Source organism: Triticum urartu, chromosome 3, assembly GCF_003073215.2.
Source record: "Triticum urartu cultivar G1812 chromosome 3, Tu2.1, whole genome shotgun sequence".
In the NCBI taxonomy this organism is placed as follows: domain Eukaryota; kingdom Viridiplantae; phylum Streptophyta; class Magnoliopsida; order Poales; family Poaceae; genus Triticum; species Triticum urartu.
Window position 1 is genome coordinate 92,908,595 of NC_053024.1, and position 65,026 is coordinate 92,973,620.

The 65,026-nt window shown below is 44.8% G+C and overlaps 1 protein-coding gene and 1 pseudogene across 1 annotated transcript; one reads left to right on the plus strand and one right to left on the minus strand.

Annotated features, from left to right (window-relative positions):
• The first annotated feature begins 14,417 nt into the window (after positions 1-14,417).
• LOC125546698 lies at positions 14,418-30,966 on the plus strand (annotated as a pseudogene).
• A 1,335-nt stretch (positions 30,967-32,301) lies between these two features.
• On the minus strand, positions 32,302-32,936 carry LOC125546699. Its single transcript, XM_048710862.1, has 4 exons — positions 32,862-32,936; positions 32,685-32,738; positions 32,485-32,554; positions 32,302-32,351 (listed from the first exon to the last, which is right to left on the minus strand). The coding sequence occupies exons 1-4, from the start codon at positions 32,913-32,915 to the stop codon at positions 32,302-32,304; spliced, it is 228 nt and encodes a 75-aa protein (XP_048566819.1). The 5' UTR covers positions 32,916-32,936.
• Between the last annotated feature and the right edge of the window lie 32,090 nt (positions 32,937-65,026).

Below are 65,026 nucleotides of genomic sequence, written 5' to 3' on the forward strand. Positions count from 1 at the left end.
TTAATTTTAAAAATGTTTAGAATTCAAATTTTGTTTAAATTTTCAAAATATGTTTAAATTTGTGTTCACATTTTATTGATTTTGTTCATTATTCCAAAAAAATGGAATTTTAAATTGTTTAGCATGTCTAAACAGATGCATGCTGCCAAACAAAGTCACAGCTTAGCATGTCTCAGTGCATACATCGCTGCCAATCAACACCAACTGCATGGACTCTGCATGTCTACACTCAGCATGTATGAGAGGAGAACAATTAGACTAGGTCCATACATGCTACCAAACATACCCTAAGACACTTGGATTGGAGAGGATTCACGGAGGTGCTACGAACAAGAGCTTCCTGTGCTGCGTGCCGCCATGGATTCGAGCAGGATTGGCAAGAAAAGAAGATGAACCCTCAGCCTAGCTCAGGGAAGAAGAGAGGGGGGAAATCATTCGCGCGCTAGTTCTAGTGGCCCTCAGCTGTTCCACGCCTTTTCTATCCAGCCGACACGCCTCGCTGGCAGGGGCCACTGGCACGTTCCCAAAACCACCTTCCCAAACCACCAAACCAGGCGCCAGGGGGTGTTTTGCCCGGTTTAAGCAAGTTCAGGGGATTAAGTAGGCCAAAATTCAGTAGAGGGGGTGATGTGGTCTAAATGTGAGAGTTCAAAGGGGTATATACATTTAACTCGTGGGCAAAAAGGTATTTTCTTCGATAAAGGGCTTTTCATTGAATTGAAATATCGAGTTGATACAACCGCATCAAAGATCACCCGGCCTCTGCATAGCTAGATGCACACAGCCAAAGTTTCAAAGTACTAGAAGCCAAAAAAAGGCAAAAAAACGCCAGCAGTAGCGAAAAAAGATAAAAGAGGCCTAAGGTGATGTCGGTCCAATCCGAAGGTCACACCGCCATCCATGGGGGTAAAAAATGTCCTTGGCCGAGCACTCCAACCGGGTAGAAGCCATCATAAAAAAGTCTCTGTCCTCCGGCCTCTGCAGGATAGACCACATACGAAGCCATCGCAAGCATATATGAATTACCTGCATAGGAGATGAAACACTTTTATGATTAAAAACAATATCATTCCTGGTGAGCCACAACGCCCAACATAAGGCAGCCGCCCCCGCAAGAATGTGCTTAGACAATTGTTTATCTATTCCCCTCAACCAATTGCCGAACATATTCCGTATGCTGCGTGGAGGATATAGATTCGAAGCAATTTGGACTGTTGCCCATACCGATCTAGCAAACTTGCAATCAAAAAATAGGTGTTTAATGGATTCATTATGATTGCAGAAAACACATTTTTTGCAGCCTTGCCAGTTTCGTTGAGCTAGATTGTCCCTAGTTAAGATAACTCCTTTGTTGAGAAACCATGGGAAAATTTTCACTTTTAGAGGAATCTTAAGCTTCCACAATTTTCTATTATCAGATGGAACCTCGTTATGAACCAATGCATCATACATGGATTTAACCGAAAATCTTCCATTCAGATGCAGGTTCCATTTAAAGATGTCCGATTCAGCCGACAGTTGGACAGCTCCCAAACGAGTCAGCAAATCGTTCCATGCAGTCAGACGAGGTCCAGAAATCGTTCTGCGAAAAGAAATATCCGGGTGTTCTTGTCCCAATACCTGCTTAATCGTGACAAACTTATGTCTAACTATCCGATATAAGCTTGGGTATTGCACATTTAGAGGAGTAGTCCCGAGCCAGGTGTCTTCCCAGAATCGAATCTGGGAGCCGTCCCTAACCGAGAAAGTGCCAAATTGGAAAAAGAATTCTTTAGCTTTCATAACCCCACTCCAAAAATGAGAGTCACCTGGTTTCCAGTAGACCTGGGAGATTGCTTTGGACCCAACGTATTTATTACGAATGATCTCCTGCCAAACACCATCCTCAGTGAGTAATCTGTATACCCATTTGCTGAGCAATGCAATGTTTTTGATCTCAAGATCCTGGATTCCGAGTCCCCCTTGGCTTTTAGGACGACATAATATATTCCACCTAGCCAAGCGGTATTTCTTTTTTTCATTGTCACTCTGCCAAAAAAACCTTGATCTAAAATAATCAAGGCATTGGAGAACACCTTTTGGCAGATGAAAAAAAGATAGCATGTAAAGGACCATGTTGGTAAGAACCGAGTTGATCAGAACTAGTCGGCCCCCATAGGACAAGAGTTTGGCCTTCCAGCTCGCCAACCGTTTCTCCAGTCTCTCTTCAACATGTTTCCATTCAGCGATTGTCAAACACCGATAATGAATAGGAATACCTAGATATCGAATCGGAAATTGGCCTAGTTGGCATCCAAATATATCAGCATATTCTTGTGAAGTTTCTGCGGCTTCGCCAAAGCAGAAAAGTTCACTCTTATGAAAGTTTATCTTAAGGCCAGAAAGATCCTCAAAAGCACATAATAACAATTTGAGGTTTCTAGCCTTTTCTAGGTCGTGATTCAAAAACAAAATGGTGTCATCCGCATACTGTAAGATTGACAGGCCTCCTTCTACTAGATGAGGAATGACCCCGGTGATTTGACCAGCTAGCTTGGCCCTCTCAATGAGAGTAACTAGCATATCAGCCACGATGTTGAAAAGGATAGGTGATGCGGGGTCGCCTTGGCGTAGCCCCTTCCTAGTCTGGAAATAATTGCCTACGTCATCGTTCACCTTGATAGCCACGCTACCTCCAGACACAAAGTTCTCAACCCATCGGCACCAAGTATCGGAAAACCCTTTCATACAAAGAGTTTGAAGCAAAAAAGGCCACTTCACCTTATCATAAGCTTTCTCGAAGTCAATCTTAAAGATGACCCCATTCAACTTTTTACGGTGGAGCTCATGAACAGTTTCATGTAGGACAGCAACACCATCTAACATGTTCCGTCCTTGCATGAAAGCTGTTTGTGTTGGTTTGACTACATGGTCTGCGACCCCATTCAGCCAGTTAGTCGTGACCTTGGTGAAAATTTTAAAGCTCACGTTTAATAAGCAAATCGGTCTATATTGTTGAATCCGATTGGCATCCTTTATCTTTGGTAAAAGGATAATTTCACCAAAATTGAGTCTGGAGATGTCTAGTCTATGAGCATGCAGTTTATTAAACAATTGAACCAGGTCAGACTTTAACATATCCCAAAAAAATTGATAAAACTCCGCCGGAAAACCATCCGGTCCCGAAGATTTGTTGTGTTCCATTTGAAAAATCGCAGTCCGTATTTCCTCCCTAGTGAAAGCAGAGGTTAGGAATTCATTTTCCGCAGCGAAAACTTGCTGGATGTCATGACAAATAGACTCATCCATCTCTAGCATAGTTTCCGAGGAAGGACCAAACAAGTCTTTATAGTATTTTGTAATAAAGTCCTTGAGCGGAGCGTCCCCCTCAATGCGACCCTCGTCCTGATCAAGGGTGAATATTCGTTTCTTTCTATGTCTGCCATTGGCTAACATTTGAAAGTACTTCGTGTTATCATCCCCAAGTACCAACGAGTCGCTCTTGCACCGTTGGTACCATTTGATTTCCTCTTCGCGTAAGAGACGGGCTAGCTGCTCATTGAGATGACTTTTTTGCTCAATCTCAGCCGCAGATAGAAGCCTCACCTCCGCGATCTTATCTAAGGAGTCGATCAAGACAGATAGTCGCAACTTCTCTTTCTTATAAATCCCAGCGGTGTGTTTAGCCCATCCGCGGAGGAATTGGCGCAACGCACGAATGCGATTATTCCAACGTTGAATTGGTGTATCACCCCGTGTTGGGCGTTGCCACACCTTTTTAACCAATTCAGGGAAACCCTCTCTAGTGAGCCACCCCAGTTCAAATATAAACTGATGGCGGTTCGAAGTGGGTGCTGCTTGACCAAAATCAGTAAGCAATGGAGCATGATCCGATAAGGCCTCAATTCTCTCCAAAGCCCGCACTGATGCTAATGGATATTTAAATTCCCAGTCTGTGGTGACTAGCACCCGATCAAGTTTTTCGAACGTCGGGATAGATCTATTATTGGCCCAGGTAAATTGGCGCCCCGAGAGAGAGAGAGTTCCCGCAAATCAAGACTGTCAATGACAGCATTAAAAAGAAACGGCCATCGAGTGTCGAACCTATCATTGTTTTTATCCTACTGGTATCGCAAAATATTGAAGTCCCCCCCAAGTAGCCTGGGGTGAGGATTTTCTCTGCAGGTATTGACAAGTTCTTTGAGGAAGACCGCTTTAAATTCATCTTGAGCAGCACCATATACGGCAACCAAGCTCCAAATGAAATTATCGGATTTGTTTCTAAGGTGGAATTTAATATGATACTCCCCCTTTGAAGTTGAAAGAAGTTCCAAGTAAGTGGAGTGTATTCCTAAAAGAATACCTCCGGACCTCCCTGAAGGCGGCAGGATATGCCATTCGTAATCTTTGCCACATGAAAAATGGTCCAAATCACGCATTGGAAAGTCACGCTTACTACACTCAGAGATTGCCACGAAGTCGAGGGCATGATCCCTAACACAATCGGAAATATGTTTGTACTTAGCCAAGTCACCAAGACCTCTGCTATTCCAAAACATTCCTTTCATGGAGAAACTTTATTACGTTTGGATACTTTGGTCTTCTTCTTAGGGCGACCCTTTTTACTACAAGAGTTAGACTTGTTCTTAGGTACTGATGCAACGAGCTCACAAAGCATCGTATCACGCATGGTATCTTCAAAGTCTACCTCTGTAATATCATTGAGAGGAGTGTGCCTTCATGGTTGGCATCGGACTCCTCATCCTCCTCATCTGATACTAGTGGATCCGCCGTCAGAAGCGTTCTAGGAGCAACCGTAAGCCGGTCGAACTCCATTTGCTTAAGAGCTTTAACTGAGAAATCAACTACTGCATCATTTCTACCTAATGAAATACCAAGGCTAGCAATATTTGAAGACATTTTGGCTTTATCAAAAGATAGAAATGATTTACAAGGAGACGTACCATCAAAGTCGAGGTTCCGCGATGCCGTTCTATGCATGGCCCTCTGCATGGAATCCTCATCAGTGGCCCCCACAACATGGCGGCCGCTACGTCTAGGCGGTGAAGTAGTAAACTCCAAAGTAACCCGCATCCCATAGGGCCGGAAAGGTGGTGTAGATGGCTCCGGCGTAGCAGCGGGAGACCTAGAACGCTGCAGCTCATCCTCCATAACAGCGATACAAGGAGCAGCCTCCTCGTCCCGCGGCGGTGACGTAGGAGACAGCGCCGGCCCCGTCGACGCTGCGGGAGACCGTGAAAGCTGCAGCTCATCCTCCATGACAGCGTTCGTAGGAGCAGCCTCCTTGTACTGCAACGGCGGCGCAGGAGACAGCGCCCGAAGCGTCGCCAAGGCCATGTCATGATCTGCACGCACCGCCGGGGAGAAAATCACACCCCGACGACCAGAAGACCGAGAAGAAGCCGATGTCGGTGTCGTCAGATGCTCCAAAGCAGCCTCCGACGGTGATCCCATCGCCAAGGGCGCCGCAGGCCAAGGGCAAAAAGGTATGACTGCAGGATATTGGTGCTGTAGGAATTTAACGTTTATCTTTAGTACGAGCGCATTACTGTATGTCGAGCATATATTCAGCGCAAACACCTAGTGCTGTAGGATTTTAACTTTAATGTCTGGTGCCTACACATTACTGGGTGCTGAAAAAAAAGTTCAGAGGTAGATTAGAATGTTTGGGTTTCATTCGACATAGAGTTAGTACAAATGGATTGTGTGCATCTGAATCGTTTGGAGCCTTAGGCTATCATTTCAATTCTGAGTTGTGCTGTCTTTGTGTCTAACTTTGGTTATATAGAACAGAGAAAATCGCCAACAGATTGAAGACTGCTAATGGTGTTGTCGTGAACTGCAGGTTATGGCTGGGTAGCGCACCACCAGATCAGACGCCATGCCTTCTAGAATGAGTGGTATGGAGAAGTCGATCCGCAAATACGCGGAGGACCCAACAAAGAGTGTAATAAGGCCTGAGCTTGGACTGAACTGAAGCGGCGGCTTACAATGTCACTGAAATAGAGAAGATGAGGAAGTATGTCACAGTGCACAACAATGCAGTAAAATGGAGAAATGGAGCAGGGTTGAGTACGAGGTGAACATAAGTGAAGACAAAGAAGAATGTACGTGTGAATGTGGACAGTTCGAGCACACTGGGATGTTGTGCTGCCATGTTCTAAGGGTAAATTGACTTATCAACTCCGTTCGTTCAAAAAGAAAATGTATTCGCGACCAAGAAAACTAAAACGTTTTTGCACTGACGCAGGTGATGGAAATACTTCATGTTGAGGAAATCCCGGCTAAGCATATATTGAAGCGGTGGACAAACGACCAAGGGACATACTACCCCAACATCTGGTTCAGTACTAGAGAGATGATCCAGTTAACCTGTCATTCACGTGTAGGCACTCCACCTTTTACTTGAAAGCCATGGATGTAGAGGCTTTCGATCACACTTATGTTGGTTTGGATGCTTTAATGGTGAGTGGAGCACCTTTCGCCGAGAGGAGGGATGGTCTGGGTTTTGAAGACCGCATGGCCTGCTTAGTTCCTGGTACATTACCTGGGAACGGAGAGATTGCTTGTGTTGGCAAGCAATGAAATTGCTGAAAAATGCATTAGCACTGCGAACTCTGTCAGTATGAATGCTCTGCATGGGCTAACAGTACCAGAGAAGCAGAGAGGGGTCGGGAGACCGACAAACTGCAGGGAGAAGGCACCGTATGAGGGGCTGAGCAAGCGTACAAGATTCTGCAACATATGTCGTCGAGAGGGCGATAAGCGGACTATGTGTCCTGAAAGAGGGGATGCACCCAAAAAACTGCGGAGGCCTAGGAAGTGCAAGAATTGTGGCATGGAAGGACATCGTCGGACCACTTGCACTAGGCGGATGGGTGTTGCTGAAACATGAAAACTGAATTTTGATAATCTGTAGTTCCGAGGATTTTCTGGTGTGTTTTTGTGAGCTTTGCTCCACGCTTGTTCCTCAGTTTGGAGAGACACGTCATAGACTGTAAACATAGGTTTGTTTCTTAATAATTTGTGGCATGCATTTGGCACACTGTAACTTAAGTGTCAAATTAAAATATTTGGTAGGACATGTTCGATGTGCCATTTTTTTTATCTGGATAAATTGCAGTTTGCTGAAACTCAGTTTGGTCTCATTTTCAGCAAGAGGTGATTGCCGGGGCAATGAAAAAATAACTATGTGCATTTAAAATGGGGATTCTCACTAGATTTGGAGGGCTAGAGCAATGGTCACTGCTACGTATGAAATGGGGATTCTTCTGTTTGAGTGCGTCTGGATGGAAGTGGAAGGCGAGATGATGGGTGGGTGCATTTAAAGCCAGCCCGTCTACGCGCCGTTTGGAGACCGGTGGAGTCGATGACTCAGCCTGGCTCTAAGGCTGGTCATAGTGGGAGTAACATAGGTAGTAACATAGATGCCACATAAGCAAAAATGTTGATGTGGCGAGTAGTTAATGAGGAGAGAGGCAAATAGAGTAACCTAATATGTTACCATCACATAGCGCTTTCCAATGCAAAATGAGTCTACAAAACAATAAATGAACATGTGTTGTTACTACATATATGACACTTCCCGCTATAAGGGTAGTAACATAGAGTAGTAACGTATGCATGTTACTACTCTAAGTTACTCCCCACTATGACCAGCCTAATAACACGCCGATCCGTCAGCCTGCTGCCTGTTCCGCCTCACTACTGTAACGCGCCGTTGCAATGATTACGCTACAGCGGTTCAGTGGGAAAATGCGAATACGACAGTGAAATACACTGGATGGCACGGATCCACATGTGACGTGTTGGATCACAGGCCGGAAACACACGCGAGCACGGTGGAGACAGACAAGAGAGGGAGGAAGACGAACACACGGGATTTTGCGAGGCGCAACTGCCGTCCTCTTTTCTGGTTTTCTTCTCTTATTTATCTTTTGATTACATGCAAACTTGACCAGTTAAACCGGCCGAACTCTATGCCACGACCCACCATATTCGTGCCATCCCACGATAGTGCATCGTGGCTCAACTAACTCACGTACTAATAGCCGCAACGTAAACTCGAACGCTTCTGGCTAATGATCCTATTTACATGCATCGACTCAATCCACGTGTACACATCCATCAATCGGCGTACACACGGACAAGCAAGGACTCAACTAGCTAACAAACCAGCTAGCATGCAACTTCTTAATTAAACATGCATGCATGACACGGTAAAAAACTCTACTAATGCATGTAACAAGATTAAAACTAATAAATCGGTGGTGTAGATTTCGGGATCATCTGAGCCCGGGCTCAGAAACCGATTTTCGCTGTAGGAGTGGCTTTTTTTTATACCTGCTGTCGGAGTATCTATATATACAAAAATTAATCATTATGCTTGTGAGATCAGAGTAACCAAATTTGTTCAGCTGACCTCTCTACAAATTCAGGGCGGTTGGACACAAAAGCCCACTTCTAAAGAACTATAATGATCTGTTTGAATTACTAATTAATAGTATAAACTGGAACAGGAGGTCAAGTTTCTTGGACACAAGTTGAACATGCAACAACTACATGAGCAAAGCATTACTATCCGTGACAAAACCTAGAAGCTTGATACAAAACATTTTGAACTGCAGAGACAACAGAATCAACTTTGAATATTTTCTAAGAACAAACCAGCAACATCTACGAACTAACAAAATTGTAACATCAAAACAGGAAATCATAAAAGCACTAAATATACGCCGAAGCAAATTATATGGCAGTTGACATGTACATTTACTAGAAATATAAGACATTTCTTAGTTCAATTTGAACTACAAAAACGTCTTATATTATGGTACAGAGGTAGCAGTAAGCAGCAAAATGCAAGGTCAAACCATTTTTACACATGGGATGCTTCCTTTTTTTTCAAAATTGCATGCCAAACCTACACTGAAAGGATTAAACTGTACCAAGTAGTGGTGGAGCTGCTGCTGGGCCTGGGCGGCATACACTGCCGGTGCAGGACTGTAGTACACCACCGGGACGTTGGTGGCCACCGTGAAGAGAGCCAGCACACCGGCTGCCAAGTAGAGACTGCAGGTACCATCGGCGAACTTGTGACACTGGTGCAGGGAACGGCCCACCAGGTCTGACACCGTCAACGAGCAGGCAAAGGAAACTAGCAGTAGGCCCATCATCACCTGTGACAGGAAATTTTCAGTTACAAAACATGGTATGTGCATATGTGGATGTTTATGCATACGTGATAGCTCACCGTGTCAAAGAGGCCGAGTGCAGTCAACGTCCCAGCACTTGCTGGGGCCATGCCCTGCAGATCATGGCCCCATCGTGTACTACACGAAGAAGGCTCACGGTCATCTGCAAGGGCAGGACGTAGCGCAGAAAGCTACAAAAGGAAATATAGTTAATTGAGTTCATGATAAAATATAGTTGGGCTGGGTGGGGGGTGTATAGCCCCCTCAGTTATACACATAGCTCTGCCATTGGGTACAGGAGTCTGTCTTGATTCTTACCTCTACTCCATCTAACATTGACGTCTTATAGGGTGCCGTCACGCTTTGCGGTCTACTTAAACAGGCCGCAACTAATGGTCAGTGACTCAGTGTACATAAATTGTGTAGTATACTACTATGGAAAAATAAAGCTAGGTAGTATCACTCACCAACTCACCTTTTCATACTGAAGCATGCATGCATGGATGCATATTTCCGTATAACCTACATGCTCGTTTTAGTGCAATTTTTAGAATCGTGGCATGGGATGCTTCCTTTTTTTTTCAAAATTGCATGCCAAACATACACTGAAAGGATTAAACTATACCTAGTAGTGGTGGAGCAGCTGCTTGGCCTGGGCAGCATATACTGCCGGTGCAGGACTGTAGTACACCACCGGGACGCTGGTGGCCACCGCGAAGAGAGCCAGCATGCTGGCTGCCAAGTAGAGATCGCACGTACCGTCTGCGAACTTGTGGCACTGGTGCAGGGAACGACCCACCAGGTCTGACACCGTCAACCAACAGGCAGAGGAAACTAGCCGTAGGCCCATCATCACCTATGACAGGAAATTTTCAGTTACAAAACATGGTATGTGCATATGTGGATGTTTATGCATACGTGATATCTCACCATGTCAAAGAGGCCGAGTGCAGTCAACGTCCCAGCACCTGCTGGGGCCACTGCCCTGCAAATCATTGCCCCATCGTGTACTACACGAAGAAAGCTCACGGTCATCTGCAAGGGCAGGACGTAGCGCAGAAAGCTACAAAAGGAAATATAGTTAATTGAGTTCATGATAAAATATAGTTGGGCTGGGTGGGGGAGGGGCTATAGCACCCTCAGCTATACACATAGCTCCGCCATTGGGTACAGGAGTCCGTCTTGATTCTTACCTCTACTCCATCTAACATTGACGTCTTATAGGGTGTCGTCACGCTTTGTGGTCTACTTAAACATGCCGCAATTAATGGTCAGTGACTCAGTGTACATAATTTGTGTAGTATACTACTATGAAAAAAGAAAGCTAGGTAATATGACTCACCAACTCACCTTTTCGTACTGAAGCATTCATGCATGGATGCATATTTCCGTATAGCCTACATGCTCGTTTTAGTGCAATTTTTAGAAACGTGGCATGGGATGCTTCTTTTTTTTTCAAAATTGCATGCCAAGCATACACTGAAAGGATTAAACTGTACCTAGTAGTGGTGGAGCTGCTTCTGGGCCTCGCATCATACACTGCCGGTGCAGGACTGTAGTACACCACCGGGACGCTGGTGGCCACTGCGAAGAGAGTCAGCATGTCGGCTGCCAAGTAGAGACCGCAGGTACCGTCGGTGAACTTGTGGCACTGGTGCAGGGTACGACCCACCAGATTTGACACCGTCAATGAGCAGGCAGAGGAAACTAGCAGTAGGCCCATCATCACCTATGACAGGAAATTTTCAGTTACAAAACATGGTATATGCATATGTGGATGTTTATGCATACATGATAGCTCACCCTGTCAAAGAGGTCGAGTGCAGTCAACGTCCCAGCACCTACTGGGGCCACTGCCCTGCAGATCATGGTCCCATCGTGTACTACATGAAGAAGGCTCACGGTCATCTGCAAGGGCGGGACGTAGCGCAGAAAGCTACAAAAGGAAATATAGTTAATTGAGTTCATGATAAAATATAGTTGGGCTGGGTGGGGGGAGCTATAGCCCCCTCAGCTATACACATAGCTCCGCCATTGGGTACAGGAGTCCGTCTTGATTCTTACCTCTACTCCATCTAACATTGACGTCTTATAGGGTGCCGTCACGCTTTGCAGTCTACTTAAACAGGCCGCAATTAATGGTCAGTGACTCAGTGTACATAATTTGTGTAGTATACTACTATGGAAAAAAAAAGCTAGGTAGTATCACTCACCAACTCACCTTTTTGTACTGAAGCATGCATGCATGGATGCATATTTTCGTATAACCTACATGCTCATTTTAGTGCAATTTTTAGAAACGTGGCATGGGATGCATCTATGCGTGCGCAACAGCGGTGTGATGTTGATTTCGACTGCCAGCGGGAAGAGCATATATATATATATTCTTTCGAGACCATGGCCATCAAAGCGGGTGATAGAGAAAGAGATAATATACGATGTTGACATGAGCAGCTTGCCCGAGTGCTGGCCATTTTGGGTCGACGTACGATTACCACAAACAGAAACCTGATTATGTGAGTGACACGCGCGTCGTGCTTGGACGGGACACCTGCCATAGGACCAGATCGTGCAGCTCCAAATTCGAAATCCGGCCGAGGGAACCACCCTCGAGCGGCGACAGGACGAGGAGGGAGGAAGGTTATGGTGGTGCGTAAGGTATCACCCCCTGGTCGCTAGAGGAGGGCGACCTTTTTTTGGAAAAAAACGTTTTGGCACATCGGTAGAGGAGGCCGGTTGCCGTAGTATGGGCGACGACAGAGGCTGGTGCGACGGTGGGTGCTCCATGTAGCGTCCGGATCGGGGCAGCGGCCCCTCTTCATCAACGGCGGCGGACTCCGGAGTCGTGTGAGCGACTCGAAGTTCGGATCTCGAGATGGTGACGGCCTTCTGAGGGTGCTGGCGGTATGGGACGTCCCCTCCATCAATAGACTGGGTTCGATGCAGCTCGGCAGGTGACGCATGAGCCTCTCTCGGAGTTGTTGGGCGGTGTTTGTCTTTTGCAGGTGAAGCCACCGGTGGATGTGCTACCGGCGGATGCTACGCACGATGTCTTATACGGAGGACGTCAAGTCATGCCTGCTACTAGCAGGTGATGCACGGCAGCTCTGGTGGAGGTTCAAGTTTAGCCTATTGTTGTTGGATCAAAGGTAGTGCGATAGTAGCGGGAGACATGCGGTATGGGACGTCTTTGTCTTCCGTTGACTCCTCCAGAGGTATCCAGCTATCGAGGCGTCGGTAGACGGATAAAGGCGGATGATACAGACAACTTCAACTACGAGCTTATGCACTCCGGTGGAAACACAAGATCTCTGATCGGGCTATGTCGTCGCGCGCCTCCGTCATGTCCTTGCTGAAGGTGGTGGATTGAAGCTTAGCTTTGGGGTTAAGAATCCGAAGTTCAACCTTGTGGTGAACTCGCCATCATCGGCGCACGTGCGGTGATTCCTTCTTGAAGGTGTAGCTTAGGAGTTGTGTATTTTTCATTTATGTTGTGTCTTGTATCATAGGGTTAGTGATTATCGATCTTGGGGAGTTACTATCGTGAGGTATATGGCCTCAGGGTTTGTTTTTTGCTTTTTTCCGGATTGATGTTGTTCGGCTGCTGGATTTTGCTCTATTAATAATATATATGGCTGCATGCATTTTCCTGAGCAGAGGACGGGGGTTATCCTAGTTTTAAAAAGAACATATGGAACTTCTCTACGTACGTTTTCTCTTTCTCCTATGAGCGTTTGGGTGTGGATGTGTCTGAGAAACAGAAGACTTCAGCCTCTCAGGTCCTGCATGCTTTGATAGGATGGATTTTTTTAATCAACGGTTTTGCCCGTCTGAAATTTAAATGGTTTAAAATTCATGAAACACATTTAACATTTTTCACCCGTCTGAAATCTTACGAATAAAATGATTTCGATTGGTTTCACAAGTTCACATTCCAGTTTTATATTGTTTTTCATTTTCAAAACTTACATTTCACTTTTCACTGGCTTGTTTCAGATAAATCATATGTACTTCAATTGCACATTTTTGAAAGATCATATTTCACTATTAACAAAAAACCATTTCACATTTGTAAATGAACAGTTTCACAAGTTGACATTTCAATCCAGATTGCTTTTCACTTTCAGAACCTACATTTTTATTTTTCACTAGCTTATTTCACAAAAAATACATATATTACATTTGCATATTTTTATAATAACGTGTTTCACAGTCTTGAAATAGGTTTTCTAGTGAAATGTGATTTTTCACATATGAAATGTGAAGCGTCGAAATTTAAATATGTTTGAGATGTATCCAAAATTGGTCTAGTTCCAAAGTCCCTGTGCCAGTAATCCAAAAATATAAAAGCCTCATAAATGTGTCTATAGTTTAAAAGATATTGTTGCTTTAGATTGTATACAATGAAATAAAGTCTATGGATTTGTTCTGTGAGTAGAGAGAGAGAAGAGAGTTGCATGCGTACCTTGTGTGACAAAAAGTGACCTTGGACCCATAAAGCTGACATTGATTTGACTAGAAAAAAAATACAAAATATATACTAACACAATACATCTAGATGGGCCATGCATCTGCAGGAATCTTAGCAGAAATGGATGCTCTCAGATGTATCGGCACGAGACGGAATCGCGCAAAATGACTTTCCCCAGCCACCCTATCTACAGCCAACATGTGCCAAATAGTGCTTTCCGCGAGGAGCTTTGCTCGCTTGCAGTTGACGCCTATGTGCCTCAAATAGACAGGTTGCGCTCGAAGCGGTGTGCGAACGGCTGAACCAGTAATGTGCCAACCTAAGCCTATGAAGGGGTTATTTTGGGTTTATGAATTCTTCTTTGCTTTTTATTGTTATCTGCCTTTTGTAAATAAAAGAAATTAGGAATACAAAAAAATGAATGTGTACTTGGAAAATATTCACCACGGATTAAAAATATATTAAATGTATTAAAAAGTGTTCAACACTTATTTAAAAAAGGATCAAGATAATCAATGTATTAGAAATAACGCTTTGTTTTACCGTATCGTTTAAGCCAATTTTTGCGGGGCCTGGTATACGGGATCTGTTAGAGATGCTCTAACAGTGGAGACATCATTAGTTTGGCATTGTGCTTAAGCTTTACAGCCATGCCGCCATGCTTTACAGAAGCCATGACTCGATACGCACTGACAAGATGATAGGATTAACAATTGTTATGCAGAGCATGCGAACGTACGGAGCCGGAGAGAAAATGCAGCCCCATAATGCTGGTCGAAGCAGTCACAGCCACCAACCTTCCAGGTAGTGTCCTCCTTGCGCGTTGCTTCCCACTGCTGTCGTCTCCATTTGCTGCTACTGCTCTGCCGGATCTGCCAATGGAGACGGTGGAAGACCCCACCCTGGAGCCTGCGATTGGGTGGCTTGCCGACACCATCCTTGCAAATCTTCCAGCCGGCGGCAAGCTGGACTGGTGGATCCACCAAGCTGGCCTTGGCAACGAAACCATGAAGCTCAAGGCCGAGGTCGAGGCAGTGGAGATGGTGGTTTCTACTGTGCAGGGGAGGGCGGCCGGAAACAAGCCGCTGACCCGATCTCTTGCTCGTCTCAAGGAGCTGCTCTACGACGCCGACGATGTGGTCGACGAGCTCGACGGCTACAGGCTCAAGCAGGAGCTCGAGCCAGGTAATTTTACTACTGCGGTTTAGATCCAAGTATCTGCTTAGTTGTTACTAATTGGCAGTTCCAATTTATTTTCCCTGGAGCACGACGACTATGCTAAATGTCTGCTTCACTTTCTCTTCTGCCTTAGAGACACTGCTCCAAACGGATGGACATGCTGGAGCGCAGCAAGTTGAGAGATCTAGAGAAAATGATGATGATGTACAGAGCAGCGGTAATAGCAGGTTACAATCCAAGGAATGGAATCACTTCGAAATCACAGAGTTTGAACAAAACGGAGGGCGTGCCAGAGTAGGACGATCAATTGTGTCTGTCATTCAATCATCACGCATTGTACAACATATATAGCGCTAGAGTAGTTACAGGAGAGCCCGAAGGATGTGGCACGCAGGCCTGGGCGAGATCTATGATCCTATATACTAGGAATACAAGTACATACAGTTACACAGGTACAATACAAGTTAACACCCCCCCTCAGCCGGAACTCCATGGGGAAGGATGTTGAGGCTGGTTCTGAATTCGTGGAAGACCTGTGATGGAAGCCCCTTGGTGAAGAGATCTGCGAACTGCGAGCTGGATGGTACGTGGAGAACACGAATGTCGCCGAGGGCCACTCGGTCACGCACAAAATGTAGATCAATCTCGATGTGTTTCGTGCGCTGGTGTTGGATAGGATTGGATGCAATGTAGGAGGCCGAGACGTTGTCACAATAGACAATGGTGGCACGGGTCGGTGGGCGACGAAGCTCATGCAAGAGTTGGCGCAACCAACATGCCTCAGCAACACAGTTTGCGACGCCACGATACTCGGCCTCAGCGCTCGAACGAGAGACAGTGGCTTGCCGTTTGGATGACCAAGAGAGCAAGTTGTGGCCGAGAAAAACACAGAAGCCCGACGTGGACTTGCGTGTGTCCGGGCACCCGGCCCAAACGGCATCGATGTAGGCCACAAGATCGAGAGGAGAGGACTTGTACAGCTGCAAGCCAAAGTGGGTGGTGCCACGAAGATACTGTAGAATGCGTTTGACAAGTTGCATGTGAGAATCACGAGGTGCATGCATGAATAAGCACACTTGTTGAACCGCATAGGAGAGGTCCAGGCGAGTAAGAGTGAGGTATTGTAGGGCACCGGCTAAGCTACGGTATAGAGTGGGATTGTCGAGGAGGCAGCCATCATGAGCGGAGAGTTTTGATTGTGTATCAATGGGAGTGGATACGGGCTTGCAATTGAGCATCTTGGCACGTTCGAGAACTTCAAGGGCATACTGTTGTTGGCAAAGAAACAAGCCATGTGTGTTGGGTGTGACGTTGATGCCAAGGAAGTGATGAAGCTCTCCAAGGTCGGTCATGGAAAACTCACGTTTGATAGAGGAAATGACGTGATGGAGAGCACGGGGAGTGCTTGCGGTGAGTATGATGTCATCAACGTACACAAGTAGGTATGCGATGGAGTCATCACGTTGCAAGATAAAGAGAGAGGTGTCGCTCTTGGACGCATGGAAACCAAGGGACAACAGGAAGGAGCGGAAGCGATGGAACCAAGTGCGTGGTGCCTGCTTCAAGCCATAGAGGGACTTACGAAGGAGGCACACATGGTCCGGCCGAGAGGAATCCACGAACCCAGCTGGTTGAGCACAGTACACCGTCTCCTTGAGGTCGCCGTGGAGGAAAGCATTCTTGACGTCGAGCTGGTGAATGGGCCAAGAGCTGGAGGTGGCGATGTTGAGCACAACGCGAATGGTAGCCGGCTTGACAACCGGACTAAATGTCTCGTCGTAGTCGACACCCTCCTTCTGAGTGAACCCTCGAACCACCCAATGTGCCTTGTACCGAGCCAAAGTGCCATCGGTGTTGAACTTGTGGCGAAAAATCCACTTGCCAGTCACCACGTTAACACTTGCAGGTTTAGGAACCAACGACCAAGTAGAATTCTCAATTAAAGCATCGTATTCAGCTAGCATTGCACGTTGCCAATTGGCATCTTTGAGCGCAGAACGGTACGTGGGGGGAATGGGAGATATAGTGGTGGTGGGTGTATGGGCGAGAAAGAGACGTTTGGGTTGGCAGAAACCCGATTTGGACCTGGTGTGCATTTTATGTGCGTTGTGTGTGGGTTTTACTGGTTTTGCATGAGCTGGGAGACGTGGCTGCACGGGAGTGGAGGGCGCGGAAGGAGAGGTGGATTGCGTGGGGCCAGGAGCAGGACTGACAGGCGATGGATCCGAGGCGGATCCGGGCGCAGGGGAATCTGGCGCACGATCCGAGGCGTGGGGCGCGGGCGACCGGGTGGGCGCGAGGGCCGAGGATGCGCGTGGGGGCGTCGGTAGTGGGAAGGTGGGTGCGGGGGACCGTTGGGTGGCAGAGGTGGGGCCGCTCGTGGGGGAGGGGGTGATCTGGCGCGACGGGAGTGGCATGCATGGGATTGTCCCATCGAGCGGATCGGGCGGGTCCCGGTACGAGGAATCAGGCGGGCAGGGAGGTGAATCTGGCACAGATCGCAGAGTGTATTGCATGGGATTTTCTGTGGAGAGGCTCGATGTGGGGGATGGTGGGGAAGGTACGTACGGGAAAACGTTCTCGTCGAAAATAACATGACGAGAAACGATCACGCGGCGCTGGTTAAGATCATAAAGCCTATAACCCTTATGCTCAAGGGGATAGCCTAGGAAAATGCATCGAGTGGAGCGGGGGGAGAGCTTATGGGGAGCGGTGGCGTAGAGATTGGGGTAGCATAGACACCCAAAGACGCGCAAGTGATCGTATGTGGGATGAATGCCGTGGAGCATGTAGTAAGGAGTGTAATCGTAGATGGCACGGGAGGGTCGTCTGTTAAGGAGATAAGTGGCCGTGTGAAGTGCTTCAGCCCAAAAAGGAGGTGTAAGGTTGGCTTGGACAAGAAGGGTACGTATGATGTCGTTAGTGGTGCGAAGAAGGCGTTCTGCCTTGCCATTTTGGGTGATGTATGAGGACAAGAGAAGCGGTAGGCAATGCCATTCGCGGAGAAGAAAGCACGGAGGGTGGAGTTGATGAACTCACCGCCGTTGTCGCATTGTAATGCCTTGATGATCACGTTGTATTGAGTGCGAACAAACGAAAATAAACGTTGTAGAGTGAGTGAGGTATCCGACTTGTGGCGAAGTGGAAAGGACCAGGAGAAGTGAGTATAATCATCAAGAACAATTAAGTAATATTTATAACCAGAAAAGCTTACAACCGGGCTTGTCCATAAATCACAATGAACTAACTCAAAGGGTGCATAGGTGCGACTAAGGGATGAAGAAAAGGAAAGGTGCGGCTGTCTACCTAATTGGCAAGTACTACATGGGATATGCGCAAGCTTATTACATGAGGGAAGAAAATCATGGGCTGCTAAAGAGGAGGTGACTTGAGGGCTTGGGTGGCCGAGGCGCCGGTGCCAAACGTCGGCGGTGGAGGTGGTGGCGGAGAGAGCAGCGCGCCATGGCTTGTTATTGCCGGAGAATGGGTAGAGATCACTGGAGCTAGCGGAGATCATGATGACCCTCCTAGTTCGAAGATCCTTCACAACAAAGCCATAGGGGGGAAATTCAATAGAGCACAAGTTATCTTTGGTGAATTGGCGAACTGAAATAAGACTAGTTACGACGTGAGGAGAAAAGAGAACGTCCCGAAGATTAAAATTGTGAGGGGGAAGGGTAACGGAGCCGGTGGCTTGAATGGGAAGATGAGTACCATGGCCAACAACAATGCTAGTGAAACGAGACTATAAAGAAGGATTCGAGAGGTTGAGATTACCAGGGTTGCCGGTGACGTGGGAGGAGGCGCCGCTGTCGAGGTACCACTCGTGTGGAGCGGAGGCACTGTGGGGAACGCCGTGTGCGTTGTACGCGGCCTGGAGCATGGCCAGGTGATCCTAGGAAGGTGGCTGGGTTGGCGTCGTGGGTGGGTAGCTGGAGATCTGCATCGGGTAGGCCTGGGCATGCGACCCGGGCCGCGGGCCGAGCACGCCGGCGGCGTTCGGAGGGACCCAGCCAGGGCATGGGTTCGGGATGGCCATCCCGTAGGGCACGAAGAACCCCATGTAGGGGTTGTACGCCATGGGTGCAGGAGCGCCGCGACCACCTGGATCGCCGCGGCCACGGCCGCGGGCAAGACCACGACCACGGCCACCGCGGTCACCGCCATCACAGGTGCCGGAGGCACGACCAGCCGGGGAGCTGGGACCCGATCAGTGGCGCGATCGGCGCGGTCACCGGAGCAAGGAGCGGGGCCGCCTGACCCGGAGGGGCCACCGCCCCAGTGACGGCGAGGATGGTGGCCGGCTCGTCGGCCACGCTCTGGGCGAGGTTCTCCTCGGCGAGCTTCAGGCGAGAGAAGACTGTCTCGAACGGTGGTAGAGGAACCGTGTCTCCGAGCACGACGCGGATGGTGTCGAGGCGTTTGTCGATGCCGTGAAGAAACTGAGTGGTGAGATCCACTTCAGTGACGGCGTGCTCGATGTCGGCCAGCCCGGCGGTGAGGAGCTTCATGCGACGAGCGTACTCGGCGACGGAGAGATCCCCCTGTTTGAGGTTGCGGTATTGGCGGTTCAGCATCATATACCGCGCTGCACGATTCGCCAGGAAATAATCGCGGATGCGGTGCCAGAGATCGTAGGTGGTGGTAGCGCCGACAACGTGGTCGACGAGGTTATCGGCGAGAGTGGAGTATATCCAGAGCACAAGATGGGCGTCGAGCTCGCGCTGGAAAGCGGTGGCATTGGCCGGGATGGGCTGCTCGATGATCTGAGCGACGCCATAGCGGATGAGAACAAGGAGGAAGAAGGACTTCCATTTGTGGTAGTTGTGCTCGTCTGGGTTAAGGAGAAATTTGATATGGTTCTGGACGCTGTCGCGGAAGATGGGATGGTTGGACGGGGCGGCGGCGAAGGAGGGCAGCGGCGCCGTGGAGGGGGAAAAGAGAGGGGAAAACTGTGATCCGAGCGAGGGGGAGGATCCGCTGTGGGTGGAGGGGATGGTGCCGAAGATGAGAGGAGGGGATGTGCCGGCGGTGGTGCCGGCGCTGGTGGAAGAGCTGGAGAGAGCTGCCGGCGAGGTGGCTGAGCTAGTGGCCGGAGAGGTGGCGGAGGAGGTGGAGTTCTCAGCCATGGAGAAGGCACCTGGAGTCTGATACCAAGTAGGACGATCAATTGTGTCTGTCATTCAATCATCACGCATTGTACAACATATATAGTGCTAGAGTAGTTACAGGAGAGCCCGAAGGATGTGGCACGCAGGCCTGGGCGAGATCTATGATCCTATATACTAGGAATACAAGTACATACAGTTACACAGGTACAATACACGTTAACAGCCAGAGCAAGATGTAAGAGCTGTCAAACAGAGGTTATGTGCGAAACCAATAAGGGGATATTAGTTTTGCGCAATCATTTCAAAAGCAAAGGTTGTCGCGAGAAACATGGAGCAAGTGACCCTTCTTCAAGGTACCTAAATTGTTTAATGCCTTGTGCCGACACATTTTATTAGTCCCTTCTTTTGTGCATCAGCTTAAGAGCGTGTTAAGGTTGTCACTGCCGATCCATGATCTATTTCTTATTTCAGCACCACTGATGCTACTATAGTTCCTATGCCTGTTGCAACTGGCAATTCGTTCAGCAGAGAAAGGATGAGAACCGGTCAGGAGTCAACACACATCACCGCAGCTAACCCAAACGGGTGGAACAAGGACGAATTTTCCGAAAGGATACAAGACATTACTTGTCAGCTGCAAGATGGATGAGAGGCTATCACAAGGCTTCTCAACATACTTGGGTCCGGTGGTGCAATTTCAAATGCCTGTCAGAGTACAATCTCAGATCCATGCCGAAGAACATCAAGTCTTGTTCAAGGGAAAGTGTATGGGAGAGATGAAGAGAAGAGATCCATCAAATCACTGATAAAAAAACACAAAGCAACTGTCGGCTTAACTGTTCCGCCTATTGTAGGCATCGGAGGAGTTGGGAAGACAGCTCTTGCTCAGCTTGTATACAATGATCCAACTGTGGAAAGCCAATTTGATCACAAGATATGGATTTGGGCGTCTAATAAATTTGATGAAATGAGACTCACAAGAGAGATGTTAGATCACGTCTCCCAAGAAACACATGATGGCATATGCAGCTTTTCCAAGCTTCAGGAGGTCTTGAAGGATCATATTAAATCAAAGAGGGTTCTAATTATTTTAGATGATCTCTGGGAAGGCATGGATGATGGCCGATGGAACAAATTGTTAGCTTCATTCAGTTATGATGGTGCAACTGGCAATATGATAATTCTGACAACAAGAAAACCGTTTGTTGCCAAAAAGAGAGGTACAACTGGACCAATTAACTTAGATGGTTTGAAAAATGCTAATTTCTGGCCAATGTTCAAAGCATGTGCATTTGGTGATGAGAATTACAAAGAGCAAGCAAGTCTAAGTGACTTAGGACAGAAAATAGCACAAAATTTGAAAGGAAACCCATTAGCAACACAAACTGTTGGGGCACTATTAAGACATCATCTTACTGTGGATCATTGGAATAACATTCTGAAGACTGAAGATTGGAAATCCCTACAGCACACTGGTGGTATTATGTCTGCCTTGAAGCTTTCCTATGATGAATTTCCCTACCCTGTAGGGCAATGCTTCTCATATTGTTCTATATTCCCCTACGGTTATGGATTTCTTGCTGAGGAGCTAGTTCGTCTTTGGATTTCACATGGATTTGTGAAGCGTGATCATTCAAGTAAGAGTTTGGAGGAGATGGGACGGTACTATCTTACTGACTTGGTGAACCGGGGCCTGTTTGAGCAGGTTGAACTTGAATGTCAAACTTTCTATGTTATTTGCAGCCTGATACATGATTTTGCAAGGCTAGTTTCAAGAACAGAGTGTGCAGCTTTGGATGGTTTGCAGTGCAATGAAATTTTGCCAACTATACACCATTTGTCCATGATAACCAATTTTGTATATCAGAGGGATGGTCAGACTGGGAATATACCTCGTAATGAGAGGTTTGAATTTTCATTGCAAAGTATAGTCGCATCAGTGAGAAAACTGAGAACATTGGTGTTAACTGGAGAATATGACTCTTTTTTCTTCAAAGCATTCCAAGATGTCTTTGAAGAAGCAAATAATCTGCGTCTGCTACAAATGTCTGCAACATCTCTTGATTTTAATTCCTCTCTGTGTAGCTTGGCAAATCCTACACATCTTCTATATCTAAAAATTCAATATGGTCATACTGAGTAGAAGGCTTTGCCTCGTGTTTTGAACAGTTCTTCCATCTTCAAGTATTGGATGTGGCTTTCTTTAATGCATTGCATACAGTTCATCTAGAGGATTGCGGAGAATGGATAATACTTCCATCTCTGGAAATGCTTTGGTTTCTTAAAAGGTTGAAGCTGAGCAACATGCAGAGAGTAAGAGAAGTATTAGTTCCGCCATTGGAGGAATTGGTTTTAGATCGAATGCCAGATTTACAGATATGTTCATGTACTTCTGTGGGGGATATGAAGTCTAGTTTATGGGTGCTGGAGATCTGGAGTTGCTTTGCACTTGAGGTGTTTGATCTGTTTCAGAAAGGTTATAACTACAAAACTGAGCTTAAGTCGCCGATGCCTAGCCTGAGGAAACTCATTGTGGTTGGTTATCCTCGTTTGCAAGTACAGACCCCTCTTCCGCCCTCAGCCACACTTTCCAAACTATTAATCACTAGTGTTTCAACAATTATGTCAATGGAGGGACTTTCCATGGAAATATTAAAGCTTTATGGATATGGACTTCCGAGTGAGATGATGGCACTCGATGACAAAATTTTGGCATTCAGTAATATTAAGGATATAACACTACAGGAATCAGCTACTTTGCCGTCTGCCACGGCGGACGGCAAAGGCATGAACGGCAGACGGCAAAAGGCTCCGGCAAATTAGGCTTCAGTAAACAGCTACTTTGCTGTCTGCTACTGATGGCAAAGTCTTTGCCGTCCGCCGCAGACGGCAAAGAGAGCGCGGCAGACGGCAAAGAAGGCGGACGGCAATAATTGCGCTGTCAGTCCGTTAAGTGGCTAACGGCAGGCCTTTGCCGTCCGCCGCTGACGGCAAACTTTCTAGTGTCTTTGCCGTCCGCCGTATGATGTCATCTACACGTCACTACATGGCAGGTTCTTTGCCGTCTGCCACCGACGGCAAAGTCTTTGCCGTCTGCCACTGTAGGCAGACTTACCAAACGGGTCAGCTCCCAGGAAGCACAGCTGGATGCCACGTGTCTTCTTTGCCGTCCTCGGCAGACGGCAAAGAGCCCATTGCCGTCGGTGGCAGACGGCAAAGAGCCTGCATATTGGCTCTTTTATCTGTTTTTTATTAAATCCAACAATTTTCATCACAAATATAGATGACATATATAGATATATTTCAAAAGGCCATTATAGAGCAAACATATAAGATATCCAACACATAACTTCATCATCCAACCATATATATTACATGCATAGTTCCATCATACATAACAAGTTCAACATAGAGGCATCCAACCATATATATTACAATAGTTTCATCCAACGATACATGCATAGTTCAACGATACAAAAGAAACAGAGAAAGGGATAAGGAGCACTCCATCTATGCAAGCTTTCGTCAAGTGAATGAACTCTGCAAAATGAAAAATAAGAAAGTTAGAACAAGAAGAGTAGAACAAGAAGAAGAGTAGAACAAGAAGAAGACTAGAACAAGAAGAGTAGAACAAGAAGAAGACTAGAACAAGAAGAGTATGTCATTTATGAGCTAACTTGCGTGAAATGGATCATATATGAGCTAACTAAGTTGAAATGGGTCGTTTATGAGCTAGCTAAGGTGAAATGGATCATTTATGAGCTAACTTAGTTGAAATGGGTCGTTTATGAGCTAACTAAGGTCAAATGGATCGTTTTTTAGGTAACTAAGGTGAAATGGATCTTTTTTAGCTAACTTAGATGAAATGGATCATTTATGAGCTAACTTAGTTGAAATGGATCGTTTTTGAGCTAACTTAGGTGAAATAGATCATTTATGAGCTAATTTAGTTGAAATGGATCTTTTTGAGCTAACTTAGGTGAAATGGATCATTTAAGAGCTAATTTAGGTGAAATGGATCGTTTTTTAGGTAACCTAGGTGAAATGGATCGTTTATGAGCTAAATTAGTTGAAATGGATCGTTTATGAGATAACCTAGGTAAGATTGGTCATTTTGGAGTTAACCTAGGTGAAATGGGTCATTTTAAAGCTAACGTAGGTAAAATGGATCATTTAGGAGCTAATCTAGGTAAAATGGGTCATTTTTGAGCTAACTTGGATGAACTGGATCATTTATAAGCTAACCTACGTAAAATGGGTCATTTTAGAGCTAACTTAGGTAAAATGGATCGTCTATAAGCTAACTAAGCTAATTATGCAATTTTTGACATAAGTAAGCTAAGTACAGATCGTTTTAGAGCTAACTTAGGTAAAATGGATGGTTTTGGAGGTCAGTAAGCTTATTAAGTCATTTTGGAGGTGAAGAAGCTAAGTCTAGGTCATTATGGTAAGCATTGGAGGAAATAAAGCTAAGTCTAGGTCTTTATGCATGTGTTAAGCAAAACACTAGATAAACTTACCAAGATGTAGGAGGTGTAGGAGCGGGGTGGCTCGTGTCGGTAGCTGGAGAAGGATCGTGCGATGCTTGTCTGGAGTTACGCTGCACCAAAGATCATTTCCAATGTCTTGTTAGCATGATGACACTCAAATGTTAAGACTAGCAAGTAATGTCCATTCAATAAAACTCACCGTGGTCCCAGGAGCAATCACTGGCATCGGCGGAGCGGTCTGACCTGTCTTCTCGCACACAGACTGCACATTTGGTTTTGACGACTCAGTCATACTAGTTAGTAATGAGACAAACACTACATGAATGTTTTGGCTAATCTGCAGAAGAAACTTACCACAAGGAGCTCGTACATGGCCCTTGCTTGCATGTCATTCCGTGCCCACGGTAGATAGAATACTTGGGTCGCCTGTTGAGCCATAATATAGACATCAGGAACATCTAAATGAGTGCTTTGGTTGATTTCAACTAGCCCTACATGTTCATGAGTCCTTCTAGTCTCCTTCGGCTGAAACCAATAACATTTGAAGACTACGACATTCGGTGGATTTTCACCATAGAACAGAAGTTCATAAATTGCTTCAACTCTCCCATAATACTCGGTACCTCCTTCGCCGATAGCAGATACACAACAATTTGTTGACTTTCGGTCGGCCATAGATAGCTCTTTGCCATAGGTACGAAAGCGATACCCGTTGATGTCGTACTTGTCAAATGAACGGACCTTATAGTCAAAACCATTAGCGACTTGTCTCAATTCGGCGTCCATAGACTCTGAATTAGCCTACAAGTTTAATATGAAAGGATTGTTGCATTATGCACAAATTAGCGAATGATATGAAATTGTCTAATAGAAATTACCGTTTGTTTGAACCAAGAGATGAAACCGGGATAGCCACCTCCTTGCTTTGCGAGAAGCTCATACTCTTCGACGGAATCCTTTTGGATCTCCGCTCCATACGAGAATATGGTGACGTATCGACTGTATGACATATCCAGGAATAAGAGTAGTTCAAAGGAAATAGAAGTTGCGAAACAATGTACCGAGAACTTACTCGATGTACGGCCGCACTTCTATCAGGTTGTTGAAGATATACAACGAAATGGTCCGCCATTCTTCGTTATCCAAAGATACTGGATGTGAAACACTAGCTGGTGCGAGATTCCCTTTGAATAGGCTGAGGTTGGATCCACCCTTTTTAGGCTCGTCAGCATTGTACCGAGGCTTCGGATTATGCAAATGACGATTTTTGGCTTCGTAGTGCGCTGTTACGAAGTTTGCCGCCTCCTCTGTGATGAATGCCTCAGCCATCGATGCTTCAATTCTACGTTTATTTTTACATTTTTCTCGAAGCGTCTTCTGCATCCTCTCAGTTGGGTAGCACCAACGATTTTGCACGGGCCCCCCCAATCTTGCCTCGGTCGGGAGATGCAAAATCAAATGCTGCATTGGATTAAAGAAGCCCGGTGGAAAGATCTTCTCTAACTTGCAGATCAACTCCGGCGCCAACTCTTCCATTTCTTCTAGCACGCCAGGCGATAGTTCTTTCGCACAAAGAACACGGAAGAAATAGCTGAGTTCTGCCAGTACTAGCCATTCATCCTCAGGGATGAAGCCACGCAACATCACCGGCATTACCCGCTCAATCCATATGTGCCAATCATGACTCTTGAGACCAAATATCTTCAGTTTATCAAGATTCGCTCCCCTCTTTAGATTCGCTGCATACCCATCGGGGAACATCAACTGCTGTTGCACCCACAAGAGAATTTCCCTCATAGCTGGCCTTCCAAGATTGAACCATGCCTTTGGCTTCGTCCAGTTCTGCTTTCCTTTCGGTTCTTTCATGTTTTGTAACGGCCTATCACATAGCGCCTCCAGATCGACTCTAGCCTTAGTATTATCCTTTGACTTCCCATCTATGCCGAACAATGTACCAAAAAGTGCCTCGGCGATATTCTTCTCAGTGTGCATCACGTCGATGTTGTGTGGGCAAAGGAGGTCTTTGAAGTAAGGCAGATCCCATAAGCATGTTTTGTGAGTCCACGTGCTTAGTATTATACCCCTTGAAGTACCCTGGACGTTGTGGATCTGGCTCGAGAGCGTTTAACTGATCCAGGGTCTGTTGGCCTGTCAATGCAGGTGGTGCAGAGTTTTTGACAACTCTACCCCTGATGAAGTTCTTCTTGTCTTTCCTGAACTTATGGCGAGGATCCAGGAACTGTCTATGCATGTCGAAGCAAGAAAACTTGCGACCGGCCTGAAGCCAACGAAACTCAAGAGCTCCCTTGCATGTGGGGCACGGGAACCTTCCATGCACACACCAGCCAACGAATAGCGCATACGCCGGCAAGTCATGCGTCGAGTACATGTACCAGACACGCATTATGAAGTTCCGTTTGCTAAAGGCGTCGTATGTCTTGAACCCATTATCCCAGGCTTCTTGCAATTCGTCCTTAAGCGGCTGCATGTACACATTCATATTTTTGCCCGGATAGTTGGGTCCTGGAATTATCAACGTCAGGAAAATGTTCTTTCTTTGCATAATCTGTCCGGGGGGGAGATTGAGTGGAAAGACAAATACGGGCCAACAACTGTATTGGGCTGCCGTCATACCAAACACACTGAACCCATCCGTGCTGATGCCGACTCGAGGATGCCTCGGATCTGCCGCTTTGTCAGCATGTAATTCATCAAACTTTTTCCACGCAACACCATCCGATGTGTGTACCATCATCAGATTCCCATCTGCATCTAGTTCGGTTCTTTTGCCTGTTTTGTGCCATGTCATCTGTCTGGCCGTCTCTTCGACCATGAAAAGACGTTGAAGTCTTGGTACGATTGGCATATACCGAAGAACACTAACGGGGATTTTGGTCTGTGTCTTCTCACCCATACCGTTGTCTACCACAATATACCTGGAAGACTTGCAAATGGGACAATAGTTCAAGTCCGCATAGTCAAGCCTAAATAAGGCACATCCTTTCTCACAGGCATGTATCTTCTCATAGGGCATCTTCAGTGCACGGAGGATTTTGTCCGACTGGTACAGGTTTGCAGGCATTACATGGCCTTTGGGTAGAAAGCGTCCAAATACTGTCATAATTGCGTCATAGCATTCTCTGCCCAAGTTGAACTGAGCCTTCAGAGCCATTACTTGTGAGATGGCATCCAACTGACAAAGCTCAGTGTGCTCGTGGAGCGGACGTTTCGAAGACTCCAACATTTCATTGAAGGCCTTTGCAGATTCCTCCATCTCCTCGTCCGAATCCCGAGCATCATCATAGCCTTGCACCATGTTTTCCATCCCGGTACCATGCTCGTCGGTGCGACGACGATCCACCTCAGCTCGGTCACGTTGGGCAGACTCACCATGAAATGTCCACACCGTATAATCGGGCGTAAAACCACTCTTCTGCAGGTGTTTGCCCATTTCAGCCTCTGTCTTCTTTTCCCAATTGCCGCACCGGAAACAGGGGCACCAGGTTTTCTTTTGGCCATTTGCAAATGCGGCTTGCACAAACCCCTTAGTTTTTGTGAACCATTCAGCGCTCCATTTGTTCTGACCAGTGTGACCGGTATACATCCAAGCACGGTCACTCATCTTGACTTTCAGAGCTACTGGACACACAACAATTATATATGTAATTCACCATGTATATATTCATCAGTTGATCTACTTTGTCAATTTTATTACGTCCATGCAACCTACACTCTAATAGGTAATGATAGGTCCTAATCCCACCCGTGTATGTGTAGATTGGGTTATTTTCCCATGCTATGCTCCGGATCCGACGCAAAATTTCGGCAGCACCTCCCCGCTGTTCTCCTGATACACGTCTCTGCAATAAACAGAGAGGATGTGTACCCGGAGAACAACAGGGGAGGCACTGACGAAATATATGCGTCGGATCCGGAGCAAAGCATATGGGAAAACGAACCCAATCTACACATACTCGGGCTGTCCATGGATAGCGTTGGACAATTCGAAAGAATCAAGGTTATAAATATGCAAATGCATGCATATTTATAACTATGACGCTTTCGAACGGGAGACACATATTGGTTACGCATACTGATGATTCAAGACACATATATAGCTAGCTATCAAGTTTCATCGGAATAGATCAAATAATTAATGGGGGAGGAGGACTTGTCATTTGTGCTCACCCACGAACGAAGGGGCAGAGCTCGTCAAACGCACGGCGAGGTCGTCGAACACCAAACCTCGCAGCGATGAAACAACTGCACATTTAAAACTACACGATCAACACAATTATATATGATGTTTTTCATAACAAAATCGAAAAATATATGACCTAACTAATAATTCACAAATATATGACCCCGTCGGCCTCTGGAAGGCCAAAGAACACCTTTTCGGGAGGTGTCGGTGGTCGGGGTGTCCTGTCGGTGTCGGGGTGCCGTGGTCGGGGTCGGGGTGCTGTTTCGGGGTCGGGGGTCGGGGTGTCGTGTCGATGTCGGGTAGTGCCGTGTCGGTGTCGGGTGTTGTTTCGGGGTCGGGGTGTGGTGTCGGGGTCAGGGTGTCGGGTCAGGCTCGGGGTCGGGGTGTCGGGTCAGGCTCGGGGGGTCGGGGTGTCGGGTCAGGCTGGGGTCGGGGTGTCGGGGTCGGGGTCGGGTCGGGGTGTCGGGGTCGGGGTCTCGGCGTCGGGGTGTCGTGTCGGGTCCGGGTCGGTTGAACTGCGTGTGGAAGAGCGATCGACGGTGTCGATGTCGGAGGTGCCGGGTCGGGGGGTCTGGTACCGTGTCGGGTCGGGGTCGGGGGGGTCTCGGTGTCGGAAGAGGTGGCACAATACCCCGGTCGGGGGTCAGGGTCGGGTCGGTGTCGGGGTCGGGGTCGTGGTCTCGGGTCGGCCGCTCGTCTGCATATGGTGTCGTGTCGGGGTGCCGGGTCGGGGTCTGAGGTACCGTGTTCGTGGTCAGTCGGGCGAGTGTCGGGGTCAGGGTCGGGGGGTGTCGGTCAGGCTTGGGGGTCGGGGGTGCGGGGTCGGGGTCGGCGGGTGTCGGGGTCGGGGTCGGGTCGGGTGTCGGGGTCGGGGTCTCGGGGTCGGGGTGTCGTGTCAGGGTGCCGGGTCGGGGTCAGGGTACCGTGTCGGGTCGGGTTTTTTTCCTTTTCTTCTTCTTCCTCTTTTTCCTTTTCTTCCTTTTTTCCTCTTCTTCTTCTTCTTCTTCTTCTTCCTCCTTCCTTTTTCCTCTTCTTCTTCTCCTCCTCTCCTCTTTTTTCTTCTTCTTCTTCCTCCTTTCCTTTTTCCTCTTCTTCTTCTCCTCCTCTCCTCTTTTTTCTTCTTCTTCTTCCTCTTCTTCTTTTTTCTTCTCCTCCTCCTCCTCTTCTTCTTCTTCTCCTCTCTTCTTTTTCTCTTTTCTTCTTTCCTAAAACTAAACTAAACCTAAACCTAAAACTAAAAAAACAGAAAAAGAAAAAAACTAAATCTAAACCTAAAACTAAACTAAAACTAAACCTATAAACCTAAAAACTAATCCTAAAACTAAAACTAAATCTAAATTAAACATAAACCTAAAACTAAAAAAACAGAAAAAAGGAAAAAAAGGAAGAAGCTCACCTGCAGGGTGGAGGAGGGGGGCGGTGCGGCCTGGGGCGGCGGAGGAGCGGGGCGGGGCGGCCTGGGGCGGCGGAGGAGGGGGGCGGGGCGGCCTGGGGCGGCGGCGCGGGCCGGCCGGGGCGGCGGGGCGCGGAGGTGCCGGCGCCCAGACGGCAGGGCGGCGGGGGCGACGGGGCGGGGGGGGCGGGGCGGGGCGGGGGCGGGGCGGGGGGCGGGGGGGCGGCGGCGGGGGGCGCTGGGGCGGCGGCGGGGCGTGGTGCGACGGGGTGGCGAGAGGTGGGAGAGAAAGAGAGAGAGAGGGGGGTGTGGGGCGCGGCCCCGTTAACGTTACGTGGGGCCTCCCTCTTTGCCGTCCGCGGCACTTTGCCGTTCGCCTTCTTGCTCTTTGCCGTCCGCTAGCGGACGGCAAAGAGGGGGTCCGTTAGGTTTTTTTTTGCAGTTCGTCAGTGGGGCCCCTCCCTCTTTGCCGTCCGCTAGCGGACGGCAAAGAACTGGCTGATGGCAAACTTGGTCTTTGCCATCAGCCAGTTCTTTGCCGTCTGCTTTTTGGAAGCTGATGGCAAAGAGCTTCTTTGCCGTCCGCTAGCGGACGACAAAGAACTGGCAGATGGCAAACTAGCTGATTCCAGTAGTGTAAAATGCATGCAGATATTGTCTTGCAAAAGTATGACATCTATTTCATTCAAAGGTTTAAGTCAGCTCATCTCTTTAAAGAGTTTGAAAATAGAGTATTGCAGAGAACTTTTCTCTTCAGATGTTGTGCCAGAGCAGACCCATGAAGACATGATAACTGCAAATGAGGTTGCTCTCCCATCTCTTGAAAGTCTTTGTATTAGAGATTGTGGAATAACAGGGAAGTTGTTATCTCTGATGCTGCAACATTCACCAGCCCTGAAGGAATTGACTTTATATGAATGCCCGTAGTTGAAACAGCTAAAGATAGGAGAGGAAGGAAAGGTTCAATCAAACTTTATCTCAGGTTCCGAGTTAAAATAGATGATTGTTTTCAGGTCCTTGACCGGATGCAGAAGCTAGGTCCACAGATGCTGGGAGATCAGTTTGATGATGAGACCACATCACGTGGCCCCGCCAGCAGACAACAAATTTGAATTTAGGCATTTACCTTGAACCCGGCCATCTGATTTGTCTTTCCAACAAGACGAGTTTCTCCTGCCTGAGCTGTCTTTTCCGCCGAGACGACTTTCTGTTCATCTCCATTCTATGTTCAGGCTTGTTGCACTGAATGTCGGTGACCTGAAGGGTAGTTCCTATAATTGTAAAACCTATTACGGTTAGTGCCTGGCTTAAGATGGCCAACTTGAACCCTATTCATCTGAGTATCTTTTGTATCATTTGTTTGCGTTGTAGTTTTGTGGAGCGTGTTTTGTTCTGAGTTCACAGTCACACAAACATATATTCGGTCGTATTTACTATTGAAGTGCTTAGGGCGTTCCTGTTTCTCCTAGAACTAGCAATTTGTTTCTCTCTTATGGGCATGAATCGCTGCGTGGGTTTTGAATTTCATGATCTCCTGGGATAGACAAGTTGAATTTTATACAGGATTATATCTATTGACAGGCAAAGAAGGACGAAAGTCAAACTAGAAGTAGTTAATGTCATGCAACACTTGCCCTGAAATGGCACAAAAGATAAACAAAATCCTCTTTCTGCTCAAAAACCTTGAGGTCAGTTGTGAGAACAGAGCAGCGTCTCCCCTGTACCCAGTCCTGTCCAAGATTGTGAGTACATGCCTCAGCTGATACATGACAAGCTATGACATGAGCCAAAGTGATCCAAGGTTAATTACTGTCTGGAAGCCAACATAAGTTAAACAGCAACAAACAGGCTATACATAGGAACTGAATACTCAACAATCCGGCAGGACATAAATATGCATAGACTCCTCGCCAACGCATATATATGAAACCTGGTTAGCTGTCACTGGATTATCGGTTCAGAAAGACTTCAAATCATCATATCACCTTCATATAATGGTTCTATTTTGACTACAGTCCGGTATCTACTCTCCATATTCAGAAAGAAATGAGACTGGATCATAACTGGCAACCAGCTTGTAATGACACCACCATTATTACACATAAAACTATATAAGTTGCATACACGTTGTCTGCCATTCCTAAGACAGTTGGATTGGAGAGGATTCACGGAGGTGTATGAATGAAGCAGCAGAAGCAGTATAAGTCGCGACTTCAAAGGCGCTTATTGTGCCGTGGAGCTGCTAATTCCTGCAGTGAGCCTTCATGCCTGATCCAGCTTCTGCAGCTTCCCCTTGGCAATGTCAAGTTGCTCTGAATAAGAATTAGAGAGGGAGGAATCGTGTCATGTTACCACCATGAAGAGCAACACATACAAAAGAAGAAAACAATCAACATCACCACTTCCAACAACAACAACAACAAAACCGATGAGCCTCGACCGTACTCTGTTGGGACGCCACGGCGGATTTGATGTCCTTGCGGAAGAAGATGTTGCAGGTCTTCTGGTACGCGGCCTGCGCGTTTTTGCAGCAAGTCAGACAGGTGGTAAGTTGTGAGCTATTACTATGCATCACACTAAATCAGCCCAATTGACCATCGCCTATATTTCACCAAATTCATGGAGAAACTTAGGGAGATACTTACCCTGGATGGAGGCAGGTTGTTGAGCTCGCCGATCGCCACTTGATGCGCTCTTACCTGAACCAAATAACACGTGCAGATTATCTATCTTTTACCATCGGCGAATGAAAAAATCCAAAGGACCGCATTACCGCAAGGCGCATAAGATGTAGAGAAACATGGGACAGATAGCCCTAATACCTCCTTCATAAGCTCCATCTTCTTCATGTCCACCTCCTTCGCCGCCGCAGCCATGTCTCGCCGGTGCCGGAGCTGGAGGTCCGGCTCCGCTTCAGGACACCTCAACCAGACGACCGCAGATGAGCAGCAGCTAGCGATGCCTAAACGAACGAAATGAATCTGGTTCATACGGAACTCTTAAATTAGCGCTGAAACCACGCCGCCGCAAAAATCGAATCTAGTGGGATTCCAAAGCCACTCCACCCCCCAGCGAACCCACGGCCGATCCAGAAGCGAGCTAGGCCCGCCCGGCTGCGGCTACAAGAAGGAAGAGGGGCGGAGATGGAAAGGGTTCTAGAGAGGGAGAGGAAGACCTGACGACTGGCGTCCGGCGGAGACGGGAGGGCGGAGGACGACGGCGGCGCGGTGACCGGGGAAACAAGGGATGGGACCAAAGAGACCGTGAGAGCGGAGGACGACGGTGCGTGTCGCCGCTGATTAACGGCCCATATACTCCCAAACTTGACCAGATGGCCCGGCCTGGCCTAAACGTGTTGGGGAACGTAGTAATTTCAAAAAAAAAATTCCTACGCACACGCAAGATCATGGTGATGCATAGCAACGAGAGGAGAGAGCATGATCTACGTACCCTTGTAGATCGACAACGGAAGCGTTATGTCAATGCGGTTGATGTAGTCGTACGTTTTCACGGCCCGACCGATCAAGCACCGAAACTACGGCACCTCCAAGTTTTAGCACACGTTCAGCTCGATGACGATCCCCGGACTCCGATCCAGCAAAGTGTCGGGGAAGAGTTCCATCAGCACGATGGCGTGGTGACGATCTTGATGTACTACTATCGCAAGGCTTCGCCTAAGCACCGCTACAATATTATCGAGGACTATGGTGGCAGGGGGCGCCGCACACGGCTAAGAATATGATCACGTGGATCAACTTGTGTCTCTCTGGGGTGCCCCTGCCTCCGTATATAAAGGCTCAAGGGGGGGTGTGGCCGGCCTAGGAGAGGCGTGCCAGGAGGAGTCCTACTCCCTCTGGGAGTAGGATTGCCCCCCCCCCAATCCTAGTTCGAATAGGATTCGCGGAGGGGGGAAAAGAGAGAGGGGGGCCGGCCCCCTCTCCTTGTCCTATTCGGACCAAGGGAGGGGAGGGGCGCGCGGCCCATCTTGGGCTGCTCCTTCTCTTTTCCACTAAGGCCCACTTAGGCCCATATAGCTCCCGGGGGGTTCCGGTAACCTCCCGGTACTCCGGAAAAATCCCGATTTCACCCGGAACACTTCCGATATCCAAACATAGGCTTCCAATATATCAATCTTTATGTCTCGACCATTTCAAGACTCCTCGTCATGTCCGTGATCACATCCGGGACTCTGAACAACCTTCGGTACATCAAAATGCATAAACTCATAATATAACTGTCATCGTAACCTTAAGCGTGCGGACCCTACGGGTTCGAGAACAATGTAGACATGACCGAGACACGTCTCCGGTCAATAACCAATAGCGGAACCTGGATGCTCATATTGGCTCCTACATATTCTACGAAGATCTTTATCGGTCAGACCGCATAACAACATACGTTGTTCCCTTTGTCATCGGTATGTTACTTGCCCGAGATTCGATCGTCGGTATCCCATACCTAGTTCAATCTCGTTACCGGCAAGTCTCTTTACTCGTTCTGTAATACATCATCCCGCAACTAACTCATTAGTTGCAATGCTTGCAAGGCTTAAGTGATGTGCATTACCGAGAGGGCCCAGAGATACCTCTCCGACGATCGGAGTGACAAATCCTAATCTCGAAATACGTCAACCCAACATGTACCTTTGGAGACACCTGTAGAGCTCCTTTATAATCACCCAGTTACGTTGTGACGTTTGGTAGCACACAAAGTGTTCCTCCGGCAAACGGGTGTTGCATAATCTCATAGTCATATGAACATGTATAAGTCATGAAGAAAGCAATAGCAACATACTAAATGATCGGGTGCTAAGCTAATGGAATGGGTCATGTCAATCAGATCATTCAACTAATGATGTGATCCCGTTAATCAAATAACAACTCTTTGTCCATGCTTAGGAAACATAACCATCTTTGATTAACGAGCTAGTCAAGTAGAGGCATACTAGTGACACTCTGTTTGTCTATGTATTCACACACATGTATTATGTTTCCGGTTAATACAATTTTAGCATGAATAATAAACATTTATCATGATATAAGGAAATAAATAATAACTTTATTAGAAATAAATAATAACTTTATTATTGCCTCTAGGGCATATTTCCTTCAGTCTCCCACTTGCACTAGAGTCAATAATCTAGTTCACATCGATGTGATTTAACATCAATAGTTCACATCTTTATGTGATTAGTTCACATCTCCATGTGACTAACACCCAAAGGGTTTACTAGAGTCAATAATCTAGTTCACATCGCTATGTGATTAACACCCAAAGAGTGATCATGTTTTGCTTGTGAGAGAGTTTAGTCAACGGGTCTGCACATTCAGATCCGTATGTATTTTGCAAATTTCTATGTCAACAATGCTCTGCACGGAGCTACTCTAGCTAATTGCTCCCACTTTCAATATGTCTCCAGATTGAGACTTAGAGTCATCTGGATCAGTGTCAAAATTGCATCGACGTAACCCTTTTACGACGAACCTTTTTGTCACCTCCATAATCGAGAAACATATCCTTATTCACTAAGGATAATTTTGACCGCTGTCCAGTGATCTACTCTAGATCACTATTGTACTCCCTTGCCAAAATCAGTGTAGGGTATACAATAGATCTGGTACACAGCATGGCATACTTTTAACCTATGGCCTGAGGCATAGGGAATGACTTTCATTCTCTTTCTATCTTCTGCCGTGGTCGGGCTTTGAGTCTTACTCAATTTCACACCTTGCAACACAGGCAAGAACTCTTTCTTTGACTGTTCCATTTTGAACTACTTCAAAATCTTGTCAAGGTATGTACTCATTGAAAAAACTTATCAAGCGTCTTGATCTATCTCTAAGATGTACTTGTCAATTATGTAAGCAGTTCACTGAGGTCTTTCTTTGAAAACTCTTTCAAACACTCCTTTATGCTTTGCAGAATAATTCTACATTATTTCCGATCAACAATATGTCATTCACATATACTTATCAGAAAATGTTGTAGTGCTCCCACTCACTTTCTTGTAAATACAGGCTTCACCGCAAGTCTGTATAAAACTATATGCTTTGATCAACTTATCAAAGCGTATATTCCAACTCCGAGATGCTTGCACCAGTCCATAGATGGATCGCTGGAGCTTGCATATTTTGTTAGCACCTTTAGGATTGACAAAACCTTCTGGTTGCATCATATACAACTCTTCTTTAATAAATCCATTAAGGAATGCAGTTTTGTTTATCCATTTGCCAGATTTCATAAAATGCGGCAATTGCTAACATGATTCGGACAGACTTAAGCATAGATACGAGTGAGAAACTCTCATCGTAGTCAACACCTTGAACTTGTCGAAAACCTTTTGCGACAATTCTAGCTTTGTAGATAGTAACACTACTATCAGCGTCCGTCTTCCTCTTGAAGATCCATTTATTCAATGGCTTGCCGATCATCGGGCAAGTCACCAAAGTCCATACTTTGTTCTCATACATGGATCTTCTCAGATTTCATGGCCTCAAGCCATTTTCGGAATCTGGGCTCATCATCGCTTCCTCATAGTTCGTAGGTTCGTCATGGTCAAGTAACATGACCTCCAGAATAGGATTACCGTACCACTCTGGTGCGGATCTCACTCTGGTTTACCTACGAGGTTCGGTAGTAACTTGATCTGAAGTTACATGATCATCATCATTAGCTTCCTCACTAATTGGTGTAGGTCACAGGAACAGATTTCTGTGATGAACTACTTTCCAATAAGGAGAAGGTACAATTACCTTATCAAGTTTTCTACTTTCCTCCCACTCACTTCTTTCGAGAGAAACTCCTTCTCTAGAAAGGATCCATTCTTAGCAACGAATGTCTTGCCTTCGGATCTGTGATAGAAGGTGTACCCAACTCTCCTTTGGTATCCTATGAAGACATATTTCTCGATTTGGGTTTGAGCTTATCAGATGAAACTTTTTCACACTAATCATCGCAAACCCAAAGACTTCTAAGAACGACAGCCTTAGGTTTCTTGCCAAACCATAGTTCATAAGTGTCGTCTCAACGGATTTAGATGGTGCCCTATTTAACGTGAATGCAGCTGTCTCTAATGCATAACCCCAAACGATAGTGGTAGAGGTATCGGTAAGAGACATCATAGATCGCACTATATCTAATAAAGTACGGTTATGACGTTCGGACACACCATTACACTATGGTGTTCCAGGTGGCGTGAGTAGTGAAACTATTTCACATTGTTTTAATTGAAGGCCAAACTCGTAACTCAAATATTTTACCTCTGCGATCATATCGTAGAAACTTTTATTTTCTTGTCACGATGATTTTCCACTTCACTCTGAAATTCTTTGAACTGTTCAAATGTTTCAGACTTATGTTTCATCAAGTAGATATCCCCATATCTGCTCAAATCATCTGTGAAGGTCAGAAAATAATGATACCTGCTGCAAGCCTTAATATTCATCGGACCACATACATCAGTATGTATGATTTCCAACAAATCTGTTGCTTGCTTCATTGTTCCGGAGAACGGCGTTTTAGTCATCTTGCCCATAAGGCATGGTTCGCAAGCATCAAGTGATTCATAATCAAGTGATTCCAAAAGCCCATCAGCATGGAGTTTCTTCATGCGCTTTACACCAATATGACCTAAACGGCAGTGCCACAAATAAGTTGCACTATCATTATTAACTTTGCATCTTTTGGTTTCAATATTATGAATATGTGTATCACTACGATCGAGATCCAACAACTATTTTCATTGGGTGTATAACCATAAGTTTTATTCATGTAAACAGAACAACAATTTATTCTCTTAACTTAAATGAATAACCGTATTACAATAAACATGATCAAATCATATTCATGCTCAACGCAAACACCAAATAACACTTATTTAGGTTCAACACTAATCCCGAAAGTATAGGGAGTGTGCGATGATGATCATATCAATCTTGGAACCACTTCCAACACACAATCAATCTTGGAACCACTTCCAACACACATCGTCACTTCACCCTTAACTAGTCTCTGTTTATTCTGCAACTCCCATTTCGAGTTACTAATCTTAGCAACTAAACTAGTATCAAATACTGAGGGGTTGCTATAAACACTAGTAAAGTACACATCAATAACATGTATATCAAATATACTTATGTTCACTTTGCGATCCTTCTTATCTGCCAATTACTTGGGGCAGTTCCGCTTCCAGTGACCAATCCCTTTGCAGTAGAAACACTTAGTCTCAGGCTTAGGACCATACTTGGGCTTATTCACTTGAGCAGCAACTTGCTTGCTGTTCTTCTTGAAGTTCCCTTCTTCCCTCTGCCCTTTTCTTGAAACTAGTGGTCTTGTCTACCATCAACACTTGATGTTTTTCTTGATTTCTACCTTCGTCAATTTCCGCATTACGAAGAGGTTGGGAATCATTTTCGTTATCCCTTGCATATCATAGTTCATCACGAAGTTCTACTAACTTGGTGGTGGTGACTAGAGAATTCTGTCAATCACTATCTTATCTGGAAGATTAACTCCCACTTGATTCAAGCGATTGTAGTACCCAGACAATCTGAGCACATGCTCACTAGTTGAGCGATTCTCCTCTCCATCTTTTAGCTATAGGACTTGTTGGAGACTTCATATCTCTCAACTCGGGTATTTTCTTGAAATATTAACTTCAACTCCTGGAACATCTCATATGGTCCATGACGTTCAAAACATTTTTGAAGTCCCGATTCTAAGACGTTAAGCATGGTGCACTAAACTATCAAGTAGTCATCATATTGAGCTAGCCAAACGTTCATAACGTCTGCATCTACTCCTGCAATAGGTCTGTCACCTAGCGGTGCATCAAGGACATAATTCTTCTGTGCAGCAATGAGGATAAATCCTCAAGTTACGGACCCAGTCCGTGTAATTGCTACCATCATCTTTCTATTGGGAAACGTAGCAGAAATTCAAATATTTTCTACGCATCACCAAGATCAATCTATGGAGTAATCTAGCAACGAGGGGAAGGAGAGTGCATCTACATACCCTTGTAGATCGCTAAGCGGAAGCGTTCAAGTGAACGGGGTTGATGGAGTCGTACTCGTCGTGATCCAAATCACCGATGATCCTAGTGCCGAACGAACGGCACCTCCGTGTTCAACACACGTACAGCCCGGTGACGTCTCCTACGCCTTGATCTAGCAAGGGGAGAAGGAGAGGTTGGGGAAGACTCCATCCAGTAGTAGCACGACGGCGTGGTGGTGGTGGAGGAGCGTGGTACTCCAGCAGGGCTTCGCCAAGCACCGCAAGAGACGAGGAGGGAGAGGGGTAGGGCTGCGCCAAGAAGGAGATGTTCTCGTGTGTATGGCAGCCCAAAACCCCACTATATATAGGGGAAAGGGAGGGGCTGCGCCCCCACCTAGGTTTCCACCCCTAGGGGTGGTGGCCATCCCTAGATCCCATCTAGGGGGACGGCCAAGGGGGGAGAGGGGGGCGCACCACTAGGTGGGCCTTAGGCCCATCTGAGCCTAGGGTTTCCCCCTTTTCCCTTCTCTCTTCGCCTTGGGCCCTGGTGGGGGTGCACCAGCCCACCTGGGGCTGGTCCCCTCTCACACTTGGCCCACGCAGCCCTCTGGGGCAGGTAGCCCCACTTGGTGGACCCCCGGGACCCTCCCGGTGGTCCCGGTACGTTACCGATAGCACCCGAAACTTTTCCGGTGACCAAAACAGGACTTCCCATATATAAATCTTTACCTCCGGACCATTCCGGAACTCCTCGTGATGTCCAGGATCTCATCCGGGACTCCGAACAACATTTGGTAACCACGTATATCTATTCCCTATAACCCTAGCGTCATCGAACCTTAAGTGTGTAGACCCTACGGGTTCGGGAACCATGCAGACATGACCGAGACACCTCTCCGGCCAATAACCAACAGCGGGATCTGGATACCAATGTTGGCTCCCACATGTTCCACGATGATCTCATCGGATGAACCACGATGTCGAGGATTCAATCAATCCCGTATTCAATTCCCTTTATCTAGCGGTACGATACTTGCCCAAGATTCGATCGTCGGTATCCTGATACCTTGTTCAATCTCGTTACCGGCAAGTCTCTTTACTCGTTCCGTAACACATCATCCCGTGATCAACTCCTTGGTCACATTGTGCACATTATGATGATGTCCTACCGAGTGGGCCCAGAGATACCTCTCCGTTACACGGAGTGACAAATCCCAGTCTTGATTCGTGCCAACCCAACAGATACTTCCGGAGATACCTGTAGTGTACCTTTATAGCCACCCAGTTACGTTGTGACGTTTGGCACACCCAAAGCACTCCTGCGGTATCCGGGAGTTGCACAATCTCATGGTCTAAGGAAATGATACTTGACATTAGAAAAGCTTTAGCATACGAACTACACGATCTTTGTGCTAGGCTTAGGATTGGGTCTTGTCCATCACATCATTCTCCTAATGATGTGATCCTGTTATCAACGACATCCAATGTCCATGGTCAGGAAACTGTAACCATCTATTGATCAACGAGCTAGTCAACTAGAGGCTTACTAGGGACATGCTGTTGTCTATGTATCCACACATGTATCTGAGTTTCCTATCAACACAATTCTAGCATGGGTAATAAACGATTATCATGAACAAGGAAATATAATAATAACCAATTTATTATTGCCTCTAGGGCATATTTCCAACACGTCGGTGGAGCAACAGGGGCCCACAAGGGTGGAGGGCGCGCCTTGGGGGGGTAGGCGCGCCCCCTACCTCGTGCCTTCCTTGTTGATTGCTTGACGTAGGGTACAAGTCCTCTGGATCATGTTCGTTCCAAAAATCACATTCCCGAATGTTTCATTCCGTTTGGACTCCATTTGATATTCTTTTTCTGCGAAACCCTAAAATAGGCAAAAAACGGCAAGTCTGGGCTGGGCCTCCGACTAATAGGTTAGTCCCAAAAATAATATAAAAGTGTATAATAAAGCCCAATAATGTCCAAAACAGAATATAATATAGCATGGAACAATCAAAAATTATAGATACGTTGGAGACATATCAAGCATCCCCAAGCTTAATTCCTGCTCGTCCTCGAGTAGGTAAATGATAAAAATAGAATTTTTGATGTGGAATGCTACTTGGCATAATTTCAATGTAATTCTTGTTAATTGTGGTATGAATATTCAGATCCAAAAGATTCAAGACAAAAGTTCAATATTGACATAGAAATAATAATACTTCAAGCATACTAACTAAGCAATTATATCTCTTCAAAATAACATGGCCAAAGAAAGTTATCCCTACAAAATCATATAGTCTGGGTATGCTCTATCTTCACCACACAAAGTATTTAAATCATGAACAACCCCGATGACAAGCCAGGCAATTGTTTCATACTTTTGGTGTTCTCAAACTTTTTCAATCTTCACGCAATACATGAGCGTGAGCCATGGACATAGCACTTTAGGTGGAATAGAATGGTGGATGTGGAGGAGACAAAAGGGGAAGATAGTCTCACATCAACTAGGCGTATCAACGGACTATGGAGATGCCCATCAATAGATATCAATGTGAGTGAGTAGGGATTGCCATGCAACGGGTGCACTAGAGCTATAAGTATATGAAAGCTCAACAAAAGGAACTAAGTGGGTGTGCATCCAACTCGCTTGCTCACGAAGACCTAGGGCATTTTGAGGAAGCCCATCATTGGAATATACAAGCCAAGTTTAATGAAAAATTCCCACTAGTATATGAAAGTGATAACATAAGAGACTCTCTATTATGAAGATCATGGTGCTACTTTGAAGCACAAGTGTGGTAAAAGGATAGTAGCATTGTCCCTTCTCTCTTTTTCTCTCTTTTTTTATTTGGGCCTTTTTTATGGCCTCTTTTTTTCGTCCGGAGTCTCATCCCGACTTGTGGGGGAATCATAGTCTCCATCATCCTTTCCTCACTTGGGACAATGCTCTAAAAATGATGATCATCACACTTTTATTTACTTACAAGTCAACAATTACAACTCGATTCTTAGAACAAAATATGACTCTATGTGAATGCCTCCGGCGGTGTACCGGGATATGCAATGAATCAAGAGTGACATGTATGAAAGAATTATGAACGGTGGCTTTGCCACAAATACAATGTCAACTACATGATCATGCAAAGCAATATGATAATGATGGAGCATGTCATAGTAACGGTGGAAAGTTGCATGGCAATATATCTCGGAATGGCTATGGAAATGCCATGATAGGTAGGTATGGTGGCTGTTTTGAGGGAGGTATATGGTGAGTGTATGATACCGGCGAAAGGTGCCCGGTATTTGAGAGGCTAGCAATGGTGGAAGGAAGAAAAATGTGTATGATCCATGGACTCAACCTTAGTCATAAAGAACTCATATACTTATTGCAAAAATCTACAAGTTATCAAAGAAAAGTATTACATGCATCCTCCTAGGGGGATAGATTGGTAGGAAAAGACCGTCGCTCGTCCCCGACCGCCACTCATAAGGAAGACAATCAATAAATAAATCATGCTCCGACTTCATCATATAACGGTTCACCATACGTGCATGCTATGGGAATCACAAACTTCAACACAAGTATTTCTCAAATCCACAATTACTCGACTAGCATGACTCTAATATTACCATCTCCATATCTCAAAACAATTATCAAGTTTCAAACTTCTCATAGTATTCAACACACTCATAAGAAAAAATTTATTAATCTTGAATGCCTAACATAATTAAAGCAAATTACCATGCTGTTTTGTAGGACTCTCAAAAAAATCTAAGTGAAGCATGAGAGAACAATAGTTTCTATAAAACAAATCCACCGACATGCTCTAAAAGATATAAGTGAAGCACTATAGCAAAAACTATATAACTCAAAAGATATAAGTGAAGCACATAGAGTATTCTAACAATTTCTAAATCATGTGTGTCTCTCTCAAAAGGTGTGTACAGAAAGGATGATTGTGGAAAACTAACAAATAAAGACTCAAATAATACAAGACGCTCCAAGCAAAACACATATCATGTGGTAAATAAAAATATAGCTCCAAGTAAAGTTACCGATGGAAGTAGATGAAAGAGGGGATGCCTTCCGGGGCATCCCCAAGCTTTGGCTTTTAGGTGTCCTTAGATTATCTTTGGGTGCCATGGGCATCCCCAAGCTTAGGCTCTTTCCACTCCTTGTTCCATAATCCATCAAATCTTTTACCCAAAATTTGAAAACTTCACAACACAAAACTTAAAGTAGAAAATCTCGTGAGCTCCGTTAGCGAAAGAAAACAAAACACCACTTCAAGGTACTGTAATTAACTCATTATTTATTTATATTGGTGTTAAACCTACTGTATTCCAACTTCTCTATGGTTTATAAACTATTTTACTATCCATAGATTCATCAAAATAAGCAAACAACACACGAAAAACAAAATCTGTCAAAAACAGAACAGTCTGTAGTAATCTGTAGCTAACGCAAGATCTGGAACCCCAAAAATTCTAAAATAAATTGCTGGACGTGAGGAATTTATCTATTAATCAGCTGCAAAAATAATTAACTAAATATCACTTTCCAAATAAAAATGGCAGCAATTCTCGTGAGGGCTAAATTTTCTGTTTTTTATAGCAAGATTAAAAAGACTTTCCCCAAGTCTTCCCAACAGTTCTACTTGGCACAAACACTAATTAAACACAAAAAACACAACCAAAACAGAGGATAGATAAATTATTTATTACTAAACAGGAGCAAAAAGCAAGGAATAAAAATAAAATTGGGTTACCTCCCAACAAGCGCTATCATTTAACGCCCCTAGCTAGGCATAAAAGCGAGGATAGATCTTGGTATCTTTAGTTGATAGTTCTTTAATGAGGCATCTATCACCTTTAGGAGTTTATTTCCTTTTATCAGTAATCAAACTTCTAGGCACAAGATCAAAAAAATCATTAGTAGCAAATGGTTCCTTAATGATAGAAAAAAGATTAGGATGAATACTTATAGATTTGAGAGCCGCAACTTCTTTGCTAGAGGATGCACCCTTATTTTTAGGAACATACATAAGCTTGGCAATTTTAGTTGGAGGACTTGGAGTATTCTTTACGGAAGAAAAAGCGGTTCCCAAGTTGGTAATGATACCCTCAAGTTTATCGATTCTAGTGGAATCATGATTTATTATTTCATTAACTATAGGTTCCTTATCTTTAATATTTTTCAATATTACTCCTACTTTAGATCCATATTGGGTAATTTGGTTGTGGATCTTTTTATCGAAATTTTCAATTAACTCAACGGTAGCAACTTTATTTTCAATAATTTCAAGTTTTTGCATTACGTGCTCCAAAGTTAACATAGTTCCATTAACCAAAAGAGGGGATGAGCCAAACAAATATATCATAGCATTATAGGAATAGAAAGTGTGGCTACCCAAGAAATTCCCTCCGGCAATGGTATCAAGGACATATCTGTGCCAAGGAATAGCACCTACACAAAAACTGCAGAGAAGAATAGAAGTAGATTGCTTCCTGGTAGATCTAATTTGAGCATTGCAAATTCTATACCAAGCGTCTTTTAGGTTTTCTACTTCCCTTTGCTTAAAATTAAGAACTTCATTTTCGGGAGACAGCGGAGAAGATAGGGGACTAGCCATAATGACAAGCAAGCAATCCAACACACAAGCGAACAAGAAACAGGCAAAAAGAGGTAAATAGAGAAAGAGAGGGAGGATGGAGAGAGAGAGGGCGAATTAAGGGAAAGGGTGAAGTGGGGGAGAGGAAAACGAGAGGCAAATGGCAAATAATGTAATGCGGGAGATAAGGGTTTGTGATGGGTACTTGGTATGTCTTGACTTGCAATGGCACCACAAGTGACTCGTTGTCGGGAGTCAAATCTTGACTTGTCTTGCGCGAACCTCCCTGGCAACAGCGCCAGAAATCCTTCTTGCTCCTCTTGAGCACTTGTGTTGGTTTTCCCTTGAAGAGGAAAGGGTGATGCAGCAAAGTATCGTAAGTATTTCCCTCGGTTTTTTAGAACCAAGGTATCAATCCAGTAGGAGGCCGCGCACAAGTCCCTCGCACCTACACAAACATATAAATCCTCGCAACCAACGAGATAAGGGGTTGTCAACCCCTACACGGTCACTTACGAGAGTGAGATCTGATAGATATGATAGGATAATATTTTTTGGTATTTTTATGATAAAGATGCAAAGTAAAATAAATGGCAAAGGAAATAACTAAGTATTGGAAGATTAATATGATGGAAGATAGACCCGGGGGCCATAGGTTTCACTAGTGGCTTCTCTCAAGAGCATAAGTATTCACGATGGGTAAACAGATTACTGTTGAGAAATTGACAGAATTGAGCATAGTTATGAGAATATCTAGGTATGATCATGTATATAGGCATCATGTCCGAGGAAAGTAGACCGACTCCTGCCTGCATCTACTACTATTACTCCACACATCGACCGCTATCCAGCATGCATCTAGAGTATTAAGTTCAAGAGAACAGAGTAATGCTTTAAGCAAGATGACATGATGTAGAGGGATGAACTCATGCAATATGATATAAACCCCATCTTGTTATCCTTGATGGCAACAATACAATACGTGCCTTGCTGCCCCTACTGTCACTGGGAAAGGACAGCGCAAGATTGAACCCAAAGCTAAGCACTTCTCCCATTGCAAGAAAGATCAATCTAGTAGGCCAAACCAAACTGATAATTCGAAGAGACTTGCAAAGATAACCAATCATACATAAAAGAATTCAGAGAAGATTCAAATATTGTTCATAGATAAACTTGATCATAAACCCACAATTCATCGGTCTCAACAAACACACCGCAAAAGAAGATTACATCGAATAGATCTCCACAAGAGAGGGGGAGAACTTTGTATTGAGATCCAAAAAGAGAGAATAAGCCATCTAGCTAATAACTATGGACCCGTAGCTCTGAAGTAAACTACTCACACTTCATCGGAGAGGCTATGGTGTTGATGTAGAAGCCCTCCGTGATCGATGCCCCCTCCGGCGCCCAGGCGTCAACCCGTGTATATAAGGGGACGACCCGGTGGCGGCTTAGGGTAAGAAACAAGAGATTGATAACCAAGTCGGCGAACTATCCTCTTGGTAATCGAAACCCCAACAATACCAACACAACTAGACGTAGGCTTTTACCTTCATCGTAAGGGGCCGAACTAGTATAAAACCTCTCGTGTCCTTTGTCCCGATTAACCCCTTTAAGCTTCCTAGTTGCGATGGCCCTACGACTAAGTCCTTCCACTAGGACACCTGCCGTGACAATTCCACGACAATTATGGAACGAGTAAAGAGACTTGCCGGTAACGAGATTGAACTAGGTATTGGGATACCGACGATCGAATCTCGGGCAAGTAACATACCGATGACAAAGGGAACAACGTATACCGTTATGCGGTTTGATCGATAAAGATCTTCGTAGAATATGTAGGAGCCAATATGAGCATCCAGGTTCCGCTATTGGTTATTGACCGAAGACATGTCTCGGTCATGTCTACATAGTTCTCGAACCCGTAGGGTCCGCACGCTTAACGTTCGGTGATGATCGGTATTATGAGTTTATGTGTTTTGATGTACCGAAGGTTGTTCGGAGTCCTGGATGAGATCAGGGACATGACGAGGAGTCTCGAAATGTTTGAGACGTAAAGATCGATATATTGGAAGGCTATATTTGGACATCGGAAAGTTTCTGAGTGGTTCGGGTATTTATCAGAGTACAGGAGAGTTACGGGAATTCGTCGGGGAGTATATGGGCCTTATTGGGCTTTAGGGGAGAGATAGAGGGGCTGCCTAGGGCAGGCCGTGCGCCCCCCAAGGGCTAGTCTGAATTGGACTAGGGGGAGGGGCGGCGCCCCCTCCTTCCTTCTCTTCTCTCTTCCCTTTCCTTCTCTCCTACTCCTACTACTTGGAAAGGGGGGAATCCTACTCCCGGTGGGAGTAGGACTCCCCAGGGCGCGCCATAGTAGAGGGCCGGCCCTCCCCCTCCTCCACTCCTTTATATACGGGGGAGGGGGCACCCCATGGAAACACAAGTTGATCATTGATCTTTTAGCCGTGTGCGGTGCCCCCCTCCACCATAATCCACCTCGATCATATCGTAGCGGTGCTTAGGCGAAGCCCTGCGTCGGTAGATTCATCAACACCTTCATCACGCCGTCGTGCTGAGGGAACTCTCCCTCGAATCTCTACTGGATCGTGAGTTCGTGGGACGTCACCGAGCTGAACGTGTGCAGATCACAGAGGTGCCGTACGTTCGGTACTAGGATCGGTAGATCGTGAAGACGTGCGACTACATCAACCGCGTTGTCATAACACTTCCGCTTATGGTCTATGAGGGTACGTGGACGACACTCTCCCCTCTCGTTGCTATGCATCACCATGGTCTTGCGTGTGCGTAGGCAATTTTTTGAAATTACTGTGTTCCCCAACAGTGTGCAGGTGTTGTTTATGTTGTGTTGCTTGATTCTCCTACTGGTTCGATAACCTTGGTTTCATCACTGAGGGAAATACCTACCTTCGCTGTGCTACATCATCCCTTACTCTTTGGGGAAATACCGACGTAGTCCTTGCAGACAGGAGTTTTCTGACGCTATAGTCAGGGAGCAATCAACTCCTTGGTTCAGTGCGGCATGCTTTACAGATTAGAACCGGGGCTCTAAAAGCGTTTTGAGCAGCATAGATCATATGAGATGTTCCAAGAGCTGAAAATGGTTTCCCAAGCTCATGCCCGGGTCAAGAGATATGAAGTCTTTGACAAGTTCTATGGTTGTAAGATGGACGAAAACAGTTCTGTCAGCGAGCATATACTCAAAATGTCTGGGTTGCACAACCGCTTGTCTGAGTTGGGAGTTAATCTTCCATATGACTCGGTCATTGACAGGATCCTCCAGTCGCTTCCACCTAGCTACAAGTGCTTTGTGATGAACTACAATATGCAAGGGATGGAGAACTCCATTCCTGAGTTATATTCAATGCTGAAATCAGCGGAGGTGGAAATCAAAAAGGAACATCAAGTGTTGATGGTGAATAAGACCACTAGTTTCAAGAAAGTCAAGGGTAAAAAGAACTTCAAGAAGGACGGCAAGGGAGTTGCCGCGCCCGGGAAATCAGTTGCCGGGAAGAAGACAAAGAATGGACCCAAGCCCGAGACTAGGTGCTTTTATTGCAAGGGAAATGGTCACTGGAAACGGAACTGCCCCAAGTACTTAGCGGATAAGAAGGCCGGCAACGCCAAAGGTATATGTGATATACATGTTATTGATGTGTACCTTACCAGCGCTCGTAGTAGCTCCTAGGTATTTGATACCGGTGCAGTTGCTCATATTTGTAACTCAAAATAGGAGCTGCGGAATAAGCGGAGACTGGAGAAGGACGAGGTGACGATGCGCGTCGAGAATGGTTCCAAGGTCGATGTGATCGCCGTCGGCACGCTACCTCTACATATACCTTCAGGATTAGTTTTAAACCTCAATAATTTTTATTTAGTGCTAGCTTTGAGCATGAACATTGTATATGGATCTCGTTTAATACAAGATGGATACTTATTTAAATCTGAGAATAATGGTTGTTCTATTTATATGAGAGATATATTTTATGGTCATGTCCCGCTGGTCAATGGTTTATTTTTATTGAATCTCGAATGTGATGTTACACATATTCATAGTGTGAATGCCAAAAGATGTAAGGTTGATAATGATAGTCCCACATACTTGTGGCACTGCCGCCTTGGTCAGATTGGTGTCAAACGCATGAAGAAACTCCATGCAAATGGACTTTTGGAGTCTCTTGATTATGAATCATTTGCCACATGCGAACCATGCCTCATGGGCAAAATGACCAAGACTCTGTTCTCCAGAACAATGAAGCGAGCAACCAACTTATTGGAAATCATACATACTGGTGTGTGCGGTCCAATGAGCGTTGAGGCTCGTGGTGGATATCGTTATGTTCTCACCCTCACTGATGACTTAAGTAGATATGGGTATGTCTACTTAATGAAACACAAGTTTGAGACCTTTGAAAAGTTCAAGAAATTTCATAGTGAGGTAGAGAATCAATGTGATAGGAAAATAAAGTTCTTACAATCAGATCATGGAGGGGAATACTTGAGTCACGAGTTTGGCACGCACTTCAGGAAATGTGGAATTGTTTCACAGCTCACGCTGCGTGGAACACCTCAGCGTAATGGTGTGTATGAAAATCATAATCGCACTCTATTGGATATGGTGCAATCTATGATGTCTCTTACTGATCTACCGCTATCATTTTGGGGTTATGCTTTAGAGACTGCCGCATTCACTTTAAATAGGGCTTCGTCGAAATCCGTTGAGATGACACCGTATGAATTATGGTTTGGGAAGAAACCTAAGCTATCGTTTCTGAAAGTTTGGGGATGCGATGCTTATGAGAAGAAACTTCAACCTGAAAAGCTCGAACCCAAGTCAGGAAAATGCACCTTCATAGGATACCCTAAGGAAACTATTGGGTATACCTTCTACCTCGGATCTGAAGGCAAGATCTTTGTTGCCAAGAATGGATCCTTTCTGGAGAAAGAGTTTCTCTCAAAAGAAGTAAGTGGGAGGAAAGTAGAACTTGGTGAGGTACTGCCTCTCGAACCGGAGAGTAGCGCAGCTCGGGAAGATGTTTCAGTGGTGCCTACACCGACTAGAGAGGAAGTTGATGACGATGATCATGAAACTTTGGAACACGTTGCTACTGAACTTCGTAGGTCCACAAGGACAAGTTCCGCACCAGAGTGGTACGGCAACCCTGTCCTGGAAATCATGTTGTTAGACAACGGTGAACCTTTGAACTATGAAGAAGCGATGGCGGGCCCGGATTCCAACAAATGGCTTGAGGCCATGAAATCCGAGATAGGATCCATGTATGAAAACGAAGTATGGACTTTGACAGACTTGCCCGATGATCGGCAAGCCATAGAGAATAAATGGATATTTAAGAAGAAGACTGACGCAGATGGTAATGTGGCCATCTATAAGGCTCACTTGTTGCTAAGGGTTATCGACAAGTTCAAGGGGTTGACTACGATGAGACCTTCTCACCCGTAGAGAAGCTGAAGTCCCTCCGAATCATGTTAGCAATTGCCGCATTCTATGATTATGAGATATGGCAAATGGACGTCAAAATGGCATTCCTTAATGGTTTCCTTAAGGGAGAATTGTATATGATGCATCCGGAAGGTTTTGTTGATCCTAAGAATGCTAACAAGGTATGCAAGCTCCAGCGCTCCATCTATGGGCTGGTGCAAGCATCTCAGAGTTGGAACATTTGCTTTGATGAAATGATCGAAGCGTTTGGGTTTATGCGGACTTATGGAGAAGCCTGTGTTTACAAGAAAGTGAGTGGGAGCTCTGTAGCATTTCTCATATTATATGTGGATGACATACTATTGATGGGAAATGATATAAAACTTTTGGAAAGCATAAAGGCCTAGTTGAATATGTGTTTTTCAATGAAGGACCTTGGAGAAGCTGCTTACATATTAGGCATCAAGATCTATAGAGATAGATCGAGGCACCTTAATGGTCTTTCGCAAAGCACGTACCTTGACAAGATATTGAAGAAGTTCAACATGGATCAGTCCAAGAAGGGGTTCTTGCCTGTATTGCATGGCGTGAGATTGAGCACGGCTCAATGCCCGACCTCGGTAGAAGATAGAGAAAAGATGAGTGTCATCCCCTATGCCTCAGCCATAGGCTCCATTATGTATGTCATGTTGTGTACCAGACCTGATGTGAACCTTGCCATAAGTTTGGTAGGGAGGTACCAAAGTGATCCCGGTATGGAACACTGGACAGCGGTCAAGAATATCCTGAAGTACCTGAAAAGTGCTACCTCTTGAGCATGCGTTGGTTTTCCCTTGAAGAGGAAAGGGTGATGTAGCAAAGTAGCGTAAGTATTTCCCTCAGTTTTTGAGAACCAAGGTATCAATCCAGTAGGAGACTACACACAAGTCGCCTAGTACCTGCACAAACAAACAAGAACCTTGCAACCAACGCGATAAAGGGGTTGTCAATCCCATCACGGTCACTTACGAGAGTGAGATCTGATAGATATGATAGGATAATATTTTTGGTATTTTTATGATAAAGATGCAAAGAAAAATAAATGGCAAAGGAAATAACTAAGTATTGGAAGATTAATATGATGGAAGATAGACCCGGGGGCCATAGGTTTCACTAGTGGCTTCTCTCAAGAGCATAAGTATTCACGGTGGGTAAACAAATTACTGTTGAGCAATTGACAGAATTGAGCATAGTTATGAGAATATCTAGGTATGATCATGTATATAGGCATCATGTCCGAGACAAGTAGACCGACTCCTACCTGCATCTACTACTATTACTCCACACATCGACCGCTATCCAGCATGCATCTAGAGTATTAAGTTCAAGAGAACAGAGTAATGCTTTAAGCAAGACGACATGATGTAGAGGGATAAACTCATGCAATATGATATAAACCCCATCTTGTTATCCTCGATGGCAACAATACAATTCATGCCTTGCTGCCCCTACTGTCACTGGGAAAGGACACCGCAAGATTGATCCCAAAGCTAAGCACTTCTCCCATTGCAAGAAAGATCAATCTAGTAGGCCAAACCAAACTGATAATTCGAAGAGACTTGCAAAGATAACCAATCATACATAAAAGAATTCAGAGAAGATTCAAATATTGTTCATAGATAAACTTGATCATAAACCCACAATTCATCGGTCTCAACAAACACACCGCAAAAGAAGATTACATCGAATAGATCTCCACAAGAGAGGGGGAGAACTTTGTATTGAGATCCAAAAAGAGAGAATAAGCCATCTAGCTAATAACTATGGACCCGTAGCTCTGAAGTAAACTACTCACACTTCATCGGAGAGGCTATGGTGTTGATGTAGAAGCCCTCCGTGATCGATGCCCCCTCCGGCGCAGCTCCCGGAAAGGCCCCAAGATGGGATATCGTGGATACAGAAAGTTACGGCGGTGGAATTAGGGTTTTGGCTCCGTATCTGGTAGTTTGGGGGTACGTAGGTATATATAGGAGGAAGGAGTACGTCGGTGGAGCAACAGGGGGGCACGGGGGTGGAGGGTGCGCCTGGGGGGGTAGGCGCGCCCCCCTACCTCGTGCCTTCCTCATTGATTGCTTGACGTAGGTTCCAAGTCCTTTGGATCATGTTCGTTCCGAAAATCACGTTCCCGAAGGTTTCATTCCGTTTGGACTCCGTTTGATATTCTTTTTCTGCGAAACCCTAAAATAGGCAAAAACATCAATTCTGGGCGGGGCCTCCGGTTAATAGGTTAGTCCCAAAAATAATATAAGTGTATAATAAAGCCCAATAATGTCCAAAACAGAATATAATATAGCATGGAACAATCAAAAATTATAGATACGTTGGAGACGTGTCAATAGGCATCACGTCTGTGTCAAGTAGACCGAAATGATTCTGCATCTACTACTATTACTCCACACATCGACCGCTATCCAACATGCACCTAGAGTATTAAGTTCATAAGAACAGAGTAACACATAGGCAAGATGACATAATGTAGAGGGATAAACTCATGCAATATGATATAAACCCCATCTTTTTATCCTCGATGGCAACAAAACAATACGTGCATTGCTGCACCTGCTGTCATTGGGAAAGGACACCGCAAGATTGAACCCAAAGCTAAGCACTTCTCCCATTGCAAGAAAGATCAATCTAGTAGGCCAAACCAAACTGATAATTCGAAGAGACTTGCAAAGATATCAAATCATGCATATAAGAATTCAGAGAAGAATCAAATATTGTTCATAGACAATCTTAATCATAAACTCACAATTCATTAGATCAAATATAGCACTATGGGTGGAATAGAATATGATGATGGAGGTTGTGTGATAAGACAAAAGGGAGAAAGTCTCACATTGACGCAGCTAATTGACAGGCTATGGAGATGCCCATCAATTGATGTCAATGCAAGGAGTAGGGATTGCCATGCAACGGATGCACTAGAGCTATAAATATATGAAAGCTCAACAAAATAAACTAAGTGGGTGTGCATCCAACTTGCTTGCTCACGAAGACCTAGGGCATTTTGATGAAGCCCATTATTGGAATATACAAGCCAAGTTCTATAATGAAAAAATTCCCACTAGTTTATGAAAGTGACAACATAAAAGACTCTCTATCATGAAGATCATGGTGCTACTTTGAAGCACAAGTGTGGAAAAAGGATAGTAATATTGCCCCTTCTCTCTTTTTCTCTCTCTCTTTTTTATGACCTTTCTCTTTTTTCGAAGAACTTTCCTCACATGGGACAATGCTCTAATAATGGAAATCATCACACTTTTATTTACTTATAACTCGATACTTAGAACAAAATATGCCTCTATGTGAATGCCTCCGGCGGTGTACCGGGATATGCAATGAATCAAGAGTGACATGTATGAAAGAATTATGAAGGTGGCTTTGCTACAAATACGATGTCAACTACATGATCACGCAAGGCAATATGACAATGATGGAGCGTGTCATAATAAAAGGAACAGTGGAAAGTTGCATGGCAATATATCTTGGAATGGCTATGGAAATGCCATAATAGGTAGGTATGGTGGCTGTTTTGAGGAAGATATAAGGAGGCTTATGTGTGATAGAGCGTATCATATCACGGGGTTTGGATGCACCGGCGAAGTTTGCACCAACTCTCGAGGTGAGAAAGGGCAATGCACGGTACCGAAGAGGCTAGCAATGATGGAAGGGTGAGAGTGCGTATAATCCCTGGACTCAACATTATTCATAAAGAACTCACATACTTATTGCAAAAATCTATAAGTCATCGAAAACAAGCACTATGCGCATGCTCCTAGGGGGATAGATTGGTATGAAAAGACCATCGCTCGTCCCCAACCTCCACTCATAAGGAAAGCAATCAAAGAACACCTCATGCTTCAAATTTGTCACACAATGTTTAGCATACATGCATGCTACGGGACTTGCCAACTTCAACACAAGTATTTCTCAATTCCACAATTACTCAACTAGCACAACTCTAATATTACCATCTTTATATCTAAAAACAACTATCAAGTATCAAGCTTCTCATAACATTTAATGCACTCTATATGAAAGTTTTTATTATACCCATTCTGGATGTCTATCATATTAGGACTAATTTTATAGCCAAAGAAAATTTCCATGATGTTCTAAAAGACTCGCAAAATAATATAAGTGAAGCATGAGAGATCAATAATTTCTATAAAATAAAACCACCACCGTGATATAAAAAGATATAAGCGAAGCACTAGAGCAAAATTATCTAGCTCAAAAGATATAAGTGAAGCACATAGAGTATTCTAATAAATTCTGATTCATGTGTGTCTCTCCCAAAAGGTGTGTACAGCAAGGATGATTGTGGTAAACTAAAAAGCAAAGGCTCAAATCATACAAGACGGTCCAAGCAAAACACATATCATGTGGTGAATAAAAAATATAGCCTCAAGTAAAGTTACCGATAGATGAAGACGAAAGAGGCGATGCCTTCCGGGGCATCCCCAAGCTTAGGCTTTTGGTTGTCCTTGAATTTTACCTTGGGGTGCCTTGGGCATCCCCAAGATTAGGCTCTTGCCACTTCTTATTCCAAAATCCATCAAATCTTTACCCAAAAACTTAAAAACTTCACAACACAAAACTCAACAGAAAATCTCATGAGCTCCGTTAGTATAAGAAAACAAACCACCACTTTAAGGTACTGTAATAAACTAATTCTTTATTTATATTGGTTTTAAACCTAATGTATTACAACTTATCTATGGTTCATACCCCCCGATACTAGCCATAGATTCATCAAAATAAGCAAACAACACACAAAAAACAGAATCTGTCAAAAACAGAACAGTCTGTAGTAATCTGTAGGTTTCGAATACTTCTGTAACTCCAAAAATCCTGGGAAATTAGGAAGTCCTAAATAATTTGTATGTTGATCTACTGCAGTTGGAATCAGTATTATATCGCTCTCTGGTTAAAAATGAAAATTATTCTCGTGAGCACATAGTTTCTGTTTTTTTCAGCAAGATGAAATAACAATCATCCAAGAAGATCCTAAAGGCTTTACTTGGCACAAACACTAAGTAAAACATAAAATACACAATCATAACAGAGGATAGGTGATTTATTTATTACTAAAAAGGAACAAAAATCAAGAGAAACAAAAATAAATTTTGGGTTGCCTCCCAACAAGCGCTATCGTTTAACGCCCCTAGCTAGGCATAAAAGCAAGAATAGATCTAGGTATTGTCATATTTGGTACGCAATCCATATGTGGCTATCATAATAGATTCATAAGGTAATTTAGTTTTCTTCCTAGGAAAGTGTTCCATGCCTTTCCTTAACGGAAATTGGAATCTAATATTTCCTTCTTTTATGTCAATAATTGAACCAATCATTCTAAGGAAAGGTCTACCAAGAATAATAGTTCATGTAGGATTGCCATCTATATCAATAACAATAAATCTACGGGCACATAATTCCTATTTGCAACAATAAGAACATCATTAATCCTTCCCAGAGGTTTCTTAATGGTGGAATCCACAAGATGCAAATTTAAAGAATAATCATCAAATTCACGGAAACCTAACACATCACACAAAGTTTTAGGAATCGTGGAAACGCTAGCACCCAAATCACATAAAGCATAGCATTCATGATCTTTAATCTTAATTTTAATAGTAGGTTCCCACTCATCATAAAGTTTTCTAGGAATAGAAACTTCTAGTTCAAGCTTTTCTTTATGGGATTGCATTAAAGCATCAACGATATGTTTAGTAAAAGCTTTGTTTTGATCATAAGCATGATGAGAATTTAGCACAGATTGCAACAAGGAAATACAATCTATCAAAGAGCAATTATCATAATTAAATTCCATGAAATCCAAAATAGTGGGTTCATTGCTATGTAAAGTTTTGACCTCTTCAATCCCACTTTTACCAATTTTGCATCAAGATCTAAAAACTCTGAATCATTGGGACGCCTTCTAACTAAAGTCGACTCATCTCCAAACCCATCTTTATCAAGCTTCATATTGGCAAACAAAGACTTAATAGGAGACACACCAATCACTTTTAGATCTTCATCATTATTATCATGAAAATTAGAAGAACGCGCTCTCAAAAAACAATCCTTTTTAGCGCGCATCCTAGCGGTTCTTTCTTTGCACTCATCAATGGAAATTCTCATGGCTTTGAGAGACTCATTGATATCATGCTTAGGCGGAATAGATCTAAGTTTCAAAGAATCAACATCAAGAGAAATTCTATCCACGTTCCTAGCCAACTCATCAATCTTAAGCAATTTTTCTTCAAGCAAAGCATTGAAATTCTTTTGCGAATTCATAAATTCTTTAACACTAGTCTCAAAATAAGAGGGCATCTTATTAAAATTTCCATAAGAGTTGTTGTAGGAATTACCATAATTATTAGAGGAATTACTAGGAAACGGCCTAGAATTAAAATTTCCTCAATACGCGTTGTTACCAAAATTGTTTCTACCAACAAAATTCACATCTATAGATTCATTATTATTCTCAATCAAAGTGGACAAAGGCATATCATTAGGATCAGAAGAAACACTCTTATTAGCAAACAACTTCATAAGTTCATCCATCTTTCCACTCAAAACATTAATCTCTTCTATCGCATGAACTTTTTTACTAGTAGATCTTTCGGTGTGCCATTGAGAATAATTAATCAGAATATTGTCTAGGAGTTTAGTAGCTTCTCCTAAAGAGATTTCCATAAAAGTGCCTCCTGCGACCGAATCTAAAAGATTTCTAGAAGCAAAATTCAATCCAGCATAAAAATAATGTGTAATCATCCATAAATTCAAACCATGTGTAGGGCAATTGCGTGTCATTGATTTCATCCTCTCCCATGCTTGTGCAACATGCTCATGATCAAGTTGCTTAAAGTTCATAATATCATTTCTTTTAGAGATGATCTTAGCGGGAGGAAAATACTTAGAGATAAAAGTGTCTTTGCACTTATTCCATGAATCAATACTATTTTTAGGTAAAGAAGAGAACCAAGTTTTAGCACGATCACTAAGTGAAAACAGAAATAGCTTCAATTTAACAATATCATTATCCACATATTTCTGCTTTTGCATATCACATAAATCAACGAAGCTATTTAGATGGGTAGCGGCATCTTCACTAGGAAGGCCGGCAAATTAATCTTTCATGACAAGATTCAGCAAAGCAGTATTAATTCCACAAGATTCAACATCAGTAAGAGGAGCAATCGGAGTGCTAATAAAATCATTATTGTTGGTATTGGAAAACTCACATAATTTAGTGTTATCTTAAGCCATCGTGACAAACAATCAATCCAACAAACAATCACACAAGAGGCAAGCGAAAGAAGGCGAATGGAAAAAGGGCGAATGGGAAAGAGGCGAATAAAATGGCAAGGGTGAAGTGGGGGAGAGGCAAACGAGAGGCAAACGGCAAATAATGTAATGCGAGGGATAAGAGTTTGTGATGGGTACTTGGTATGTCTTGGCTTGGCGTAGATCTCCCCGGCAACAGCGCCAGAAATCCTTCTTGCTACCTCTTGACCATGCGTTGGTCTTCCCTTGAAGAGGAAAGGGTGATGCAGCAAAGTAGCGTAAGTATTTCCCTCAGTTTTTGAGAACCAAGGTATCAATCCAGTAGGAGACTACACGCAAGTCACCTAGTACCTGCACAAACAAACAAGAACCTCACAACCAACGCGATAAAGGGGTTGTCAATCCCTTCACGGTCACTTACGAAAGTGAGATCTGATAGAGATAATAAGATAAATATTTTTGGTTTTTTCTATAGATTGAAAAGTAAAGATTGCAAAAAAATGGAGTCAGAAATAGCTAGTTGACGGGAAAATAATATGATGTAAAGTAGACCCGGGGGTCATAGGTTTCACTAGTGGCTTCTCTCAAGATAGCATATATTACGGTGGGTGAACAAATTACTGCCGAGCAATTGATAGAAAAGCACATAGTTATGATGATACCTAGGCATGATCATGAACATAGGCATCACATCTGTGTCAAGTAGACTGAAACGATTCTCCATCTACTACTATTACTCCACACATCGACCGCTATCCAGCATGCATCTAGAGTATTAAGTTCATAAGAACGGAGTAACACATCATGATGTAGAGGGATAAACTCAAGCAATATGATATAAACCTCATCTTTTTATCCTCGATGGCAACAATACAATATGTGCCTTGCTGCCCCTGCTATCACTGGGAAAGGACACCGCAAGATTGAACCAAAAGCTAAGAACTTCTCCCATTACAAGAAAGATCAATCTAGTAGGCCAAACCAAACTGATAATTCAAAGAGACTTGCAAAGATAACCAATCATACATAAAAGAATTCAGAGAAGATTCAAATATTGTTCATAGATAAACTTGATCATAAACCCACAATTCATCTGTCTCAACAAACACACCGCAAAAGAAGATTACATCGAATAGATCTCCACAAGAGAGGGGGAGAACTTTGTATTGAGATCCAAAAAGAGAGAAGAAGTCATCTAGCTAATAACTATGGACCCAAAGGTCTGTGGTAAACTACTCACACATCATCAGAGAAGCTATGGTGTTGATGTAGAAGCCCTCCGTGATCGAATCCCCCTCCGGCAGATCACCGGAAAAGGTCCCCAGATGGGATCTCACGGGTACAGAAGGTTGCGGCGGTGGAAAAGTGGTTTCATGGCTCCCCTGGATGTTTTCAGGGTATAAGAGTATATATAGGCGAAAGAAGTAGGTCGGTGGAGCTGCGAGGGGCCCACGAGGGTGGGGGGCGCGCCGCTCTACCTTGTGGCCGCCTCGCTGCTTCCTTGACCTCCACTCCAACTCTCCTGGATTGCGTTTGTTCCACAAAAGATCCTCGCGAAGGTTTCATTTCGTTTGGATTCCGTGTGATATTCCTTTTCTGTGGAACACTAAAATAGGCAAAAAAACAGCAATTTGCACTGGGCCTTCGGTTAATAGGTTAGTCCCAAAAATAATATAAAAGTGCATAATAAAGCCCATTAAACATCCAAAACATATAATATAATAGCATGGAACAACAAAAAACTATAGATATGTTGGAGACGTATCAAAAAGGACTAAGGATATGTTTCTCGTTTATGGACGTGACGAAGAGCTCGTCATAAAGGGTTACGTCGATGCTAGCTTCGACACAGATCTGCATGACTCCAAGTCACAAACCGGATACATGTACATTTTGAATGGTGGGGCAGTCAGCTGGTGCAATTGCAAGCAAAGCGTCGTGGCGACATCTACATGTGAAGCGGAGGATATAGCTGCCTCGAAGGCAGCACAGGAAGCAGTCTGGATGAAGGAGTTCATCACCGACCTAGGAGTCATTCCCAATGCATCGGGCCTGATGACTCTCTTCTGTGACAACACTAGAGCTATTGCCCTTGCCAAGGAGCCCAGGTTTCACAAGAAGGCCAGGCATATCAAGCGTCGCTTCAACTCCATTCGTGAATATAATCAAGATGGAGACATAGATATTTGTAAAGTGCATACGAATCTGAATGTCGCAGATCCATTGAATAAACCTCTTCCACGAGCAAAACATGATCAACACCAGAACTCTATGGGTGTTTGATTCATCATAATGTAACTAGATTATTGACTCTAGTGCAAGTTGGAGACTATTGGAAATATGCCCTAGAGGCAATAGTAAAATGGTTATTATTATATTCCCTTGTTCATGATAATTGTCTATTGTTAATGCTATAATTGTATTAAACGGAAACCGTAATACATGTGTGAATACATATATCACAACACGTCCCTAGTGAGCCTCTAGTTGACTAGCTTGTTGACCAATAGATGGTTGTGGTTTCCTAACCATGGACATTGGATGTCGTTGATAACGGGATCACATCATTAGGAGAATGATGTGATGGACAAGACCCAATCCTAAGCATAGCACAAGATCGTTTAGTTCGTTTGCTAGAGCTTTTCTAATGTGAAGTATCGTTTCCTTAGACCATGAGATTATGCAACTCCCGGATACAGTACGAGTGCTTCGGGTGTATCAAACGTCACAACATAACTGGGTGAAAATAAAGGTGCACTACAGGTATCTCAGAAAGTGTCTGTTGGGTTGGCACAAATCGAGACCGGGATTTGTCACTCCGTATGACGGAGAGGTATCTCTGGGCCCACTCAGTAATGCATCATCATAACAAGCTCAATGTGACTAAGGAGTTGGTCATGGGATCATGCGTTACGGAACGAGTAAAGAGACTTGCTGGTAACGAGATTGAACGAGGTGTGGGGATACCGACGATCGAATCTCGGGCAAGTAACATACCGATGGACAAAGGGAATTGTATACGTGATTGATTGAATCCCCGACATCGTGGTTCATCCGATGAGATCATCATGGAACATGTGGGAACCAACATGGGTATCCAGATACCGCTGTTGGTTATTGGCCGGAGAGATGTCTCGGTCATGTCTACATGGTTCCCGAACCCGTAGGGTCTACACACTTAAGGTTCGGTGATGCTAGAGTTGTTATGGGAAATTGTATGTGGTTACCGAAGGTTGTTTGGAGTCCCAGATGAGATCCCGGACGTCACGAGGAGTTACGGAATGGTTCGTAGGTGAATATTTATATATGGGAAGTCTAGTTTCAGTCGCCGGAATAGTTTCGGAGGTTATCGGTATTGTACCGAGACCACCGAAAGGTGTCCGGGGGTCCACCGGGTGGGGCCACCTACCCCAGGGGACTTAATGGGCTGAATATGGGAGGGAACCAGCCCCTGGTGGGCTGGTGCGCCCCCCAAGGGCCCAAGGCGCCTAGGGTTGGAAACCCTAAGGGGACAGGGTGCTTCCCACCTTGCTTGGGGGGCAAGCCTCCCCCCTTGGCCGACGCCCCCTCTAGATGCATCTAAGGGGGCCGGCCCCTCTACCCTTGACCCTATAAATAGAGGGGGTGGGAGGGCAGCTGCACCCCTTCCCTAGCGCAGCCCCTCCCTCCTCCAACACCTCCTCCTCCGTAGTGCTTAGCGAAGCTCTGCCGGAGAACCACGAGCTCCACCACCACCACGTCGTAGTGCTGCCAGAGTTCTCCCTCAACTTCTCCTCTCCCCTTGCTGGATCAAGAAGGAGGAGATGTCCCCGGGCTGTTGCTACCTCTTGAGCACTGCATTGGTTTTCCCCGAAGAGGAAGGGATGATGCAGCAAAGTAGCGTAAGTATTTCCCTTAGTTTTTGAGAACCAAGGTATCAATCCAGTAGGAGGATACGCGCGAGTCCCTCGTACCTGCACAAAACAAATAAATCCTCGCAACCAACACAAATAGGGGTTATCAATCCCTATAAGGCCACTTACGAGAGTGAGATCTGATAGATATGATAAGATAATATTTTTGGTATTTTTATGATAAAAGATGCAAAGTAAAATAAAGGCAAAGTAAATAGCAAAGGAAATAACTAAGTAGTAGGAGATCAATATGATAAAGATAGACCCGGGGGCCATAGGTTTCACTAGTGGCTTCTCTCGAGAGCATAAGTATTCTACGGTGGGTGAACAAATTACTGTTGAGCAAGCAATCAGGGATGGCAATGGGTAGGGTATGGGCGGGAACAACCTCCTTCTACCCAAACTCATACCCATAGAAACTTTTTATACCCACCCACTTCAATACCCATGGGTATAAACTGACACCCATGCCCATACCCATCGGGTATCCTATACCCAATGGGTATCCATTGTGTACAATATATAGCATTCAAATTCTTAAGAGGTAGAGAAATGAGTTCAAAATTCAAGTGATCATGGTAGAGTAGTATAGCACGTATGTGGCCTCCTCCAGTGGGTGGCCTCTTGGAGGCATCAGGGGAGTATGAGCAGCGGTTGGTGGAAGGCCGGCGTAGTGGAAGGCGGTGGTGGGAATTTGGGATCGCTGGATCGAGTGTTCGACAAGAGTCTGGTAGCTAAGAGTCGATATTTCATCTTTTGAGGAGTCTCATAGGACGTATGAGGAGTGGCGAGCAGGTGATTATGAGCCTATGAGCTATGACTTGTTTAAGGAATACAAGATTTAGGGTTGGACCATATGAGTTGGATGTTAACCCCACATGTTATAGGAGTTATTTTCATTTATTAATTTTCTGGGTATCCATTGGGTTACCCATGGGCACAATTTCTTACCCATGCCCTACCCATATATTTTGCGGGTATGGGTACCCATTACCCATGGGTAGAAAATCTCTTTAAGTCTTTCCCATACCCATTGTTTTCGGGTAGGGTACCCGCGGGTACCCATACCCATGGGCAAAACTGCCATCCCTATGAGCAATTGACAGAATTGAGCATAGTTATGAGAATATCTAGGTATGATCATGTATATAGGCATCATGTCTGAGACAAGTAGACCGACTCCTGCCTGCATCTACTACTATTATTCCACTCATCGACCGCTATCCAGCATGCATCTAGAGTATTAAGTTGAAAATAGAGTAATGCCTTAAGCAAGATGACATGATGTAGAGGGATAGACTCATGCAATATGAAGAAAACCCCATCTTGTTATCCTCGATGGCAACAATACAATACGTGCCTTGCTGCCCCTACTGTCACTGGGAAAGGACCCCGCAAGATTGAACCCTATTGCAAGAAAGATCAATCTAGTAGGCCAAACCAAACTGATAATTCGAAGAGACTTGCAAAGATAACCAATCATACATAAAAGAATTCAGAGAAGATTCAAATATTATTCATAGATAGACTTGATCATAAACCCACAATTCATCGATCTCAACAAACACACCGCAAAAAGAAGATTACATCGAATATTTCTCCACAAGAGAGGGGGAGAACGTTGCATTGAGATCCAAAAAGAGAGAAGAAGCCATCTAGCTACTAACTATGGACCCGAAGGTCTGAGGTAAACTACTCACACTTCATCGGAGAGGCTATGGTGTTGATGTACAAGCCCTCCGTGATCGATGCCCCCTCCGACGGAGCTCCGGAACAGGCCCCAAGATGGGATCTCGTGGATAAAGAAAGTTACGACGGTGGAATTAGGGTTTTTGGCTCCATATCTGATCGTTTGGGGGTACGTAGGTATATATAGGAGGAAGGAGTACGTCGGTGGAGCAACAGGGGCCCATGAGGGTGGAGGGCGCGCCTGGTGGGGGTGGGCGCGCCACCTGATACGTCTCCAACGTATCTATAATTTTTGATTGCTCCATGCTATATTATCTACTGTTTTGGAAATTATTGGGCTTTATTATCCACTTTTGTATTATTTTCTTAGGACTAACTTATTAACCGGAGGCCCAGCCCAGAATTGTTGTTTTTTGCTTGTTTTAGGGTTTCGAAGAAAAGGAATATCAAACGGAGTCCCAACGGAATGAAACCTTCGGGAACGTGAATTTCTCACCGAATACAACTCAGGAGACGTGGACCCTACATCAAGCCAATTAACAGGAGGCCACGAGGTAGGGGGTGCGCCTACCCCCCCCCCCCCCGGCGCGCCCTCCACCCTCGTGGGCCCCCAGTTGCTCCACCAACGTACTTCTTCCTCCTATATATACCCACGTACCCCCAAACGATCAGATACGGAGCCAAAAACCTAATTCCACCGTCGCAACTTTCTATATCCACGAGGTCCCATCTTGGGGCCTATTCCGGAGCTCCGCCAGAGGGGGCATCGATCACGGAGGGCTTCTACATCATCATCCAAGCCCCTCCGATGAAGTGTGAGTAGTTTACTTCAGACCTACGGGTCCATAGTTTGTAGCTAGATGGCTTCTTCTCTCTTTTTGGATCTCAATACAATGTTATCCCCCTCTATCGTGGAGATCTATTCGATGTAATCTTCTTTTTGCGGTGTGTTTGTTGAGATCGATGAATTGTGGGTTTATGATCCAGTCTATCTATGAATAATATTTGAATCTTCTCTGAATTCTTTTATGTATGATTGGTTATCTTTGCAAGTCTCTTGAAATTATCAGTTTGGTTTGGCCTACTAGATTGGTTTTTGTAGCGACCCGGCCCGAATGGATCAAGTCTACTGTGCTCCGGTGTCATCCCTGGATCAGTAATGCTGACACCACACAGTACATCAAAGGATTTATAGCAGAGTGGCAATCACACACTTATTACATAGTTGTCTCAAAGAGAACTTATTACAATAAATATGGCTTAAGGCCATCTAATAACGATAATAGCGGAAGACTCGGAAGATAAATGGGTCCATCAACTCCAACGGCATCACTGAGTATAGAACCACGACCTAAAAGCACCTTACTCGTCGTCTGAAAAGTCTGCAACATGAGAAGTTGCAGCCCGAAAACGGGTCAGCACATGGAAAATGCTGGCAAAGTAACACATAGAGAGTAATGAAATGAAACAGCTATACTATATGCATATATGGCTGGTGGAAAGCTCTATGGTTACAATTTTGCGTAAAGCCAATTTTTCCCTACTGCAAAGGAATAAATTTATTTAACTATCATGGTGGTTGTTGAACATTGAGAATGGTTGACAGCATTCTCAATCCCAATTAAGTAATTTAAAACCCAACAACATTAATTAGAAGTAACATGATGAGATTCACATGATATTCAAGTACTAGATACTCAAGTTGTCCATAACCGGGGACACGGCTAATCATGATTAGTTTGTACACTCTGCAGAGGTTTGCGCACTTTTCCCCACATGACTCGATCGCCTCCGTTTGTTTTCTCACACTTCATGACGTTTGAGAAACGGATGACCGATCTAGGGTTTCGGAAGAAAACCGAAACAAAAACCGGAAGAAAAGAAAAGAATCGGAGAGAAAACAGAATGGTTCTTTTAGGAAAAACCGGACCGGGGAAGAAAAAGAGAGGTGCGGCTACCTCGGGAGGCGGGCTCCGGGCGGCGGCGGCTAAGGGCGGCGG

Bases quoted from the DNA above. Each gene is read 5' to 3' on its own strand.
- LOC125546699 (XM_048710862.1), bottom strand. From the start codon at position 32,915: ATGGCTGCGGCGGCGAAGGAGGTGGACATGAAGAAGATGGAGCTTATG. The intron at 32,739-32,861 runs GTATTAGGGCTA...TATTTGGTTCAG, and splicing joins AGATGGAGCTTATGAAGGAG to GTAAGAGCGCATCAAGTGGC. The intron at 32,352-32,484 runs GTACGGTCGAGG...ATTCTTATTCAG, and splicing joins CGCCGTGGCGTCCCAACAGA to AGCAACTTGACATTGCCAAG.